Below are 52955 nucleotides of genomic sequence, written 5' to 3'. Positions count from 1 at the left end.
TGAAAGACATGACCAGGGGAAAAGCGCCTGGAGAAGATGGAATAACAGTAGATTTAATCAAAGATGGAGGAGATATCATGCTTGAAAAGCTTGCGGCCCTTTATACGCAATGTCTCACAACTTCAAGTGTACCAGAGAGCTGGAAGAACGTCAACATTATACTAATGCATAAGAAGGGAGACATTAAAGAATTGAAGAATTATAGACCAATTAGCTTGCTTTCAGTATTGTATAAAATATTCACCAAGATAATTTCCAATAGAATCAGGACAACACTTGACTTCAGTCAACCAAGAGAACAGGCTGGCTTCAGGAAGGGATATTCTACGATGGACCATATCCATGCCATCAATCAGGTAATCGAGAAATCTGCGGAGTACAATCAACCTCTCTATATGGCTTTCATAGATTATGAAAAGGCATTCGATTCAGTAGAGATATCAGCAGTCATAGAGGCATTGCGTAATCAAGGAGTGGAGGAGGCATACGTGAATATCTTGGCAAATATCTACAAGGATTCCACAGCTACCTTGGTTCTCCACAAGAAAAGTAGAAAGATACCTATCAAGAAAGGGGTCAGGCAAGGAGACACAATCTCTCCAATGCTATTCACTGCATGCTTAGAAGAAGTATTCAAGCTCTTAGACTGGGAAGGATTAGGAGTGAGGATCGATGGCGAATATCTCAGCAACCTTCGGTTTGCAGATGACATTGTCCTATTGAGCAACAATGGAGAGGAATTACAACAAATGATTGAGGACCTTCATCGAGAAAGTGCAAGAATTGGGTTGAAGATGAATATGCAGAAGACAAAGATAATGTTCAATAGCCTGGCAAGGGAAAAAGAATTCAGGATCGCCAGTCAGCCTCTAGAATCTGTAAAGGAATATGTTTATCTAGGTCAATTACTCACAGGGGACCCTGATCATGAGAAAGAAATTTACAGAAGAATAAAATTAGGTTGGAGTGCATACGGCAGGCATTGCCGAATCCTGACTGGGAGCTTACCACTGTCGTTGAAAAGAAAAGTGTACAATCATTGCATTCTACCGGTGCTAACATACGGGGCAGAAACTTGGAGGTTAACAAAGAAGCTCGAGAACAAGTTAAGGACCGCACAAAGAGCAATGGAACGAAAACTCTTAGGAGTAACGTTAAGAGACAGGAAGACAGCGGTGTGGATCAGAGAACAAACGGGGGTAGACGATATTCTAGTTGACATTAAGCGGAAGAAATGGAGCTGGGCAGGCCATGTAATGCGTAGGATGGATAACCGGTGGACCATTAGGGTTACAGAATGGATACCAAGAGAAGGGAAGCGCAGTCGAGGACGGCAGAAAGTCAGGTGGGATGATGAGGTTAGGAAATTCGCAGGCGCAAGTTGGAATACGCTAGCGCAAGACAGGGGTAATTGGAGATCGCAGGGAGAGGCCTTCGTCCTGCAGTGGACGTAAATATGGGCTGATGATGATGACCTTATGGCCCATATTGCAATTTGCAAATTCTAGCCATGGAGTGCGGATCCACTTTGAACTAAATCTCAGGCTGACACATCATTTTTGCCTAGTCATAGTCATGACTATGACTTCTACCACCATCCTTTAGTGTTTCCTTCACTTAGTACCCCCGTCCGAACTCATTTCAGTGGTTTTTGAGTGTTAATCTTCTTTTGCTGAGTCATTCTCATTTTTGATGAGTCATGCTCATGACTATGACTTCTACCATCATCCTTTAGTCTTTCCTTCACTTAGTACCAACGTCCGAACCCATTTCAGTGGTTTTTGAGTGTTAATATTCTTTTGCTGTGTCATTATCATATTAGGCGGCTGTTTCATTACCTACATGACACGCATGTCATTACCTATCATTTATGTTCGTCATACAGTCTTGTCATACTATGCCACTTTTGGTACTTACCAAGTTAACGAAATTGGGTACCGGTCTGGAACAGTGGCCTTGGTAAACTCGGTGGTAATGCAGTTCCACTCAACGTGAAAGCTGGGGAAGTGCGAAGCAGTGATTCGCTGGTGTTTCCCTTGTGTTTTCCTTGTGTTTAGCAATCCATCATCCATTTTGACACCTGTGATAAGACACAGCTCGTGTGTAACCGCCACGCACATGGACCCAAAGCCATTGCTTATGATAGAAGCGATTTAAGAAATTTCTGTTAATTAATTCAATTAATTCATAAATATTCCTATCTTTTAAGTTATTCTGAATCATGTTAGTTAATTTTGAACCGGTTTTGATTAATTCTGCACTTGTTTTGAACCTGTTTTAAGAACTTGTTTTAGCGCGCGACCAGGACACGAGATCACATTACAAGATTTTCACGATTTTCACAAGTTTCTGCTAATTAATGCGCTTAATGCTTGATTATTACTATCTTTTACATTATTCTGAATCATATTAGTTCATTCTGAACCGGTGTTGATCAATTGTGCCCTTGTTCTGACCCTGTTTTGCACGTGAACACGACGACATGAGATCACATTACACACCGACAGCCCGTTAAAGAGATGTATACAAATATGCTAGCATGAAAATCATGTATTGCATACCTCAAGTAGGCTAGGTGACTAGCCTGCTTTAACTTAGTGAACGGTATAGTGAACAAGAATAGTGAAGGCGTAGAGAGAGAGAGAGAGAGAGAGTGCAACACCTTGACAGCGAGTACAGCACATGTACAAAATCACAAACACGCTAAACTGCGTAGTAGTTCACACAGGACAGCTGCTCCAAGGAAGCACACCATCTTCTGTGCTTGCAATCTCCATCGTAGGGTTGCGAACCGTATATTCCCATCTGGTTATCCTCCCGGTGTTTCCCTTTAGCCCTCTCTCTTGGAACTTAGTAACTGGGTAAGTGCGAGTTTATACACCTTATCGTGTTTTGCAACGAGGTGTTGGGTATCGATAGATGCAGCGAGTTAGATATGGAGTATACGTTTACGGAAGCAGAAATTACGACTTTGTTATACACGCGTAAACACGGTACTTGCTCCTGCTGCGCTGCGGACGGCTTGCGCGGTGCCCGATTATTGCCTCCTCCTCGTTTCGTTTTCTTTTTTCTCCGTGTCTTTCCCGTATAGCAGCTCGACTGACCTGCGTCGCTTCAGTTGGCGTATAGCCGGCTGGCCGAGGCTTTCGAAGCGCACTGCCTACCTTTGAGGGCACGGTCGCTACGAGAAGCGCAGTCCCGGAGGTAGTTGGCCCCTGGGGGCGCCAGCATGAGGTCACGTGCGCTTACGAACTTGCGTGCTTTTTCCACCGGTTGTCAGCGAAGAAGAAGCGCCACCGACAGTCGATGCCCGAACCGTGAACAGCCGAGATGCACGGAGTTTGCCGTAGCGTTCCGCACCGGCTGATTCAAAACAAATGGCACGTGCTCTAGAAGTACAGTCAGAAACGAATGGTAGATAAATATTATTCAAAGAAAGTGCAAGGGGAGAGGGGGGGGGGGGAGGTGGTGTGGCTTACGCTGGATAACCATGTTTCTCCTTACGTTCCTCAACATATTTAGCTGTTTTCTCTGTGCAAAAAAAAAAAAAAAAAAAAAAAAAAAAAAACTACTTTGCAGCTGCGCTACACGAGAACAAAGTGAAAGCGGTAGCCAACGTTCCGACAAGTGGACTGTCTTTTTCAAGGCTTCGTCGTGTGGGCGTTGGCTCCTGCTTTCACCTCGTTCTTGTGTTGCTCATCGTCTTGAGTTCAAATCTCCCGCATTCGCCGTCCTTTCCCTAGATTTCTACAGCTGTGCAGTCATATACTCGTGGGCCACTGAAAACACTAGAGCGACATTAATTTTCTGTTTCAGTGGTAGCGAAGGCAAATTGACAGGACGTTACCGAAAGTGAGTGTGCTCGCTCCCGTAGGGCAATCGAGTCGACAACCTCCACGTGCCGTGTTCGTTGTTTTTACAACTAAGGACTTCCTGCTGCGCAAGATGGCAATGTTTAAGAGAATATTGTTTAGACGCGATATTTCGGGGGAGAAGCCTACTTTACGTTTCACTTCCGATGACGCCGTTGTAGTCAGGCCTATACCTCCAGTCTTCAGATTCTTCAGATACGAAACGACGAGGCGATAAAGAACTAATGGTCTAGACACTGAGTGTCATTGGTCAATCTTCGTACGTAATAAGAACTGAACGGTGGAATTCGTACCGGCACGGTAGCTTTCGTAACGGGCACTTCACTATTGCATGAATCGAACACGGGGATGACAACTGTTTTGTGCAGTAGAAGAAGGAGATCCCTATCATGCTAAAACCTGCTCTGGCCAAAAGCGAGCGAATGAACGAAAGTAGGACACACTCTAGACTTCCAAATGATGGCTTACATCGCACGTGGTAAACAGGATAGAGCGAAGATGCTCTTGGACAACGTTTAGCTTACCCCAGGAAGAACTAGGCCCAGCTGCTAAGGTTGAGCGCTTCATAAGTGTCCTGCTTTACATGGGGACGTAAGAGTGAAACTATTTGATCCCTATGTAAAACTTGACACTTTTGAAGAGCTCAGCGTCAACATGATCACTCCGATCGGAATACCCGTACGAAAAAATTGACCGCTGCAAAAGCAGTTAGTGGAAGCTCGGCTGCTCAAATTGGAATGGAAGGAACAAACTCCAGCGCAGTGCAGCATATCAATCCAGGTGGCGCGGGCTTGCCTGCGAAAAGCGACGCCTGCTTCGGCTACAGGCTGCATAAACAAATCTCTTTTGACGAGCAACTGGGTCACGGCAGCCAGGTGCTGTGGCACTCCACGCGCTGTTTTTTGTTGCACGCTGCAAACAGAGCTATCTTTGTCCATGTGACGCCCTTCGTGCTAAAAAGATTTCGACAAACTGTTGAAAACACTCGCTGCTTTATTTTCTCCCCCACTCTTTGGCTTCTTTTGTTACTATGGTGAAGAATACAGTTCAAGACGCTGAACATGCGCAATTTCAAATTTTCGTTTCCTTTATAACACGTGGTATAATGCTCCGGCGATTGAAGGCTGTCGGGTATTAAAAAAAAAAAAAGAAAGACTGAGACCAATGGTCGAAATCTACGCTTTTATTTGTCCGGTTCTACGTGTGTATTACTTATTTCTAAAGGCTCGTACACCCATACCTGTGTAGATAGACACATTTCTGATTTTATTTCAATTGAAGCTGAGAATAGACCTTTATGGATTGCATTTGTAGATAATAGTGGAGCTGATGACAACGTACACAGATAATTTCTTTAAAGTATTCTAAAGCACGAGGGCATATATGCCGATTTCGTGGAATTGCTGAGGGATTATATAAGGACAACCGAGTACAAATCGTATGGGAAGGCAGGGAAATGCAAGGAACTAGTGAAAATTCGCGGACTGAAGCAATTAAGGTTGCCTTCTGTCTCCATTCTTGTTCGCGCTTTATGTAAAATGCATAGAAAGTCGACTGAAAAAAATAGGTTTTAATTCATCTTACATCCGTAATGGGCAAAAGGTACCACTGAGGGTCCCTGGCTGATGTACGCGGACGACATAGGGCTACGAACAATGCAAGAAATTTACGGAAACTTGCAAATACCTGTGGCAATGAAGCGACATATCCAGACCTTAATTTTAACAACCGAGTAATCTGAAATTATGACTTTTAATGAAGAGAGCGTAATGACGTGGTATCGATTCAACAGCAGGCTATACCAATGCTCGAGCAATACGTGGGTGTATGCATAAACGAAGAAAAGGCCTACTAGAAACATCCGCCAAGATAATCTAAGAATGAAGGGAAAGCAGAATGCAGCAACAATGAAACATGGGGCACTAGTGTTTTGGGGCTACAGTAAATATGCGGTGGTGCGATCAATTTGGAAACGAGTAATAGTACCAGCGCTAACGTTCGCAAGTGGCAATCCTTGCTTAAAATTGAAGATCGCGTCCCGGGCTGGAAGTTAAACAAAGCTCGGTGGGCCGATTGGCATTGGGACCCCACGGTAAAATCACAACTGAGGCAGTGTAGGGTGAGGTTGTTTGGGCGTCTGTTTAAGTCAGAAAAGCGCAGAGCAAGTTAGTTTTTAAGAAAGACTAAGGAACATGAATGAAAAGAAATGGGCGGCTGAAGTACACAAATATCTGTACCTCAGAAGAGTGGACACGGAATGGAGGAATCGGTAAAAAAAGTTAGCAACCGAGTGCAGGGTAATTGAAAAGGTAAATGAACAATCCAGAGTCATCAAAAAGAAAGTGAGAGAAGCCGAGACAGTAAACTGGTTGCAAAGGATGGAAACGATGCAGACCACGGAGATTTACAAATATGTCAAGAAAGAAATCACGAAGGAAACCATGTACGATAACACAAAGTGCAGTGCCTTGCTACTTGAGGCCCGAACTGGCTGACAGAAAAAAAAAAAAAAAAAAGAAAAAACATACCGGAGTAAATATTCGCACCAGGATGAGGTATCAGTCTGCAACAGCAGAAGTCCGGAAACGACTCGGCACATCGCAATGGAATGCCAAGATATTCATCCAGCAAGACCGGTAGGGAACGTCCCAACTTCCAGAAACACTGGTATTCAAAGCGGATGGAAGCATTACCTGCTCAGCAGTAGAGGTAAGCAAGAGAAGTTCAGGGTGATGGTGGGTGGGTAACGGTTAAACCAAGTTTGTCAAGTGATAGCACGGTTTTGCTTGCTTGGGGAAAGGACACAGAGGCTGCTCGGCGCCGTCAGCAACTACCGCATGAAGTTCCTGCTACCGCATCTACAATTGCACCACAACACACAGACGCTGCTCGGCGCAGCGGCAGCAGTGAGCGAATTGACCTTCGTGCTGCGTCTCGCTTCCACGCGAACTAAGCGTTGAAAGTACAGCGCATTCGAAGCTGCCAGCCCTCGGCGCAAAATAAAATGGAAAATAAAACTTCTACGAGGAAATAAAATGGAAATTAAAACTTCTACGAGTAACTACTTATCAGGAAAAAAAAAAAAACGAAATCAGAAACAATTTATGATAACTCAAAGGGAAGCTCTTTGATTTTTGAAGCGAGATCAGGATGCCTTAGAACGCGCACATATAAAGCGAGGTACAACAAGGAAGAAAAAGCATGTGCTCGCTGTGATATAGCTGGGGAAACGATGAAGCATGTTTTATTATAGAATGTGAAGATATCTGCCTAGTGATCGATTTAAGCTCATCTGGCCTCATTGAAGCCCTTGGGTTCTGCGACAGCCAGGGGAAAGTAAACATGTCTGCAATAGAGATTAGTAAGAGGCGATTGGAAGTTTAGTGGCAGAAAAGTAGGGAGACGACAAGCAACGGAGGCGTACATGCAAAAACAAAGTTTGCAATGGGGATTTAGAAAGATTGATAATGAGAATTCTTTGCGTCTTTTTTTGCTGTTGTTGAAGCATATATAGGGCACTGAGCAAAATAATAACAAGAGCTTGGTGGTGCAACCCACCACTCCATTTCGAAGGGGATGCTCGTATCATCCATCCATCCATACATCCCCGATAAACCGCCACATTTTGAACGTATGGGATTCTATGGAAGCTTCGCTACCAATACATTTACCTTGGATCTCATGCTCTCGCTATCAAATTGACGTGGGCTTGTTCAGTGTACTCAATTCCTTTCTGTTTATCTGCGCAAGACAAGTAACTCTCCGCGTCTCGGACAACAGCTTCGTGTCGCTGCGCTATCTTGTTGTTACCTTATTACCTTATCTGCTTAGGCAAACAGTACATTCCTGAACTTGGCCCCTTTCATTTCACTTGTATTTGCTTCCCGTCTAGGCAGCCAAATATAACACAAACCGCCATTGTGACGGCGTCGACTGGTAATGCGAAAGTCGCTGAGCACGAACCCGAGAGAATGTCAGGCAGTGTCGTCTGGTGCAACGTGCTCGGTATTAATGGCGGTGCCGTATCCCCGAGTTCCACGGTACGACGCGCGTGAATATCTTCGTTGTTTTGTGGATTATGTTGCCAATAAGGCCTCGGTAATAGGATCGCATTGTTTACTGTACGTAGTTATCCATTGTTCCTTTAGCGCGACACGGATCAACGCTCACGGAAAAGGACGCAACCACTACACAGAAATCAGTTGGCAGTTGGCGCCGTTGGCTCTCTTGTGTGTGCTGTTTTCTGCTTAGAGCGTCGTTTGGCGCTATGAGGAAGAAATGCACCCCGTGAGTTGTCACAATTAAACAGACTGCATGTATAGAAGACGGTGGCTAGCGCGTGGTTAACAACATTCCGAGCACAACAAGCGGTTTGAATTTTACGGACTCGAATTTTGAATCTCTGACATATAATTTTGCACGCTGTTTCCGTCCGTAAACACGTATTTTGTGCACGGTTATTCAGTGGCATGCTGGATTGTGCAATGACTGAGTCAGCTGCAAGTTTATACGTTTGTCGATTCGTCTTCTATTTCCTGCGTAAATATATATACAACAGGCGATACTGTAGTTAACGAGAACGACGTTGCGCGCATCGGAAACCTCCGTGACCAGAAGGAGGATACCATGCTAATTTTTCCGAATCAATAATCGGATAATTCACCGATCTGACGATCGCGTATTCGACATTATTCTGGCACCGCCAAATCTGCTGTTTGTATATGATCATTATTATGTCTATAATTAAGAATATTTCAAGTTACAGTCTGTTTCCTAATTACTTAAAATTTTCTACCTAACCCTGCCTTACTTTCTCTTTCAAGTTTTGTCCTCTTGACCAGTGGCTTCTTGGCCACTGGTCAATCCCCCGTAGTGGGTATAAGCGCCATGGAATGTGGAACAGACAAACAAGGTGGCGATTTCCGCTGTGCTTCCATGCTGCTGTCGCAGTTTCAGAGCCGTAGGAATCCCTGTAGACTGCAATTTTTTCATTCTTCTTTTGATGTTCGTTTATTCAGCGCTTCGCGTCCTCGATGCTGTGTTTTGCGTTGCTTCAGCTGTACCGGCGCAGCCACTTCCCTTTCCAGTCTGGCGGCTCCACCGGCCAGCGCTGTCCCCGTGCCACTGCCTCCTCTCTCGGCATCCGAGGCCGCATCCGTTGGCGCTGTTTTCAAGCTGCCTTCCGCCAGCTGCCGACAGCCGCACTAGCCTCGGGGAAGGGCGGGCGTCAGACTGCGGAATCCTCGCCGTGTCAAGTTGGTGGGCGCTGCTCATTTTCACATTTACCGGATACTGCAGCCGCGGCGGTCGTCGCTCTTCTCGGCAGCAACATGAACGCGTGGGCACTGGAAACCGGTGAGTCGCTTGGTTTCTGTAGAACCTTGGTTATAGTTGGCAAAAAAAAAAAAAAAAAGTTTGATATTGCGAGTCGGGCTTGCGCGTTCTCTTACACGATGTTACCGAACACGGCAGGCGCTTAACAGTCAAGGACGACTATTCGTTTAGCTGAGAGCGGCCCAAGGCCTACAGTCGCGCCGGCGTGAACAGACGCGCTTGTCTGGATAGCAAAACGGCGGGGGGATTCGGCCGCTATACTCCCGGACAACTTTCTGTGGCTATGAAGGGAAAGCTACGGAGGCAAAGCGCACGCTTGAGTGAGAGCGCTTCTTAAAAGAGTCCCGCGTTTTAATCCATGTCACTTTAGGCTAAGGAAGAGAAAACATAAACACCTTATTAGCAAGAGTTAAATAAGACAGAAAACACCTCCGAGTGTAAAAGTTTACTTATTTTGCTGCTTTTCCCTTCCGCGTTTGGGCAAACGCGAGACCGCCGCACGTGGAAGCTACGTCGATTCAGCGTCTGTTCCGCGAGTAACCAAGAGCACTGTCAAACGCTGCCGGGCTACTTGGTGCCGTAACACATGTGCAGCAGTCACGCCCCCGTAGCTTTCCCTTCATAGCCACAGAAAGTTCTTCTTCTTCTTTCTGGGGTTTTACGTGCCAAAACCGGTTCTGATTATGAGGCACGCCGTACTGGAGGGCTCCGGATCAATTTTGACCACCTGGGGTTCTTTAACGTGCACTACAACGCAAGCACACGGGCGTTTTTGCATTTCGCCTCCATCGAAGTGCGGCCGCCGCGGCCGGGATTCGATCCCGCGATCTCGTGCTCAGCAGCGCAATGCCTTAGCTGTCTGACTAAGCCACCAGCGGGTGCCACCGAAAGTTGTCCGCTAGTATAGTACCATAGCGCGGAAACTTGAGCAGGCTTGAAATTGCGCTGTGTCGTAGTGAGTGGCAGCACGAACATGGTCGCTGATGTGGATACGCTATGATTTTGTCACGTTTTATGCTGTGAAAACACGTTTGATTGCTGTGACGCACTCACGCTCCTTTCACCCTTCCACGGGCAGTCGTTCCGGCTTGGCCAGTCACCTCCCAAACCGCATGCAACGCTTGCTTTGAATTCGAAAGCCCGGAGACAAATTGGGCTTGTCTACGCCATTTTATATAGGTCTACACTATAAAACAGAAAAAGAACACAGAACGTCTGTGGAAAGGTGAGATCGCACATGGGTTGCTCAGAAGCGAGCCGGATCTTTTGAGCTGCTCTATTTAAGGAACGAGTGAGCCATGGTACAGTAAAAGTGAGCGACGGTTCTAGACGAAGCCGTGCCGAGCCGTTCCGTCTGAACCGGCTCTTCTGGGTGCGACTTCGGCAGTTCTCGGTCTTTCTCCATGTTATCGTTGGAGTTCCAGTCAGCTCGGCTCGGGCTCGGCTGCCGTTCTGTTTCTGTTGACTGCTGCTGCTCTCACCCGTCTCCGCTCCGTTAGAGTGATAGCTCCACTGAGATCATTGGTTCACGGCGCACAGGGGCGCGCGGTCGCCCAAAATTGCGGTGCTAGCGAAACATAAGCGCGCAAGCGAACGTTCGTAAAGCACGATGGCTTTACGAACGTTCGCTTGCGCGCTTATGTTTCGCTAGCACCGCAATTTCGTCTGCCGTAGGCAGCACGGCGAGGCGGGAGTGAACGCCGCTTACTCAGGGACGTTACCAGTTACAGTATAAGAAGTAATTTTCCGCCAAAATAAGAAAGGTTTCCGAATCAAGAGCGAAGACGTAATCTTAGACTTAAGTTTTTTTATTCAATTTATAACAAGCAAACATGAATCAATGCTTCAGATTATCAACGACCGGCGCATTATCAGTCCTCCCGTTTGGATCACAAATTTAAAGTTCGGCCATACACCCCCAGGATCGCTTTGTTCAAAAATTCATTTTTCCCTAAAACGATTTCTGAATGGAATTTGTTGCCACCAGATTTGGTTGGCCGCAAGATTGCGGATTTATTTTATGAATGTTTGTGCCCCCGAAATAATGCCAACAAAGGCGCTGCGGGTAATCTCAAAAAAAAAAAAAAGTTCATTAATGCTACCCCACGCTTCCAAATTAAAAATTTATAATAGTCACCAGACGTAGTCCAAGTGCTTATTCTGCTGAAACATATATATATATATATATATATATATATATATATATATATATATATATATATATATATATATATTTCAAAGCCAAATAACTAGGCTACGCATACCACAGGTTATAGATTTTAGTGAACCTTTGAGCTGTTCAAGTGAACCGGTTCATTTCAGCTAGAGTGTAGAGTGTGCCGAACGGCGCTCTCCCGCTGAGGCGCCGCGTGTGGAAAAATTCTGCGAGGGCGCTGCGAGCGAACTGGATTGGGGCGGAGACGCGCTGCGCGGCATATTCAACGTACTTTCGCTGCGGGCGCCGAGGCCGATTGCGCATAGTACGCTCTTAAAATAGTGCTTTATTTCAACTGCAAATTTATGTTCACACCATCTTGCCCAACATATATATTTTAGGCATGGATTATACAACGCGTCGTCTTCAGTTTTGCTGTCGTTGTCAAGCGCATCGTCTGCTAGCGAGCGCGCGTTCGCTACGCAGACGCTGGCGGCGCCCAGTTTTTCTCGCAGAACGTCTGTGTAGTACATTTTTAAAATGTTTTAGTTGCTTTGGTGCGCCCATGTCTCTTGACGGCGGGTACCAAAGGTAGTTTTAGCCAAGTGAACCACTGTTTTTAACACTGTCTTCTAAAAGCAACTGGCATCTCTGCAACATGAAGCTACGTACGGAAATTTTATTATTGATAGCGTGTCATCTTACGCGCGCTTCTTGTCGGTGGATATTGATCAGGGACAATGATCGAAGAAAACAATATTAAAGCGAAATAAACCAGGTTTATTAGCTGGTGTCGGGAAGAATGACCAATGTATTTCTACGTAATTAAATCAAAGGGTACATTGAGAATGATACAAAGTATATATATATATATATATATATATATATATATATATATATATATATATAAGCAAGTTACGCCTATCCTATATGAAATACAGGATAGGCGTAACATGTTTTTCTCGGAAATCAGACTCGAGAATAATTTATTTTGTTTACACTCATAGAAAAAAGACGAAGAACGCAGCCACCTGTCTTTTTTTTAGTTCAAATTTGTGGGTTTTACGTGGCAAATCCACGATATGAATATGAGGCACCCGGTTTAGATTTCCCCACCTGGGGCTTTTTAACGTGCACCTAAATAGAAGTACACGAGTGTTTTCCATTTGTTGCCATCGAATTCCGCGACGGATTGAACCCGCGAGCTCCAGTTTAGCAGCGCAACGCCGTATCGATCCACTATACCGGGTGTTCAAAATTAATCTTTAGGGAATTTTAAAAATCTCCTGTGGCAGTTAGTACAATTGTTATTGATTACCTGGGTTATTCGAAGAGGTGGACATTAGTAGCAGGAGCAATCGAAACACCTATTCAACTTATTAACAAAATTGATTAATGAACTTCTCAGTTAATTACTTTACGACAAATATTGCAATTTACGAATTGAAGCCGGTGAGGTTGCAAAGCGTATCCACTTGAAATGAATTTCCAGAATGACACCAGAATGACACCGACTGCGATAAATCACCCCGTACCAATTACTCCGCATTCTGTTACGCGAGGAAGGCGGAAACTTGAATAGAATGTTGCGCTGCAGTTTTTTTTTTTTCAATAACAATGCTTCCCGTAAATCTGAGTACCCGCCGCGGGGGCTCAGTTAGCTAAGGCGTTGCGCTGCTGTGCACGAGGTCACGGAATCGAATCCCGGCCGCGGCGGCTGCATTTCGATGGAGGCGAAATGCAAGAAGCCCGTGTGGTTGCGTTGTAATGGACGTTAATGAACCCCAGGTGGTCAAAATTAATCCGGAGCCCTCCACTACGGCGTGCCTTATAATCAGAACTGGTTTTGCCACGTAAAAAACCCAAAAGAAGAAAGAAATCTGAGTACAAGGTGCCGGATGGGGCAGATATGCTTTACTTGTTTGAAGCGGCAAGCAGGAAGCTTAGTTACATATGTTTCTCCGTTTGCGTTTCGCAAGACCTACTGATGGAAAACTATATGCGGAACAATGCACACGAGAGATGCTTGCTGCTTGAAGAACGAGAAAAATTTGTTCCCCAAAGGGAACCGTAGTAGAATGAAAGCCGGCACTGCGGCCGCAATGCACGCGCAATCAACGAGCGGCATTAAAAAATAAAATGAAGAGAAAGAAATGAATTTATTCCTAAGACATATATACATGTCATATTCAATTATGAAGACCATTTGAGAGGTCTGAACGCAAATACCAGCGCGCGAAGTAGTGCAAATGACCCTACCGAGCAGTATCGCCAGCAGTTTCCAACGGCGCGACCTTGATGCGGCCCAATCCACTTCGATTGCAGCGCCGCCACAGTATTTTTCCACGTCGGGCGCCTCACTGCAAAGCATGCGCCGCCCCAGCCGCTCGTCCCACTCGACCATATTCTAGTACACTCTAATTTCAGCGAACTGAGCGGCTGCGCCGTTCGCTCCGCTAGGGTCCCCCTAGCTCCGCTAGGGTGCCTCGATGCCAGCGCCGCCGTTCAGGGTGGTGCCAACCTTTGACCGCCCCCGCGCCGCCGCTTTCTCGCTGCGACGCCATATTGTGTCACAGCGAGCCGTTGCGATTGCTTGGTGCCGGTGCTGAGTTCGAGGCACAGTGCGCGCGGATGCTTCGCGGACGCTTCTACTTGCTAGACAGTGTTCAGCCGCATGACTGACAAGCTATCAAGTGCATCGTATCGACATGACGGGCTGTTGTGTTCCCAAGTGCGCCGGATCGACGCGTTGTTTCGACTGCGTTGTTTTGGCTTCCCCCGGGACCCAGAGCGACGGAAGAGATGGGAAGCCCAAGTAAAGCGCGATCACTGGAAGGCAACGGATAACTCTTGCATTTGCGAGGTAAGTGTGACGAATGTTTAGACTACCGCACCGTGTTTTTCATTTAAATAAGAAAGTATTCTCTGATCCTCGCTCACGTACCTACGTTCGCTCACGAACTAAGTAAGCACTGCACCGATGCTGTCTGAGTAGCGTATGGTTTGCGAGCGCGCGTCGCATAGGCTTTTTTCGTTTTGATGGGCGCAGTCTGTACCCTTATTTTAAGGACTGACGAAGATGCTTAGCCGCGAAATAGTCTTACATTAGCTACGAATCGTCACGTAAGCCACCTATTTTCCTTTTTCACGGGAAGCACACATCGTGTGTGTCTCTTGTTTCTTTTTTTTTTTTCGGTACTGGTTATTTGGGACTAAAGAACGCAGTGCTTTGTCTGGGGAGAGCGGCTGTTTTGTACGTGGTAAGCGAAACATTGTGATTTTCTCTGATTTCTCAGGAGATATCTTGCGGACCTCAGGGTGTTACGTTACATAGCTGATTTTTTAGACTTGTACATATTTGTAGCGTGGTGATCGTAAGCCGATGGTCATTCGTGCTCATTCCCAATCGTAGTGGGTACTGTGACGGTCTTTAAATGCCTGTGCACGGTATGCCCAGGTGTAGTAGAGTTAATTAAGGGGCATCATGGGACCAAAATGTTTCGGCGCTTTCTGGCATGGTGTCTGTTGTAGCCTGTGCATTTCTTCGAAACGTGTGAAGCGAGGTAATACAGCATTGCTTCTGCTAAAATTTATTTTTAAGCACTGTAATGGGTTCTCTGTATTTACAAGGCAACTTTTCATATCAATAATCACTTTTGTTGTTTTACCTGTACTTAGAAACACTTTGAAGAGGACCAGTACGAGGGAAATCGACGGGATGGGCGCCGTCTGTTAAAGTCAACAGCCCTACATCATCATGGACTATATTTTCGAAGTGAAAAACATTGCTAAGCTGTATTTGACTGTCTTAGTTTCATTTACGGTTTTTGTACGTGATATGTATGCAGTGTTGTTTATTTTTTCAATGTAGTTATCAGTGTTCTAATGGTTATTTATGAAATGTTCTGTACTCGCCATCGATGTGTTTGGCTGATGCGACGTATTCGATGGTAGCTGATGTATGTATTCTGGCTTGATATCTGGCTGGATATCTTGATTAATATTACCCGCGGTTGCGTTTTCTTGTTTGCATTCTTGTTTTCGATTTATATTGTGTGTAATAAGGTTGATGTACTCACTTGAACCCCCCCCCCCCCATGTAATGAAAAAAAAAAACTCTCTCTATCCCGAATTGTGTGTCGAGCCTACCTTGCGAATTAATTTTTTATAAGTAAATGTATTTTGTGCATCGTTTGATTTCTTGTGTGTACTACGCAAGATGAACACAGACAAGTTACGTTGCATTTTTCTCTACAGCACTAACTAAACCTTATTTTCACATCGCAGTTATTTTTTACACCAGCTTAATCCTGTCAGCACACAGTTTTGTGGGCAAAAAAAATTGCGCGTAGATATCGTCAAATAATTGCAACGAACGCGAAGAGCACGCGCAACGCAAGGGAAACTAACCGCCGTGCGCGAGTGGCTGGCAACGGTAAAGGAGGCGTGGCGTGTAAACCAAAATACAACAGCGAAAAAGAAAAACCTCCACACACAGGGGGTCGCAAACCTTATATACCAAGCATCGAAGCGCAAAAAAAAATAGTGCGTATTTTAAACATACACACGGCATATTAAATGTGATTGAATTAGGCAACTTGGGGCATGTTCCCGGCGCCATACATTTACGTCTTCGACCTTCGACGAGTTAACGGCTATTGGTTATAAAGATATGCAGATGGGACACCGATAAAAAAATCCTCATCAAGGCAAAGCACTTGGAAGCGCGCCGCGAGTAACACTTTATGAACGCAAGCGTAGCTGAGTCTCAACTCGTGTGACACAATATGGCGGCGCCAGCGGGGTTGTCTCCACCCTGGACGGCGGCGCTGGGCATCGAGGCACCCTAAGCTCCGCGGTGTGGTGTGGCCACCTAGTGGTGATTGTGGAAAACCCTGAGCGAAAGTGGTCGCGCGGTACATTTGAAACTGAAGACGCACTCGCCGCGGTGCTCAGGGCAGGAATACTTTCTCGGTGGCGCGGTGGATCAAGGAGCCATAGCTTCCTGTCGCTCAACACGAGGTTGCGGGTTCGATGCTCGACCGCGGACGCCTGCATTCAGATGGGACCGGATTGCAAGAAACCTAGTGTAGTAAGCCGAGCTAATGCACCGGAGATTGCACCGTTATATATATCATGTGTGTATATATAATGTGCGAATTTTGGCTCGCACTCAAAATTCTCACAAAGCTGTCATTTTGTTTTGGATGCGCGCTAGTATGACGTCTGGGTGCATTACTACTTGCCTGCCAGGCATAGCACTTCTCTCCGCGAAACGTATCCACACAATAGTCCTATGAATCAGCTAGCAGGACGAAAACCGCGCAGAAATCTAGCTTCTTGTCTGGAAGTCCAACGTTAGACCTTTTCCTCGTACCTTTCACAAAGAAGTAACACATGCAATGATCTCGTTCCTTCGGGACACAAACGTTTTAATTAAAGAAGCGAAATCATTCAGCGGAACAAATGACAAAAAAGCTGTTCCCAAATCGTGGGACGAACTTATCCGTACTTATCCTCGTTCGCAGACATTAGTTAGAATTAAGACATATTTAAAGAACACAAAAACAACAAATAGAGAGGTTTGTATATCCCGTGTTTACTTTGCTCTCTGCGCTTCTCTTAACGGCGACAAAAAAAAAAAAAAAAAAGAAAAGAAAAAGGAAGAGTACAGAACGTATATAGTGCACACGCGCATGATTCGCAAGGGGTCTGATGGTTTTCCTGATATTACTAGGTCGTCTTGCGTACATTATCATTTGCATTTATTATTATTTTTTCTGTATCCATCCCATATCTGTCGGGCCTTCCAACATATCTTAGCTGGGAAAATGTACTCTCAACGACACAGCGACGGTTCATAACTCAGAGCAACGTCAGGGCAGTGTTCGTTGCAGGTCGTGGCGACCAGCCATCATGCCAGCACGTGAGTGCTGCCCTCGGCGCTTCGTTCTAGCAGATATTTTAAGAAAAAAAAAAAAGTGTCGGTGTTAAGTGTGGGAAGCCGGTCACGTGAGAGAGAGAAGCGAGGTGGGAAAGGCAGGGAGGTTAACCGGAAGAGATTCTGGTTTGCTACCCTGCACTTTGGGATTGTGAAGGGAAATCAAGGACGGAAAGAATAGCGGAGGGAAAAATGCGGAGGTAGAGAGGGAATGAGAGAGAGAGAGAGAGAGAGAGAGAGAGTGTGTGTGTGTGTGTGTGTGTGTGTGTGTGTGTGTGTGTGTGTGTGTGTGTGTGTGTGTGTGTGTGGTGTGTGTGTGTGTGTGTGTGTGTGTGTGTGTGTGTGTGTGTGTGGTGTGTGTGTGTGTGTGTGTGTGTGTGTGTGTGTGTGTGTGTGTGTGTGGGTGGGTGGGTGGGTGTGCGCGCGTGCATACATACAAAATAGGGCCGCACGATTCATCTGGAGGAACTATAACTGCCATTCAAGCGTCACTCAGATTAAAAGTGATATTTCTCTACAATCTTTAGGCACCCGCCGTGACATCGCTCCAACATTGTATGTACACTCCAATAGATCATGTTCCTCAATTCACCTCGATGTCCCATCCCACACGTCCAAAAGATTGCACAATCATTTGAGTTTTACACGGATCTATGGTGACACTTTAGCTTTTAATTCATCAGCACTTCCACGAGCCATCAGGTTATGGAATAACCTACCAGACAGCATCGTATCTGTGTAATCCTGATACATTCCATCACCAACTTATTACATATTTCACTGAGACCGTTGTTTAGCATGTCTCAGTTCATATTTTGAATTTTTTTTCCTGATTTCCTGTTAAGCATTTCGTTTCCTTTCTATGTTACATTTTGTAGGCCTCAGATCTGCTATAACCCGCTTTAATGAATTGCGCACTTATCCATGCGTCATGCGCCTTTTATTTTATCGGGTGCTTTAAAGTGTATACCATATTTCTTGTTATTTCCGCATTGCTTAGTCTCCTCTTCTTTACTGCGATTATGTGCTCAAACTTTATTTACCATGTATTGTACTTTTTCGTTTTCATCTGGTTGTGTATGCACTGTCGGGACTGTTTCGCCCCCCTTACACAACGCCTATATACGGGCCTGTAAGGTGCTTCAAATAAATAAAATAAATGCGTGCGTGTGTGTGTTCGTGTGTGCGCGCGCGTAACCTCCCTGCCTTTCGCATCTCATTTTCTCTGCCTGTGTGTCTCTCTCAACCGCGCTGTGATTGCGTGCAGGCTCGAAGCTGCCGCCGCTTGTTCCCGGCAAACTGCGGCTGTACAGCATGAGGTTCTGTCCGTACGCCCAACGGGCACTCCTGATGCTCAAAGCCAAGGGTCTGGAGTGAGTACCGACAGCTGATTCAATCTTCACCTGCTGCGACGACCTTGCGCTTCTGGCGGAGCCACGAGGATAAACCGATGCTCCTGCACGTGTCTAAAAACAGCCGGAAGCGTGAAAGAGCCCTGATAGACCCTAATATAGAGTGTTGTTGTAGACAACTGAGAGCGATAATCGAACTGCGACCGGCCGATATCAGCGCTGGGGGCGAGCGCGAGGCCTCTTTGTTCTGGACCATAATCAAGCTTGTCGTATTGTCACCTGGCATGCATTAAGGGTTGCTCGACCCAGCCGAGGAGCCATAATGGCAGGTTTAAGCGGGAAACATTTTTACTTCCATGTTGGCACGCTCTGATCTCGTAATCGACATTTACAATTAGTGGCAGGACCAGCTTAAGAAAAGTAATGAAGGTTAATTCTGGTGACCAGTGGATGGGTCAACGACTCTTTCAGCAGCATCCTTTACGCTTCTCGCAAAGCGTGCCATTTTTCTCGCGTGGTGTGCAGACAAAAGGACGGCCTTCGGGATTCGGAAAAATGTGCTGAAATAGTCGGTGTACCGTGTGTGTGTGTGTGTGTGTGTGTGTGTGCATGCGTGTGTTTGTGATTGAGTGCGTTGCGTGTGTGAGATGTGGTTTGCGTTCCGGAAAACCCCTTTCGCTGCAAGATCGCATCCACATCACTTTTCGTAGAACACGTTCCCTTAAGCTGTCATAAGTTTCAGCAGGAAACATACGGCTTTGTGGTCAGCAGCGATTGCTCGGGCTAAGAAGTAACGGGCTAAGAAAAATTGCTCGGGCTATGAAGTAACGCGTCATTACAGCGATCTGCTCTAAAAGACTCAATAACCGTCTTTTATGAAAGTTACATTTTATCTACGTATTGTCATGCTGTTTATTTCGTTGTATTGACTTGATTGACTCCTGTGTGATCGCAGAAACTCTAGAACGTGTCGTTCTTTCTTTCTTTTTTAACACGAAAGTGTTTTATGCCGGGGTCCACCAAGACTTCACTGACGTATTTCCGTCACGGAAATACGTCAGCTTACAATGTACACGAACATAATACAAAGAAAGAAACCAGAAGAAGAAGTTCCACAAACATGCAAAATTTGGAAATCGAACCCACGACCTCTCGGTCCGCGACGATAGATCGCCGAGCGTTTAACCCATTGCGCCACAAACGCATTTGCAGAGAGCTACACAGACGCGCCTTATATATCTAACACTCCTCCGTGTACCCGCGCTCTTGCTCGGGGCGGTGCCGCCGCCTACGAGCAGAAAAAGTGGTCGCAGTTTCACCTGAAAGGCGAAGCATCAATTGCGATAGCAAACTTGTAGAGAGCTATACGGAGTAATGATATTAGCTTTATCAGCTGTATAAACTTGGACATGCAGCAGCATCGGCAACACGCAGAACTGTTGTCGACGCCATCGGCGTTTTGCCCGCGTTCGCTCAAAATGCGTGCGGCGTTGGTGACTGTTGCCAGAGCCTGTGATATAAATAGGCACTTGGTGCCGCAGCTAAACATCGCCTCCCTTCCCTCCCCTCCCCCCCCCCCCTCCCCCACGGCCTCTCGCGCATCGGAAGAAGGTGCGTTTGCTCTACATATATGGTGATTGTAAAGGAGAAAAGAGACGCCTACTTCTGCAGCCCTGGGCCTCCCCTCTGGCAAGGAGGAAGATCTCCTCTTCCCCGGCCGACACCACCTTTCTGCACTTCGAGGCGTCGTGGAGTTCCTTGACTCGTCAGGGCTCTCCGCACGCCTCTAAGGACATTTCTACAAGCGGGAAGGCCTCACGGCCTCCCACCCCACCCCGGGCCTGACCGGCCTGGCACAACACCCCTGCAGACTCTGCAGCACACCAAGGCCTTCCATCTCGGCCTGATACGTGCCGCCTATGCCTGCCGGTTTTGCTTCTCCCAGCCATGGCGACTCCACTCTATCCCTTCTTTCTCTCCCACTTACCCCTCCCCGTTGGCGCTGAGCCGTGCTCCCTCAAGGGCTGCAGAAGATAGCGCCAACCTTTCCCTTTCCCTCAAGAACCACTTATCATCATCCCTTAAGCGAGCACGGCGCGGAACGCGCGTTTGTTCTCCGCCGTGCGTTCACTCCCCGTGAAAGACGCGCCCCTCGCGCCCTTTCACTCGCACATACAGCGTTCGGCGCGCGGCGACGATTTCTTCTCCAAATGACGTCATACGGAACCTCACGGCGACGGCGACGCCGATGGCAGAAATCTGCTTTTGAGTGTCCATATAATTGCTATCGCAATAAAAGAGAAGTACTGCATTATGACACTAACGCGCACCGACAGTGAACGCTTCGGTGGTCTCAGCACTACGACGCCTCGATGCCAGCATTCGAAGGGACGCTGGCATCAAGAAGCACTACCAACGCCACCTAGGTGGCGTTCACCGTATTCAGCACAGCGGAGCGGGGCCTCCGCAATTAGCTCTGAAAATGTTTCTGAAGTTGATCGCGGAGGCTGCAATTACGACGCGCTGTACGCGCTGATTTGACTCGGTGACGATTCAGTTACGTGCTTTGTCTTGCGTGTTGTATTAGTGTGTCAGTTACGTGCTTCGTCTTTCGCGTTGTGCTAGCGTGTGCAGCGTAGTGCAGCTTCCATATGCACGACGGTTGCTCATGGTCATCGACGTTGGTAGTCGTGATGGAGGAGACGTGCCACCAGGCGTCAGCGTGGGTGCATCAACGCCTAAGGGCGCTTTAGCCACAAAACACCAATAGACATTATATATCAATGTGCAATAAACATTACACTACTTCTGTGAAGACACGTTTCACTTTCGTGTTCTATACCGATTCCTATATAAGAGGGATGAACCACATTTTTTTTAACACGAAAGTGTTTTATGCCGGGGTCCACCAAGACTTCACTGACGTATTTCCGTCACGGAAATACGTCAGCTTACAATGTACACGAACATAATACAAAGAAAGAAACCAGAAGAAAAAGTTCCACAAACATGCAAAATTTGGAAATCGAACCCACGACTTCTCGGTCCGCGACGATAGATCGCCGAGCGTTTAACCCATTGCGCCACAAACGCATTTGCAGAGAGCTACACAGACGCGCCTTATATATCTAACACTCCTCCGTGTACCCGCGCTCTTGCTCGGGGCGGTGCCGCCGCCTACGAGCAGAAAAGTGGTCGCAGTTTCACCTGAAAGGCGAAGCATCAATTGCGATAGCAAACTTGTAGAGAGCTATACGGAGTAATGATATTAGCTTTATCAGCTGTATAAACTTGGACATGCAGCAGCATCGGCAACACGCAGAACTGTTGTCGACGCCATCGGCGTTTTGCCCGCGTTCGCTCAAATGCGTGCGGCGTTGGTGACTGTTGCCAGAGCCTGTGATATAAATAGGCACTTGGTGCCGCAGCTAAACATCGCCTCCCTTCCCTCCCCCTCCCCCCCCTCCCCCACGGCCTCTCGCGCATCGGAAGAAGGTGCGTTTGCTCTACATATATGGTGATTGTAAAGGAGAAAGAGACGCCTACTTCTGCAGCCCTGGGCCTCCCCTCTGGCAAGGAGGAAGATCTCCTCTTCCCCGGCCGACACCACCTTTCTGCACTTCGAGGCGTCGTGGAGTTCCTTGACTCGTCAGGGCTCTCCGCACGCCTCTAAGGACATTTCTACAAGCGGGAAGGCCTCACGGCCTCCCACCCCACCCCGGGCCTGACCGGCCTGGCACAACACCCCTGCAGACTCTGCAGCACACCAAGGCCTTCCATCTCGGCCTGATACGTGCCGCCTATGCCTGCCGGTTTTGCTTCTCCCAGCCATGGCGACTCCACTCTATCCCTTCTTTCTCTCCCACTTACCCCTCCCCGTTGGCGCTGAGCCGTGCTCCCTCAAGGGCTGCAGAAGATAGCGCCAACCTTTCCCTTTCCCTCAAGAACCACTTATCATCATCCCTTAAGCGAGCACGGCGCGGAACGCGCGTTTGTTCTCCGCCGTGCGTTCACTCCCCGTGAAAGACGCGCCCCTCGCGCCCTTTCACTCGCACATACAGCGTTCGGCGCGCGGCGACGATTTCTTCTCCAAATGACGTCATACGGAACCTCACGGCGACGGCGACGCCGATGGCAGAAATCTGCTTTTGAGTGTCCATATAATTGCTATCGCAATAAAAGAGAAGTACTGCATTATGACACTAACGCGCACCGACAGTGAACGCTTCGGTGGTCTCAGCACTACGACGCCTCGATGCCAGCATTCGAAGGGACGCTGGCATCAAGAAGCACTACCAACGCCACCTAGGTGGCGTTCACCGTATTCAGCACAGCGGAGCGGGGCCTCCGCAATTAGCTCTGAAAATGTTTCTGAAGTTGATCGCGGAGGCTGCAATTACGACGCGCTGTACGCGCTGATTTGACTCGGTGACGATTCAGTTACGTGCTTTGTCTTGCGTGTTGTATTAGTGTGTCAGTTACGTGCTTCGTCTTTCGCGTTGTGCTAGCGTGTGCAGCGTAGTGCAGCTTCCATATGCACGACGGTTGCTCATGGTCATCGACGTTGGTAGTCGTGATGGAGGAGACGTGCCACCAGGCGTCAGCGTGGGTGCATCAACGCCTAAGGGCGCTTTAGCCACAAAACACCAATAGACATTATATATCAATGTGCAATAAACATTACACTACTTCTGTGAAGACACGTTTCACTTTCGTGTTCTATACCGATTCCTATATAAGAGGGATGAACCACATTTTTTTTAACACGAAAGTGTTTTATGCCGGGGTCCACCAAGACTTCACTGACGTATTTCCGTCACGGAAATACGTCAGCTTACAATGTACACGAACATAATACAAAGAAAGAAACCAGAAGAAGAAGTTCCACAAACATGCAAAATTTGGAAATCGAACCCACGACCTCTCGGTCCGCGACGATAGATCGCCGAGCGTTTAACCCATTGCGCCACAAACGCATTTGCAGAGAGCTACACAGACGCGCCTTATATATCTAACACTCCTCCGTGTACCCGCGCTCTTGCTCGGGGCGGTGCCGCCGCCTACGAGCAGAAAAAGTGGTCGCAGTTTCACCTGAAAGGCGAAGCATCAATTGCGATAGCAAACTTGTAGAGCTATACGGAGTAATGATATTAGCTTTATCAGCTGTATAAACTTGGACATGCAGCAGCATCGGCAACACGCGGAACTGTTGTCGACGCCATCGGCGTTTTGCCCGCGTTCGCTCAAAATGCGTGCGGCGTTGGTGACTGTTGCCAGAGCCTGTGATATAAATAGGCACTTGGTGCCGCAGCTAAACATCGCCTCCCTTCCCTCCCCCTCCCCCCCCTCCCCCACGGCCTCTCGCGCATCGGAAGAAGGTGCGTTTGCTCTACATATATGGTGATTGTAAAGGAGAAAAGAGACGCCTACTTCTGCAGCCCTGGGCCTCCCCTCTGGCAAGGAGGAAGATCTCCTCTTCCCCGGCCGACACCACCTTTCTGCACTTCGAGGCGTCGTGGAGTTCCTTGACTCGTCAGGGCTCTCCGCACGCCTCTAAGGACATTTCTACAAGCGGGAAGGCCTCACGGCCTCCCACCCCACCCCGGGCCTGACCGGCCTGGCACAACACCCCTGCAGACTCTGCAGCACACCAAGGCCTTCCATCTCGGCCTGATACGTGCCGCCTATGCCTGCCGGTTTTGCTTCTCCCAGCCATGGCGACTCCACTCTATCCCTTCTTTCTCTCCCACTTACCCCTCCCCGTTGGCGCTGAGCCGTGCTCCCTCAAGGGCTGCAGAAGATAGCGCCAACCTTTCCCTTTCCCTCAAGAACCACTTATCATCATCCCTTAAGCGAGCACGGCGCGGAACGCGCGTTTGTTCTCCGCCGTGCGTTCACTCCCCGTGAAAGACGCGCCCCTCGCGCCCTTTCACTCGCACATACAGCGTTCGGCGCGCGGCGACGATTTCTTCTCCAAATGACGTCATACGGAACCTCACGGCGACGGCGACGCCGATGGCAGAAATCTGCTTTTGAGTGTCCATATAATTGCTATCGCAATAAAAGAGAAGTACTGCATTATGACACTAACGCGCACCGACAGTGAACGCTTCGGTGGTCTCAGCACTACGACGCCTCGATGCCAGCATTCGAAGGGACGCTGGCATCAAGAAGCACTACCAACGCCACCTAGGTGGCGTTCACCGTATTCAGCACAGCGGAGCGGGGCCTCCGCAATTAGCTCTGAAAATGTTTCTGAAGTTGATCGCGGAGGCTGCAATTACGACGCGCTGTACGCGCTGATTTGACTCGGTGACGATTCAGTTACGTGCTTTGTCTTGCGTGTTGTATTAGTGTGTCAGTTACGTGCTTCGTCTTTCGCGTTGTGCTAGCGTGTGCAGCGTAGTGCAGCTTCCATATGCACGACGGTTGCTCATGGTCATCGACGTTGGTAGTCGTGATGGAGGAGACGTGCCACCAGGCGTCAGCGTGGGTGCATCAACGCCTAAGGGCGCTTTAGCCACAAAACACCAATAGACATTATATATCAATGTGCAATAAACATTACACTACTTCTGTGAAGACACGTTTCACTTTCGTGTTCTATACCGATTCCTATATAAGAGGGATGAACCACATTTTTTTATACCTCTTGTATAATTCCAACAATCTTGTGCTCACATTGTTTTTCCGACGCCATCGTGAAGTGGGGCGCGGGTGATAAGTAGAATATATTTTGGCATTTTCCCGTGTTGCGCCACGAAAGAGTCGTTGACCATACTACAATGTAATAGCGGCGACGGGAAGACGCCTTGACATGCAGGAGCTACAGCTTTTTTTCCAGTCTTACGACGTTTCCGATTTCATTTGATTGCATCAGAGCAAATTGCACGAAAAAAAGAAGCGCGGGATGCTGCGATACATTACGCACTGATGTAGCAACCCAGCTCCGTCATCTATAGCACTGACGAAGTGGCCTCGCAAGACTTGGAATATGCCGCTACACGATCGGGTCAGCTTGTCACCGCCACTGCTGCTCGTCGTATCATCGAAACGTGGCTGCTGCCGCCTGCATGGCTTTCGGCTTGTGACGCGCAGCTGGCGACGGCGCTGTAGCGCGTGAGTGCGATAAAACGGAGAATCATCCACGTGTGCGCTGTACACATTCCTTTTAACTGAACTTCACAGTGTTACTGTTAGTGCGAAACACGAGCGAATGGTGATAACGGCTTGTAGCAGGACCCGCACGGCCAACAAGCTTCTTATACGCGTGACCTGAGCTCGCCCGAAAGTCTTATTCTTCACGGTGGTGACGTGATGCCAATATTGGCCCATGGTCGCCGGCGTTATGCAAAAGGCCTATATTGACTGCTTAGAGACGTTTGCGACGAGTTCTTTATTGCGCAACATTTTCCCATCGCGGCATTTTATCAGTCTTTGACGATTTAACAATTCATTGTTGGTGGAGATGCCGGTGACACGATAGCTGCCAGCGTTTTCAATTTCCTCCAATTCATTAATTACACCCTGTCTCATAACTCGGTTCTGTTGAAACGCCGCGCGTCGTTTTCAGCCACGAAGTGGTCAACGTGAACCTGCTTAAGAGGCCCGAGTGGTACAACGACGTGCTTCCCGCCGGTACTGTACCGGTGCTCTACCAGGACGAAAAGGTCATCAGCGGCTCCATGCCCATCGCCGAGTACCTGGAGGAGGCCTACCCGCAGCCCCGCCTCCTGCCCAGCGATCCGTACCTCAAGGCACTGGACAGAAGCTTTCTGGACGTGGCATTACCCGTGAGTGAACGCGGGCTTTCAATGGACAAACCCGGGGCTTTCAGGACGACACTAGATGCATGGGGAGTACTACCGCTGACACTTTTCAAAGGCATTTCTTCTATCGGCTCGCACTTCGAAAGGCCCTTTCCCAGGCTCCCACACTGGTTTCCCCTTTTCGCACTACTGTCAAACTAACGGCCATTACATTCAAGCTATGGTGAAACTAACGGTAAAATCATTAATCAACTGCACATGTAACAGCTCCTATAGTGCTTTACAGGTTAAGGAGCCACCTTGAATTTTCCCGCAACGTAAGATGCAGAAGCTGGACACGTATCTGATATAGTTAAAGTACCGGTGGAGGTCGACTAGTTTTTAAAACCGGTGCTCTTCTAGACTCTGGCGCTTGTCACAGATCTGGCGACTCACTTCCGGGAAGCGCGTCGCAAACCGCAAGACACTCTGACAGGGCTTTTTACTGTAGTGCGTGCAATAAGAATTGAGAGAGCGATGAAACATTATTGTTGATTAGCGGGGATTGATGAGCAGCTGGCAGCTGGCCTCAGTCCAGGTCTCCTCTTTCGGCGTGCTTCAGAGTGGATGTGATGTACGCTGCCATATATTCTTGGTCTTGAACTGTGGTGGCTGCAGTCACTCACTTCATGCATAATGCAGGCGCGTAGCCAAGGCGGGGGGGAGGTCTGATGGGGCTTCAGCCCCCTCCCCCGAAATTTTTTTCGTGCTGGCATGCACCGCCGACCAAAACAACCACCGGCGTCGGGAATCATTCTGGATTTTGTCTACAATGTCTTTTTCACGCTCGAAAAGACACTTCGGCACGAACATTGCGAACTCGGGCTGGATTTCCTGGCAACGTCCTTGCACCTGGAGTCACATAACGCAAGGAGCCCCATCCGAGCACAAAGTTTCAAGGGCTTTTCGATAGCGAGCGGGCGCGTTGCGGCATCTCGCAGCGGCCGCGCAATCTACGGAGAGCATGGATTTCAATTCCGAAACTTTATGGGTATAAAGTTCTTATAAACCTTTGACGCGAGAGGTGCACTGAGATTTCCAAAGGCTTGCTTTAGATTTTGAATACTGGAACTTTATGGGTTTAATGTTCTTATAAACTTGGGCCAACATGCGCTCACTGGAGCCCTCGTGTCGAAGCCGTAACATAAATGGAAGCATGCGCTCGCAATCTTCCACACACACGAAAATACTAAGTATCACCATGACTGTCAGCTGGCAGCTGATAATTTTCTCCAAACATTTTCAGGAAGCACGCCCAATGTGATCGATCAGCTGGACCAGTGCAGGCAAAGTAAAGTTAGAGAAAACAGAAGAAAGTTAACGGCCTATTATGGAGGCAGTTCTTTTTGCGGGCAACAAGGTCTGGCTCTCCATGTCCATAGGGGCAGTGGTCCTATGGATTTAAGCGGAGCCTCCGCTAAAAATACTGGTATTTTGAGAGCGCTTCTTCGCATGGTGAGCTGATTATGGAGATGCATATCTGAAGGACCATTTGGAAAGTTGCCCCAGTAATGCCTCGTATTTAAGCCCAGATGTACAAAACTAAATTATAGAAATCTGCGGTGAAATTATCAAAGAAAGCCTAGACGCCAAAGTAAACGCTGCAGGCTGCTTCTCCATACTTGCTTACGAAACGACGGATATTGCTGGAATCGAACAGCTTAGTGTTTGGGCAAGGTACCTAAACAAGGATGCCAACGACATCGAAGGAGTTTTTTTAGGTTTGAGCACCGGAATAGAGGCCTATCTCATTGCGAGTGCAGGTTCTATGTAAATGTGTACAAACTTTTGCAGATTCTAGTCACCCTTCCAGTGACCACTGCCAGCGCAGAGAGAATATCTTTAACATGAGATTACTCAAAAACTACTTGCGCTATACAATGTCTGAGGAACGCATGGTTAGGCTGGTGATTCTATACGCCCATAGAGACGTCGACATCAACGTATCCGAAGTCATTGACCGCTTCGCTAAACTTCCCCGTCGAGTGAAGTTTGTCCTTTAGATAGCGAAGTAGCAAAAATCAAAACAACTAAAAAGCTGTGTTCCTTCAGGTCCATAAACTCGCAATTATGAATACGCATGACTGTTCGTCAGCTTTTAAAACCTCAGAAAATTTCACCGTTTATTCTAACAGTTAGCATCATGATCAAAATTATTATGCGAATACGAAAATTACGAGGACACCAATAACCAATTTTGAGCGACCTTGCTCATCGAAAGCCCGGCCCACGCGGCGTTTCTCAAGAAACACACTCGGATATTCGGTAGTTCAACTTGCCGCATCATCTGTGGCTTTCGTTTGGCCTTTTATTTTTAGCTGTCTGCTTTTACTTCTTTTTTGAACCAAAGGAATACCCTGCTTTAATATTGGATGCAGAATATTTGTTGCCGCTCTGCAGCAGTGAGTTAAATTACACATTTTCGTACTGATTTCTGCATTATTACTCTATTATTCTACCCATACGGATCTGTCGCGACCACCACATGGCCCAAGTACATATCACGATTTCTGCCATCATAGTTTTGTTCTTGCCTGGATCGTCTGTCTTTCTATGCGCAAAGTTTACTATCTGTGACGGCGCAACATGTTTATTTGTCTTAGTTGACGCATTATATACAGTGACGTTTGCTTAAATACGTATATTTACTGGAGACTTATACGTATATTTAAATATCTTGTTGCGAGCTTTTGTGTATATAAGCAGTGAACTTTGTTTCCAGCGACAATTTTTTGCCCTTTATCGAGATTTGTATCTTCGCATTTGTATATTCCATTCTATCTTCGCATTTGTAATGTATATTTTGCAGACCCCTGCTTTTTATATGTACTTACTCACTCTTGCGTATATAATCTCGGTGTAATTACAATACACGACCAGTAACAGCTGCTCCTGCGCAATCTATTGCAACGAAAGACAGCGTCATTGAGGTTTTTCCCTGGCCGTTGCATATATACAAAAATGTAAACTAGGTTCTTGAATGACAGTTTCATCAAAATATTTGTGCTCAACGTGTTCTTTTCATGGCCTTTACGTTTTTCATATCAGTTGCATGCACTGCTTTGCTGGTTTCGAACTGATATAGTCCTAAAGTTCGTGTGATATTTTCTTTACCTAATATATAGACAAAACAAAAAAAAAAAAAAAAAAGCGCGGTAGCATTGATACCAGTTATGTCTGCCACCATTTTTGGGACGTACGAATATATATTTATGAAAAAATACACATTTTACTTGACAGTGCGTAGCGTTCAATAATTTGTTTGCAGCATCTAATATACAATGACATTGGCAATGCAGTTATTATTCGTGTATTCGATCCTGCGCAAATTCCATAAGGAGGAGGCCGCGCAGCAACGTGACCCCCCTCCCCCTCTTCACGAACAATATTTCTGGCTACGCCACTGGCATAATGCTTAATGAAAGTGAAAAGCTTAATGCATCGCAACAGACCAATTGAAAACTACAGCTTCCTACATTGTCAGAAAGCAGTACCTTCTGCCATAAGAGAGAGAGAGAGAGAAAAATCTAATTCCTCACATTTTCCCCCATTCTTTCCACTTGAAGTGTACAACTCTGATTGGCAGCATCTCGTTGAAGAGGGGATCGAAGGAAGAGCACTGGGCCAACTTTGTCAAGAAGATTGCGCTGTTTGAGAAAGAGCTTGGCAAGAGGAAGACGACTTACTTCGGAGGTACGTATGCGACATTGTCCATTATAACCCCCCGAGTCTGAGCCTAGGCGTAGAACTTGAGTTTTCAAGAAACTGCTTCCACCGAAGAGCAAGCAATTGTTAGAGGTTGAATTCCTTTATGCTTTAATTTCAGTTCGCTTCCATACAAGGTACCGCACAGGCGTATACGTGTATGAGAGCACAGGGGTCATATTCTGGATAATTTTCTGAAATATCGCTCGGAGCGCGTTGATTGGCTAAATTATCACAAGGGACGAAAGTAATTATGCACCTACCGTGAGCGTCATTCTTGTGTCGCATAGTTATTGATTTCATTGGCGTAATGGCCGTCGCATACCTATGATGCGTCGACCTGGACGTTACGTCGCGGGAAAGCGAATCTCCGTGAAAGGGATCAATCGAGACCTCTAACAATATTGCCGCAGCATCCGAAGACAGTGGTTAATTCGTTAGCTTTTACGCACCCTATGTTTTTTTTTTTTTTGTCGTTCTCACTTTCAGTCCTTTGTTGTGCGTGTTGCAAATGTTGCAAGCAACGTTGCGTTGGTGGTTGAAATGAAAGAAAACTGCAAAAATACTCATTCACCTGAAGAAAAAAAAAATAACTCGTAGCAAGAAAGAGCTAAGCGAGCGGAATAAACTACATAATTTCATTAAGGCAGTGCATGCGTCCAGTGATCTGGAAGCGCGCTGCTGACGTGATTAACCGGACATAACCTTGAATAACCGTACGCAGGCGACCAGCCGGGTCTGGTGGACTACGTGATCTGGCCCACATTTTCATTTGCTCGCGCCTTCAGCACGCTGTACCCCGAGCTCAAGATGCCGGCTGCCGAGGAGTTCCCGCTCTTCTCGCGCTGGCTGCAGGCCATGCGTGAGGACCCGGTGGTCAAGGCCATCATAAACGAGGACCACGTGTTGCTCTACGCCAAGAGTAGCATAGACGGCGAACGAGACTACAACGCTGGACTCCAGAAGTAGGACGTCGCGTCGTGTCGTTGATGTCCCTGTGCACGTGCAGGTTATGCAGCTGCCGCCCCACTTATCTGGAACGCGGCAACGGGGCTTTCCACAGCGTGGTGGCGAGAATCAATTGAGCCCACCGGGAGGGAATTTCCTGGCGGGCTCGAAATGACGTAACATTCCGCACATGAGAGTGATAGAGGTAGAATTTATATGAAGGAAGCTATACAGAGGTCTGCATAAGTGGGCGAGCTCTAGCTTTCTATGAACAATGGGGGGGGGGGGGGGGGCAGTGCCCAGTGTTGATACATATGTATCTATGTAGGGGTTGTTGAACGGGCCAGATAATAAATGAGTGAAAATTATGCTCACAACATTGCGGCATTCTTTGCTTTATTGCCCGGCAATTTCGGTCGGTGGCCCGACCTTCCTCAGTGGTTACAGGCAAATCGTCGGACAATAATTGTTGGGCAATAAAGCAGATTACCACGAAGCTGTATATATCCCAAAGCCTCCACGACAGTCCGCAGAGCACAGCTCTGGCGATATACGTATAGGTGCAGTGAGCGCTTTACACTCTTCATTTTAAGTACGTAGGCCGTTTAACGCGTTACCGGAGCTCTCTCCTTGCGGTGACCAACCTATATGGGTCACGCTTGTTTTCCTGCTCGATGCTCGTACGCTTACAGCAGGACTGGTTACTTCACGTGCATACACTCCGTTTCGTACATCAGGCTCAACGCTGTGGAAGTTACGCAAGAAGTACGGTCACCAAAATGTATCACTCCGCGCGTTCTGTCTATGCTTCGCTGCGCGCCAGCGGCGTTTGCTCGCGCGAGCTTGGACGTGAGGCTGCCGTGACGAGCAGCAATTAAAAAGCAATGAAAAGCAAATTGATATAAAACAACGTGTTAGCAGCCGTATGAGTACATGGTTTGTTTGCTTCTAAGGGTAAAGTCATTTTTTTTTTTTGGTTCAAAACTGACCACATATAAAGAACATTTTCGCAAAAATCGGCCAATAAACACCCAACTACTTCTAAGTGCGAACGCAGCCACTGCAAAAAGTATCTGTAGCCTTCACAGCGTTGCATCTGATGTATGAAACGGAGTATAGGAAAAGTGCAGAAAGCAGCCAGCCCACTGGCATCACGACGCGTCTCCCGAATGCCGTGACCGGATAGACAGTATGTTTCACGTACACCGGAGAAGCTTTGCGCACGCAAACATGAGTTCTACGAACATGAGAGTTCTACAGTTTCTGCGTACGTGAAATTAACACTGTCTAATAAGTGGCCGGCGTGCTTTTAGATATCGACTCGATTCAAAGCGATGTGATGTTCAGCGACGGTGGTGAGCGAACGCTCACTGCATAAATACGTGTTTCTGTTTGTGAACGCACGTGTTACTTAATCCATTGCAACAACCGTACTGAAATGATGCCAGTGGAAACCACACTGGCTCGATTTTTTTTTTAAAGGCGAAAGTCTTAGGTTTCTATGTTGGCGATGACCTTCGCGAAACTATGCCGTGACGAAAAATGGCCTAAGCCGCAAAGAGTAAAAACACGTCTAAAAATGCTTGGATTTACGTCACATTTATCAGGGAGGTTCCTGCAAAGAAAAAATGTCAGTTTCGCCCTAAGGGCGAAGCAATGAATGCGATAGCAACACAGCAATATCATACGAAGTAAGGTGAGCGGCTTTGGTAGCAGTATGAATTGTAGTAAACATGAGCTGATTAAGTAAGCAGGTGTGCTGCGGCGTAAGTAGACCGACATGAAGAGAGACTCTATGACCACGAGAAGGCGCGTGTGAAACGGTGGTGTTGATGAGAAGCGCTTCCCGTGGGCAGCGCGTGCGAAGGGACACACCTGTAGCGCTGCACTGCCGATCCGGGCAGCATTACGTGTGTAGCGTGCGTTGGAAAATATGGCCCGACTATTACTAACTGAATGAATAAGCGTGGTGTGAGCGCGCACAAACAAACATGAATAGATCACGCTGAATGACTGCAGACGACTGTCAAAACGCTGGCAGCAAGCGCAAACGCCGCAGCGGCGAAGGCACGTGCGGTCTACCGCTTCAACGGAAACTGAGCGGCGAATGCACGGCGCATAAAAGTCAGAGCCGTGGGGAGATAAGAGACGGTGCGGGCGGAGCTACGAGCGCGGTTGTTGGCAGAGTAGAAGTGCGCACGAGTGCGGACGAGAGAGAGAAATATAGAGAAAGAGATAGAGAAAGAGAGAAAGAAAATCACCAACCCTTCCCGTGTATAGAGAAAATGGGGGTAAGCGAAGCTTGGTCGTGTGTGTATTTGGCCTACTACTTTCCCTTCCCTACTACTTTTCGTTTCCTTTCCTTCTACTTTGTTTCCCTTTCGTGCAACTTTTCCTTCCCTTTCTTTGTACGTTTCTTTCCCTGGATGTATACATTTAATAAACGTTTGTTTTATTACCGTGACATGTCGTGAACATTACGTTACTTTGACGAAGGTCAGATACACACACGACAAGCTTCGCTTACCCCCATTTTCTCGACAGGGGAAGGGCTGGTGTTTTCTTTCCTCACTTTTTCAGACAATGCAGCTAGGTGTCATATTCGGCGCCACAGTTACTGATCAACGTGCCGGTTTCCTTTGAGCTTTTGAAGTGCTCATTGGCTTAAAGCAGCGAGTAACATTTAACCTACAAATCGGCTAGATTTTCAGCAATTGCCATTCGGAGCCGGTAAGCCAGTTCCAACCGGAGTTTTAAGCAGCTTAGAGGTATTCGATTCTGAACGTCGCTGTGTTCCAACGAGGCGTACACCGCTCGAGCGCTTGGTCGCAGTTCTGTTTTCTATTGTTACGGCGGCTGCTTTTTCCTATATGATCGAAATGAAAGAATACCCTCGTGGCATGGAATTATGCATACAGTTTGTTCAAAACTTTCCCGGAGCTTGGTACTACACACTAAAGCAAATTGCACCCTCAAGGGTGTTTTCTTGTGTATGTACTCACCCCCGTACACCCGCAGAAAAGGGTGTTCGAGCGAATTAATACACCCTTATGAATGGATAATTTCCGGGAATGTCACCCTTTCCCACAATGGCGGTTTTGCCGAAATGATTACCACGTTTTATTTTAAAGCCATATCTTTTATTCTGTAACTACCCTACAGTATTTCGGATGACCGCCGAAGTAATCCTGATGTGCTATCCGAGAGGTTTAAAAAAAAAAAAAATTCCGCGCAGCGTTTCATCGCGATTCGAATTGTGAGCACTACAGAGGGCCAATCGGAAGTGTTGTCTCTCGGCACTCCGCCTACACTATACCATACCACGTTTAAACAGTGCCCTGGTGCCTCTATAGCTGCTACACGTAACAGGCTGACGCCAAGATCTTCAGTTTACAAGCCAGCTTCAAGTTGAAACAATTTAAGCGGAGCTCGCAATAAAAGCTGAAAGGCAGGAAGCAGAGAGGAGGGTGAAGTAATTGTCTCCCCTCTTTATGGCCGGGGCGAAAATAATCTCTGCAATAAATGCTGTGTTCCTATCGGTATAAGATTGCGCCCCATCTAAGTGCGAATTATTATTTCAACTGACGCTGCGTAAAATAGTGCAAGACTTGCTGCTCATAATACTGCATGCACCGGCGCCGACGCTACACAGAAAACATGCACCCGAAGAACGATTGGCTGACACGCTATGATTGACTGATGCTTGGAAACTTTTTTTTTTGTTAGACCATACAGAATCTTTAAATCGCCTGTGCCAGGTAGCATAATTGTAAACAGAGGCGGGCACTCCTTGCACGAGAAATCATAATACAGAATCGAGTAATTAACTTTAATTAATTACTTTACTGCACATATTGCAATTTATACGAATGGCAGCCGCAGGGTTTACTAGGTGTATCCCATGCACTGCGAAAGAATTTTCAAGGTGACACCAGTTTCTATATATTCTACTTCCAAAGTGCGACGAAATTCATGGGCGTCCTATAGTTACTTTCTTGTGCTTCAACGCTAAAAACAGCGCTTTTAAAGAAAGTAGATGGAACAATAGTAAATTTTTGCCGCAAGTTCCACGGCGCATATCTCGAAATTCGTAGGATCCTCCGCACCGGCTACAATTTCCAAATTGCAATATATGCCGTAAATAATGACATAGTTAATTAGTGAATTTTTTAAATTAGTCTACTATGTATTTCGATTTATCGTGCGAGTAATGTATGTCGCTTCTAGTAATCAAGCTAAACAACTACAATTACGCTATCTGCCACAGGCGTTTTCTAAAGATTGTGTATGGTTAAAAAAAAAGCACCCCGTATAAGACAGCACCAACCTTACACAATTTAAATAGAGCCAACAGTCAAAACCATAAGGCAGGATAGGAAATAGAAGAAACAGCTCGGTCTCTCCACTTCACCACCGTGGATGCCACATACATGGAATAGCAGAGTCACATCCTGCCCACTGTGGCTACATGACGTGTTCGAACAACGGCTTGGCTCAAACGGCCGGGAAATAAACCCCCGTGACTTTTTACTGGGTGCGACTGTTTTCACAACAAATCCGTGCAGGGGTGGGGCCTCGCCTCGATGACGTATCACCATTTTTTCCCCTCTGTTTGGCGACGTTCCAACGCCAACAGAGAACACGCTGGGCTGGTGTTGACTATAGGCACAACTGTGGCTGCTGTTAAGGGATCTATGGTATTCCTAAATAAACACATCACTATTTTGATGATCCATATATAATCTTACTATCAGGGAGGGAGCAGTCTACCTGACTGGAGCAGTATTTTTTTATTTGGGGTGTTACTACGCTGCGCTCCGCATTACCCCAACGACCGCCGCTTAGCGTCGGCGCCCGGCACTGCGGCTTCCGCCGCGGCACCGGGGCACAACCGACCACGCCGCCAAACGGAGAGGAAAAAAAAGTGGTGAAACGTCATCGAGGCGAGGCCTCGCCCCTGCACGGATTTGTTCTGAAAACAGTCGCACCCCTTTTTACTTGCTTGAAATGTTGAAGTGCTCGAGCGCTCTTAAATTCTGCAAGGCGTATGTTTCGTACAAAACACCCTTCTAGCACCCTGAAATTAATGAAAGGGTGCACTAAGGGTGTTCTGCTAACGAGTACACCTCACCATTGAGGAATTGGTGGCGTTCTGCGAACGTTTTGAGGCCGCAGCTGGAAACATTGTAGCGGACGAAGAGGACGTTGTCTGCACCATTTAATAACAGCGTGTAAAACGAGGGACCAACATACAACATCCATACACAGCGCTGTGTGCACTTCGCCAACTTGTAAAAATAAGCTTAATATCTTCAGTCCAAATGCACCCCGTATCAGATATTAAGCTGATAAGAACAGATACTACACTTTGACCCGCGTCGGCCATGTCTACGTTTTGCACCATACACGTGTACGCCATCACGCGTATTCGAAACTAGTGCCTACCAATCTGAGTGTCTTCTGTCTCCTGACGTCATGCTCTACGTAGGCTCATTTCCTCAGTTCTGCTATGACTGTGAAATGGGTAGGCCGCATTTTGTACGGTCTGAAGAACAGCGTGCCTACCAAGAACGACGGCGTGAACAGAAAAGGGAATGGGCGCGGCGGCGGAAGGAGACCACCGACGATGAGCGGGCCGCGGACGCCAAGCGTAAGCGTGCTGCCCGCCAAGACGGCGAGGCGGAAAGAAATGCGAACCGTCCATGTGGTCCCGATCCCGCAAACTTGGAACGTTTCACCAGAGCAACGATGAATCCCCACATACACAGCTTCGTTGGTCATCCACCTTGACAGAGTGGAATGGCACTGAATTTTTTCTTTCACGTGATTTACTGCTTGTTTTTGTTTTGCTGTGCCAAAAGAACCGTGCCTTGGGGAAGGATATGCCTGTAATACCCTTCTCATTAATCAGAAACAATAAATAGTTATCGCAAGTGCATTGTACAAACAAGAATACGTTCACTGAGAACATTAGTTATGTCTATCATTTCTGTTCAAAGTTGATGCGCTGAACTTTGACCGGCATAATTCATTTACGTCACGTCGCGCGAAGCTGAGTACGCCCAGCAGCTCCGGAAAACAGCTTCCTACAGCGATTTCTAAAGGGAAATCTTGTGCTAAAGGTGGTGCCTAGATTCACGCCCCAGTGACGGTTGACTTTTAGCAACAGAAACAGATCTCGAAGGCTATGATTTTTGCGGGCTGCATGCGCCGAAAGTTATTGCGGAATTCGGAAATACGTCGTGGTCTCCATGTTTCAGACATGATCACCGATTGGTTTACGGCAACTGCAAGCATGACTGTTCGCCCTATTCGGGGAGCATGGGAATCAAGGAGGTTGAAAAAAACTTCTGGAGTGGCGGCCCGCTTATGTTTACCAGCAGGGGTGAAGCCAGCGCTTGCCCTGACTTCACCTCTGAAAGAGTACCGCGCAGGCTGCAGTCCGCAAAGGTGTACATTTAATAGGATATTTACAGCGAAATTTGCCCTGTGAAACATGAAGGATGCGAAAAGCTGGCGTTTCCTATATTCCACTATTCCCTGATGTCTCTTCGTGCCCTGGGTAAGATGGCGGCGGCCTGGCTTCACTTTCCAAGCAGCATTGCCACTCCAGAAGTTTTTTTTTTCTTCTTTTTTTTTAATCCTTGATGGGAATGTTGTGTAGTGCATAGATTTTCCTAAGGTTTGGCTTCGAACGACTTTGTGGCTTTGCAAGTTGATCATTTCCAATGAAATATTACGTTATAAACGAAACAATTTGCCATGATTACTACGTTCGCTGCGACCTATTGTCGTCGTGCCTTTAGACATAAGTGAATGCTTGGAAATTTTTGAATTTAGAAAAGTGAACGGTAATAAATAGCTCCGCAATAACGCCTGTAGCCGCATCACGAAGGTCAGACAAGTCACATTACCAATCTCGCTGAATGATTGCAACGTCAGGGTTACCTATCGTAATTTTAGTAGGAAACTTCCATGCCGCAAACTTGGCGCCCACTATCTCGGAGGCCGTGCCGCACAAGGGCAATGACTTTCTGTACTTTTGAAGTGACGCGGTCTGTGGACTAGCCTGTACGCTTCCTACATGCATATAAAAAATTGAATTAAAAAGAAAGCCTGTTTTATTTCGGAGCCACGTAGGCGGACATCGAGGCATCCATCGAGCCACGCGATTAGAAACGCCATTCCGTGGCTAAAATAAACTCGTGAGCTGTACCGGTTTTGAACAGGTAGTGGAAGGAGGAGAAGAGAGAGGAATATGCGATTGCACCGCGCGCAGAAGCGGCAGCATCTTCCGCAAATTGTCGTCAACGTGCCAACAACTCACCGGGGCAACAGACAAAGCGTACGGCGGCAGGGTCGTTGTATACGCACTTGCAGGCCACTTCAATGACATCTAGATAACGAGTTACAATAGGCGTTGTATCGTGTCTTAGAGGAAGGCGTTTCAGCCAGCTTGTTTACCGTGCCGCGCTCACAGAGTAACACTTTGAGAGCAGAGCTTTGGACGCTTTCGCGAACGACCGACCATTCGTTCAGTGGACGCGTTGTGTCAACATGGACTCGTCCTGGGCCCTTGCATCTGGTAAGTATACAGTCTCCACCCGCAAACGGTTTTGGTTCTTGTGACGTTGCTCCTTATTGTCTGTTTTCAGCTAACCGTGACACAGCAGTCGAATTACATTTTAGTGGCCCGGTTATAACCTAAAAGTGGTGTGAAAAAAAGTGTTTTCGCATTGTTGGTGTGTATACCTAGATATGACTGGCGTTAATCAAGTTGTGACGGCACTATGCAAACAGAATGGCAATTATTGTCAAGTAATGGGAATGATTAGGAATATCGTCTAATTCAGCACGTATGTTAGCGACGTGTTCGAGAATACCATGCACGGTGTCCGCCTCCGTACGCCAGTCGATTGATCGGCTTCATTTAACTATACTCATATGAAGCCAACGGATAATGAAACCATGTAAAGAGAGCGCCGAAGAAGTGAACTGTTTTTAATTAAAATATAGAAATAAGGAAAATGAAAATTCAAGTGGACGTGTTGCACTACCGATTGAGCTACGGCGGCGGCTATACTCTCGGCCCCTTTTATTGTTTATGCTGTTTGCATTTGTGTATGTTGTTAGTAGAGCATCGCACGGGTAATGCGGAAGACGTGGGTTCTGCTCTCACGGGCGGCAAGTTATCTTTTCTTTCACTTCCATTTTCTCTGTTTTTTGTACATTTCAATTAAAATTAGCAGTTCATTTCCCCTATGCTCTCCTTGGCTACATTGTCTGCTGGCTTCGTATGTTTGCGACTAAGAAAAAAAAATCGGGCCCCTCTGTTGCCCTTCATGCAGTCAAGTATGTGTTACTAATGTGCGTATATACCGCGTATAAAACGTTTACAGTGGCGATATTATATCCTATAAATGTGCGTGATACGTGGTGTGCCTGTCCAAAGACCCACATACCATTCCTTGATGGAACAATCCGGGAGTCAGGAACTCTTAATTGCTTCGCGCAACAGCACAAAATACGGCCGAGTAAGCTCATTAGCTGATCCCTTGAGATCAATTGCTATAGTAAGCGGTTGTGTCATCGTTTTTCGTATGCCTTCTCTTTGCGGTTGTTTGGTTCGCACTGGGATAAATAATGACCTCTAATAAACTTGAAAAAGGAAGGTCAATAAAATACACATGTCGTGAGAGGAGGTGACGATGCGCATGCGTCGGATGTTGTGTGCGGTAATGTAAATTTCAATAAAGCATAGTTGAAAGTCCAGCGTCTGTCCGTGTCTAACGCCCTTATCCTCGTGTACGCGTCCTTCTGTATTCGCTGGTGCCTCCCTTTTTCAAGTTCATGCACCAACTGAGCTTGCGCTAATGACCCAATAGCTGGCAATTAATGCAAATAACAGCTCCAGCTTTGGTGCTTTCCATATTGAGGTCTGTTATCCGTATACCCGCGTCAGACGTGGCGCGCGGCGTGGTACGTGGGGGCGTGCCCTCTGACATCGACTGAGCTGTCCGGAACTTCGCGGGACGTGTATAATTGCATAGTCGTCTAGGGACTGTGAACACACATAACGCGCAGTCTGCTAGCCTCCTGGGTATTTATTTAGTTATTTGTTTAAAGATACCTTACAGGCCCCTGAAACATCCCCTAAGAGGGCTCAGATGGTATATAGCGACGGCCCCGGAAAGGCGATGGCTAAAAAAAAAAAAATAAAAAAAAATTCTTGGGTTTTACAGGCCTAAACCACAATATGATAAGAAGGCACGCCATAGTGGGGGACATCCGGGTCAATTTTGATCGACTGGGGATCTTTAACGTGCCCCCAATCCATGGCACACGGGCGTTTTTGCATTTCGCCTCCATCGAAATTGCGGCCGTCGCACTGCGACCGCCGCAAACGGGCGGGTTGAATTTGATACAGAGTTAAAAAAAAAGGAAATAAACATTTGATTGTACCGAGATACACATAATTAGGTCACCCGTTCTCTCCCCTATTGATTTCTTTCTTCTCAGGCTCGAAGTTCCCACCACTTGTTCCCGGGAAACTTCGGCTCTACAGCATGAGGTTCTGTCCTTTTGCGCAACGAGCTCTGCTCATGACGAAAGCAAAGTCAATTGAGTGAGTACTGACAACGTTGGCTGCCAGTGTCATTTAGAAAAAAAAATCCTGGTTTTTACTTTTTTATTTAGTGGTAGTTACAATTGCGAGATATCAATTCGGAACTTAGCGATCTTTAATTATCACTTTCGTTTGCCGCATGTGCAGTATACTCAAGCTACCGCAAGGTGTCTATTTATTGCGAAAAAAATAACTTATTCATTATTCAGAACGAGGCTATCATCAGTTGTACATTGAGTAGATATACCACCCGGAGGTGGAAAAAAAATGTGGTTGATCCCTCTTATATAGGAATCGGTATAGAACACGAAAGTGAAACGTGTCTTCACAGAAGTAGTGTAATGTTTATTGCACATTGATATATAATGTCTATTGGTGTTTTGTGGCTAAAGCGCCCTTAGGCGTTGATGCACCCACGCTGACGCCTGGTGGCACGTCTCCTCCATCACGACTACCAACGTCGATGACCATGAGCAACCGTCGTGCATATGGAAGCTGCACTACGCTGCACACGCTAGCACAACGCGAAAGACGAAGCACGTAACTGACACACTAATACAACGCGCAAGACAAAGCACGTAACTGAATCGTCACCGAGTCAAATCAGCGCGTACAGCGCGTCGTAATTGCAGCCTCCGCGATCAACTTCAGAAACATTTTCAGAGCTAATTGCGGAGGCCACGCTCCGCTGTGCTGAGTACGGTGAACGCCACCTAGGTGGCGTTGGTAGTGCTTCTTGATGCCAGCGTCCCTTCGAATGCTGGCATCGAGGCGTCGTAGTGCTGAGACCACCGAAGCGTTCACTGTCGGTGCGCGTTAGTGTCATAATGCAGTACTTCTCTTTTCTGCTCGTAGGCGGCGGCACCGCCCCGAGCAAGAGCGCGGGTACACGGAGGAGTGTTAGATATATAAGGCGCGTCTGTGTAGCTCTCTGCAAATGCGTTTGTGGCGCAATGGGTTAAACGCTCGGCGATCTATCGTCGCGGACCGAGAGGTCGTGGGTTCGATTTCCAAATTTTGCACGTTTGTGGAACTTTTTCTTCTGGTTTCTTTCTTTGTATTATGTTCTATGACGTATTTCCGTGACGTATTTCCGTGACGGAAATACGTCAGTGAAGTCTTGGTGGACCCCGGCATAAAACACTTTCGTGTTAAAAATCTTGTTCTATGCTCTGTTTCAGTAGTTCCGTGCAGCAGGGCCAAGACTACGTGACCACCGAGCGCAGATTCCTGTGAAGCGAGATGTAGTGCCATTGTTCGGATCCCGTTGCTTGTTTTAATGGCCTTAACAAGTGGTCTAGTCGGAACATGTTTACTTGAAGGCTCCTCTGCATGTTAGAGCTGCGATTTTTTTAGGTGATGTTGCTTCGTTTTACAGCGAAAGCTCTACGTACTACGCCATGTATCGCAAGGTCATTCATCGCGTCGCAATGACCTTGAGCCGCCGGAGCACGAGCCACCGGAGCGCAAGTGTGGCAGGTATGCGCACTGCGATTCTGCACGCCCAGCGAGAACACTGCGTCCGTAACTTACAAAATATTAATAAAGGCTAATAATTTCACTTGGACGCGATGAGTCGCCAAATGCGACAAACGTAGCGTTGCACCACGTCGAGAGACATTGGTAAGGGGACCAGTCTTCGGAGATACTGCCGTCGCTTCCGCGCTCCAGCGCTCGGCTGCTAGCAGACAAGGCGCGGAAGGACACGTTTAAAATGTGTTCGCGCTCCTGATTGGTCGAAAAGGCCTGTACCTTCCACAGTGCTGCACGGAACTACTGAAACAGAGTATAACTTTCGTACATAGTTGGTTCCAGGTCTTTTTCTGCCGATCTTATCTCTGATTGGTTAGTATATGACGACGTTATAGCCCCAAGTTTTTTAAAAGAGCAAGAATTTGAGGTGTAATGCCTAAAACAGTGCTAAAACATTCAACGGTGCCTGGTGTTGTAATAGACCAATTGCATGAAACGACATTGTAAAATTTCTCGGATGTGTCCGTTAAATTAAACTATAGCATTTAACGTCCCGAAACTGCTCGGTAAGTTATGAGGTCTACCGTATGTGCAGAGCGCAGGTTGAATTTTGATCACCTGTTTTTTTTGTTGTTGTTTTTTGTTTTTGCGTGCATCCAAAGCACGGCACACGGTGATTCTGCATTTTGCTTCTTGGACCTGCTTCGACTGGGCCGCATTTTTTTCCCCCTGGATGTCTAGAATGTCTCGCAGCGATGTCTTGTCGGTATTGTTTAGACACCTGTGATACGCGTAAAAAATAAACTGTCTTCGAGACATATCGACGGTGCTTCTTGGTTCGCTATGTAGAAGCATCAGCGCGTGTCGTCCTTTTTCACGTTCTTGCGGCCTTTGTTCAACGCGCTGCTGCTACAAATTGTAGACCGTGCACGCATGCGCTTCGTTACTAGCTGCCCATCATATTTTCTCTATTTCGTTCTTAGCGTAGCCCATAGCGCTGTCTCGCCAGCATAATCAATTCTAACGCAGTGTACGCTAGCTTGGCCTGATTTTACGACTTGACCGGACCTGTTCTTTTCAATCGGCAGTCATGAAGTGGTCAACATCAATCTCAAGGACAGGCCGGAGTGGTGCAACGAGGTGCTTCCTGCAGGGACCGTACCTGTGCTTTCTCAAGACGACAAACTCATCAGCGGCTCCATGCCCATTGTTGAGTATCTGGAGGAGGCATATCCGCAGACGAAGCCCATGCTGCCCAGGGACCCATACCTGAAGGCACGGGACAGGAGCTTCTTGGATGTTGCTTTGCCCGTGAGTTGACTGTCTTCCTAAGATTTAGAGAGTTTTAGCTTGTCCGTAAGCATATCACTTTTTGCGGAATTACTGGGCTACCGGAGCAATGGGCGGCCGAAATAATGCTGGTAGTCACGTCTTGTTACGCTTTGCCGAATTAAAACACTTTGAAGTACAATGCAGGGGGGAGGGGTTGCTGGACGGGACTGAAATTTCGAGAGGGAAAGGGCACGGGTGCACCCCTCCCCCTTCCCCTTCTTGCCCCGTGGGTCACGTGCCAGGTCACGAGATGGCGTAACAAGCGCTGCTGTTCACACATTTCTCGGGTATTCCGGTATTCTGTAAGTAGTCAAAAGCTAACTCTGGTGAGATTTATTTTAGCTCGTCAGCGTATGTACCGTGAACTTCGGATAAAGGAAACTCGCTTAAACGAAAATGCCGGATAAACGAAACAGTGGTATTAATCACCCCTGAAGAAGGAGCCGATCGGGCTCCGAAACGTCGGGTATTTTAAAATATAAAATACATTTTTGTCTGTAAATTTCCTTGCTCTTTAACCCTGTAATGCGTGAAAAGTAATGCATACACGGACAAAGCTCACACTACTCTTTAACGTACGTAAACTGTTGACGCAGTAACATGTTTCCTCTTACTCCGCAGACAGTCGAGCCGCTTGTCTCTATCCTGATGGGAAAAGGGTCCATGGAAGAGAACTGGGCCAACGTTCTCAAGAAGATACCACTGTTCGAGAAGGAGCTCGTCAGGAGGAAGAGCACTTTCTTCTCTGGTAGGTCTCTAGCTTCAACGCGTGCCGGTAAAGCCAGAAGTGGCACGACCCAGCCCGACCCGACGGCATTTGGGAGGAAGCTTTAGTTCGGGCCCAACTCCGACGCGGCCTAGTCAAATACATGTAAAACGCAGAAACGATTTTCTGAGATAACCTCTGGACCGAGAGAGAGAGAAAGTTAAATTCTAGTGACTGTTGGAAGCGGAATTTCTATTTAGGGCCTGAATTTTTTAAAAGAATTTTCAAATGTTCGGAAGTTCGAAAAAAAAAACATAGAAGCACGAAGTTTAAGAATTAATAGCTCTGCATCAAGAACAGGTATCGCGGGTCTGTAATTGGCATACATTAAATCATTCAAAGTGGACAAATTCGATATGTCAATTTATATCTTACGTGTATTCGTTACGTCGTGTACAAGGGTTCTGCAAAAGCTGTATTTCCATATTACTAAAGTCTTTGATATTCATGTGTAACATATCAATTATGACCCCTTTAGATGTACTATTAGATTCAATTTACAGAATTGTCATATCATTTTACATTGCTGAGTTAGAGTTGTAGACGTGATAGTTTCGTTTTCTGAAAATTTTCCATTTTTGCCAATTTTTAATAAAACGTTGACGACCTAAATCAATAATTCGAAACCAACAGTCACCAAATTTTAATTTTTTTCTTTTAAATGCAACTAACCTCGTCAAATTTGCTGCCGTGGTTGCCGAGAACAACGAATTCTCCTTTTACATGTATTTACGTAATAGTTCAGCGGAAACCCGCTAGGCGGAGAGAAGTAATTAAAATAGAAAAAAAGGAATGGAATTTTCCATTTTAATTACATGTATTTAGTAGATAGGAGCAGCCGAGCTAAAGCTTCCGCTTAACACGCATCTTGCCAAGCGGATTCATGCGAGTCAACCCACCCTTTGCTGGCGTGTTGAGAAAACTTGTTCTACGTTCGCTCGACCCGACCCCGCGAAGCGCCTACACGAACCCGACATCAAGATTCCAAGCCGATAAGCAGTCACGACCCGACTTTTTCGGGTTCCTGTATACGCAGCTTATAAGCATTCGTCGTGGTAGTGGCGCGCCTATAGCGTCAATGAGGGCAGCCACATTGTCAGATCACAGCGGCAGATTATCATTTCTGAAATGTGTCCGCCTTGCTGGGGGGAGATAGGCAATTAACCGTTAGTAACCCAGAAAAAAAGTTGTCGCAGTTTCACCTAAAAGGCGAAGCATCAATTGCGATAGCAAATTTGTAGAGAGCTATACAGAGTAATGATATTAGCTTTATCAGCTGTATAAACTTGGACATGCAGCAGCACCGGCAACACGCAGAACTGTTGTCGACGCCGTCGGCGTTTTGCACGCGTTCGCTCAAAATGCGTGCGGCGTTGGTGACTGTTGCCGGAGCCTCTGATATAGATAGGCACTTGGTGCCTCAGCTAAACGTCGCCTCCCTTCCTTCCCCCTCCCCCCCCCCCCTCCGCCACGGCCTCTCGCGCGTCGGAAGAAGGCGCGTTTGCTCTACATATATGGTGATTGTAAAGGAGGAAAGAGACGCCTACTTCTGCAGCCCTTAAGAGAGCACGGCGCAGAACGCGCGTTTGTTCTCCGCCATGCGTTCACTCCCCGTGAAAGCGCGCGCCCCTCGCGCCCTTTCACTCGCACATACAGCGTTCGGCGGCGCGCGGCGACGATTTCATCTCCATTGACGTCATACGGAACCTGACGGCGACGGCGACGGCAGAAATCTGCTTTTGAGTGTCCATATAATTGCGCAATACACGCCTAGCCAGACTTCCTACAAAGGTATTTTCCATACATGTGCAACTCTACTGCGCCAGATTAAAGAAAACCCTTGCTAGTCCGTAATAACATTCAGTGCAGAAAGTTATCGGCTGCTTCTAGTATTGAATCATTGGTGACAGTAGGTTAAAAGGTGTACGCCGGTGAAGAAATTCCTTGTGTCTATGCGGGCACTCCGTGTGATTGAAATTTTGAAATGAAACTACTTGGAGAAAAGTTATATAGGGAAGTTGGGAAACAATGGTGATTGACGATGGTACCATGCAGCAGGAGAGTGCGCAGTGTTCGGTAGCAAAATATCTGTGTGAGTCATTGCTGTAACCTGCCTGCTGTAACGTTGTTATTACCTCATGGAAACTTTGTTCTTCGGATCGGTGTTTTGATTCGTATTGTGCGACATATAATCTAGAAAAACTCCGCTGTGCTGAGTACGGTGAACGCCACCTAGGTGGCGTTGGTAGTGCTTCTTGATGCCAGCGTTCCTTCGAATGCTGGCATCGAGGCGTCGTAGTGCTGAGACCACCGAAGCGTTCACTGTCGGTGCGTGTTAATGTCATAATGCAGTACTTCTCTTTTCTGCTCGTAGGCGGCGGCACCGCCCCGAGCAAGAGCGCGGGTACACGGAGGAGTGTTAGATATACAAGGCGCGTCTGTGTAGCTCTCTGCAAATGCGTTTGTGGCGCAATGGGTTAAACGCTCGGCGATCTATCGTCGCGGACTGAGAGGTCGTGGGTTCGATTTCCAAATTTTTCATGTTTGTGGAACTTTTTCTTCTGGTTTCTTTCTTTGTATTATGTTCGTGTACATTGTAAGCTGACGTATTTCCGTGACGGAAATACGTCAGTGAAGTCTTGGTGGACCCCGGCATAAAACACTTTCGTGTTAAAAAGAACTCACGTGTTTTATACATGGTTCTTCTGACAGCCAGGAGCTGTCAACGCAACGCTCAGCGACAAAGCTGTTCAGCAGTGTCCCGTCCTTAAAAAAGGGCACAAAGTTCTAAGGTGAACATTGTGCCCGAAAGGTTAGGGAACACTTGAAGTTAGATTGATTAGACAAACAGCAACGAAGTGTAGGTTTATTAAATGAATCCCAATGTTTCGGAGTCCTTTCGACTCCTTCAAGCCATCAAGACTCCTTTTCTCGATACGGCCCGGCTGGTTTTTGGTGAGGTGACCTTCTGCATGTATCTGGAGGGGGGGCGGGGGGACGAAGCTTCTAACCAGCCGTTGAACGTCCTGATGATGGCCAGGATGGGTTGTGATTCAAAGTAGATCCGCTTCTGTGTAGGTGCGTCTCCATCTTAAGGGGAGGTTTTACTTCAGAAGCTGCTATACAAAATGCCACGTCAATTGCTATATCATTTTCCTCGGCAGCCATGACGCCGATATTTGATGAGGTTTCTCGCATTTAAGCGTACATATTAAAATCTAGTGACCATAGGAATTAGATTTCTTATTTAGACGTTCAATTATTTTTCGATTAATCTTGAAAACCACGAAATGAACACAACTAAAACTAAAGTTTACAACTCTGTAAATTAGCAATAAGGAAAGCGATTTCACAGTTATGTAAACTGCGCCTATTGATGATGTTACATACGATGAAACCATACACAGGCAGAAAAGATTCCATATAAAGAGCCGCAACGCAGTTTATGCGCATCAATAGCACCATGAAATATTTCTAAGCATCGTTATACTCAGTAGAAACTTGAAGGACGACAATGAAGCTTGAGAAGAAACTACGGACCGCGAAACGAGCGACGAAGCAAGAAAATGGTAGGCGTAACGCTAAGGGACAAAGTTGAGGTTAAGAGTGAAAACACATTGGCAGGCCAGTTGGTTTGGATTCATGATACAATGTGCAAGCGCGACCGGACGAGGACAGAGATAGAAACAGACATGCCCACACAGCGCGATAAATGAAGATGGACAGGTCACGTTAGGCGTAGAGCAGGCACCGTATTCGGTAAGTCAGTGGCCACCAAGCGGACGTGTACATTTCGTCTGCTGTTGAAGTTCTGATTGGCTGGGCTGGGGTACACTTCAGGAGACAGGTGCTCCCAGCCAATCAACACATCAGCAGCAGACGAAACGGACGTGTCCACAAGTTGGACACATACAGAATACCCCACCAGATGACCGGTGGTATTTCACATTTAGTTATAAGTTAGTTATAGGTAAGGTTTTATGGCACAAAAGCAACTAATGCTATGATGCGCCAGGCCTTTGATTGTCGGAACACATAGTAACATAACGGTACCAAGAGAAAGGAAACACAATCGAGGACGGCAGAGGGTTAGGCGGTGTGATGAAATTGGAAAAGTTGGAGGCATAAAATTAGAGATGCAAATGGTAAAAAAAAAGTGAAATATTGCGGGAAAAAAACGATGTTTATTTTCCAGTTTTTTTCTTACTTTCTTGAGCAACTTAAAAATTGGCCGAAATTTCTAACGCCTCAAAACTATAACGTAAAGTTAAAAAAATATGGCCAGACAAAGGACTAAATTAAGGTTCCCGTTCGGCACTAGAACTCCCTAGCGAAATCGGCGATACCGTCGCAGAATAGATAGTCGAATAGATAGCATTCTTGCTTTACGTGCTTGTGACACGAAACGTGTACGCTGTGCTTTTAGAAAATAATAATAAATGAAATTAATTATGGGGTTTTGACGTGCCAAAACAACAATAAAATTACGAGGCACCTTTGCAGCAAATTGATCGTTTTGATGTCACGCTGACTGCAGCAGGTGCTCTTAATTCTCAATTTATAGTCAAGCAAATAAAATATATTCAGTGTGTTGATATTTTTTACCCTGCATAGCGTACACACAATCACCGTGATTCAAATGTTTGTAATGAACAGTGTAAAGCGTAACTTATTTACAATTTCTCATAAAAAATTAAGAAATATTTTTTCAGGCCTTTCAATATTTCCGGTAATCTTGCATCTCTGCATAGGATGAAGTTAGCTAACGTGACACCGGGGTAATTGTAGATCGCTGGGGGGAAGCATTCGAGTACTCACTGGGTTTTCGTTATCTCTTGCAGGCGTTACGCCGGGCTTTGTGGACTACGCCGTGTGGCCAACGTTCGAGCTTGCTCGTGGCCTGTCCGCAGCTCACGCTGAGCTGGAAATGCCCAGCTCCGAAGATTTCCCGCATTTTTCGAGCTGGTATCAGAAAATGCGCGAGGACGCGGTCGTGAGAGCGGTCGTAAACGAGGATCACACCGTGCTTTTCGTGCAGTCGTACAAGACCGGTCAGCGGGACTTCAACGCCGGCCTGCACTGACGACATCTGTATTTGAGAGTAAGGGTGAACATTTTTAAAGCGAGAGCTTCAAGGGCCCCTTTACGCAGAAAATCCGGCCTTGACCGTGCGCTGACCGGGAGCGAAAATTTTCTACCAATCACAGCACGGCGTGCGCCGCCAGGTTCCTTGAAGCACCACCAGATGGCGCTCGCCTCTTCGCATCCGCGGCGACGCCGGCGCCGGCCGTGCGGGGGTAAGAAAAAAAAACTGTCAGCCCTTCCACTGGGGCGGAGACGGAAGACCAGCGAAGCTGTACTATGGTGGGAATTACGCATTTCCAATTATGACTATAAGATGATGGTGTAATTGGTTATTTGAACTATTAAAGAATGCGAAATATATATGATCCGGTGGTTTTCATTTATTTAGTGCCCACAGCGACCATGGCCTTATGGTCGCGACGGTACACCGACATAGGCTGTACGGCAAAGGTTGGCACGTTCTGCATAAACACGTTACCAACACCGCGCGCGTTCGGTGCGAACGCGGGCAAAACGCCACCGCCGTCAACAGTTGTGCGCGTTGTTTGTGTGACCGCACACAACCGCTGTCAAAACGCTGGCTACCTGACGGAACGGCTAAACGCCGCTGTCGACACTGTTAGGGGAGAGACAGGCGAGAGCCCAGAGAGACTCAGTGGCACAGGCGGCAGAGGCCGGCAGGGCTGCGCGCATGCGCCGCAGGGGGAGAGCGGGCACGCACACGCACAATCTGGGGTGCCTCGATGCCCTCCTCGCCCACCGCTCTCCTTCCACTGGGAAGTCGCGTTTGCTCTCCGCCGTGCGTTCGCTACCCGTGAAAGCGCGCGTCCCTCGCCCTCACGCGCTTTCACTCGCACATACAGCATACGGCCAATGAGTTTTATTGCGATAGCAATTATATGGACACTCAAAAGCAGATTTCTGCCGTCGGCGTCGCCGTCGTCGTCGCCGTCGCCGTCGCCGTGAGGTTCCGTATGACGTCAATGGAGATGAAATCGTCGCCGCGCGGGTGGTAAGTGGTTCTTGAGGGAAAGGGAAAGGTTGGCGCTATCTTCTGCAGCCCTTGAGGGAGCACGGCTCAGCGCCAGAGCGCGCCGAACGCTGTATGTGCGAGTGAAAGGGCGCGAGGGGCGCGCGCTTTCACGGGTAGTGAACGCACGGCGGAGAACAAACGCGCGTTCTGCGCCGTGCTCGCTTAAGGGCTGCAGAAGTAGGCGTCTCTTTCCTCCTTTACAATCACCATATATGTAGAGCAAACGCGCCTTCTTCCGACGCGCGAAAGGCCGGGGGGGGGGGGAGGGAAGGGAGGCGACGTTTAGCTGCGGCACCAAGTGCCTATTTATATCAGAGACTCCGGCAACAGTCACCAACGCCGCACGCATTTTGAGCGAACGCGGGCAAAACGCCGACGGCGTCGACAAGTTCAGCGTGTTGCCGGTGCTGCTGCATGTCCAAAATTATACAGCTGATAAAGCTAATATCATTACTCCGTATAGCTCTCTACAAATTTGCTATCGCAATTGATGCTTCGCCTTTCAGGTGAAACTGCGACGACAACTTTTTTTTTCTATTGCCGGACGCGACCATCGAAGAGTGAGCCCTTAACAGCTTCGCTGTAAAGAAAGACAAAAATCTCATCTTCGTGCATCGCATTCGCGGCAAGCGTCCCGGTAAAGATTATGGTTGCATGAGCTGCAGTTGCCGGGAAGCGTGAGAAGCAGTCAGTTACGTTTGAATGGTATCGCGTTCTAGTCTTATTAAAGTCGGAGCTTAAGCGCCTCCCAAGCTTTACTAACGGGGTGGGAGGGAGAGGAGGTTCGGCAGCACAATATTTACTGGTTAGTTTGCTGGCACACGTGCACACTTTCTCCACATAAAGCAACTTTTTAGATGCGAAGCAGCTTATGGCGGGGGCTTTGTCCGTCCCTGCCGCGGCGTCCCACACCCCCACAGTGCATGCGCGTCCCCTCCCCCTCTCCTCTCCTACGCTCCCCCTTTCTCTCCTCTAGGAATCCGGAGCAGCGCGCACGACAGGTGGTGCAACAGCTGCATACTCCGCTGGGGGCGCCACGGTAGTTCCGCGGTATGAAAATGACGGAGCGCGCGCGCCTCATTCTAGAAATCTCCTGTGCAGCGCCGCGATGAGCGGCGCTGCACAGGAGAGAGAATCTCCCCGCTGCTTCGCATCCATCTCCCCGCTCCCATCTCCCCGCAGCTTCGCATCCACACATGGTTCCCTTCAGCGGGAGATGGAATACTTTTTTTAAACGTCGCCGACTTCCTTTCATGTTTTTCCAACGCCCTGACGGTGACAAGAACTTTTATTGGTCCTGAGAAACTGGCCAGGGGGATCCGAAGCCTCCCTCAGGTCAAGTCGGTGGCCCTGCACCACGATGGCACCAGGAGGCGAAATCCTGTTGCGATGTCATGGGCCCTCTGGACTACCTGGAGCTGAATGTGGTGGTGGTCGCTTCTTAGAAACTCCTCCCACTGTTCCTTTGTGGCAAGTATAGAGTTTTCTATGGCTGGGCACAGCCAGAGAATATGATCAAAAGAGCATGAATCGGTTCCGCATTTGGGGCACGACTGCGGGAAGTGTGGGTCTATCCTGCTAAGGGACCGTAGAGTGGGGTACGTGCGAGTTTGTAGCATTCTGAGCGTGCTAGCTTGTGGTTTGTTTAGTTTTGGTTGAGGAGGAGAGAACCACCCCCTTTCCAAGCGGTATTGTGAGACGATTTCGTGAAAGGTGCACAATGGGTCTTTCTGGATGCGAGCCTCGTTACGAGGATGGCCGTTGACGGCTGCGCGGGTCGTGAAATCGCGCGCCAGCCGGTGAGCCCGTTCGTTGGGGTGCAGCCGTGCGCCCAGGTGGGCCGGGAACCATGAAATGTGGAAACATGCTTCCGTGCCGATTTGACCAAAATTAGTGAGCTTGTTGATCGCAATTCCATTCGCCCGTTTCGATACGCGCGACGCCGAAAAGGACCTAACGGCTGTGCGGGAGTGCGAGAAGACGAAGAGGAGACAATGTGCGCTGTGTATGACCAGGGCGATAGCCGCCTCCTCCGCCTCCTGAGCAGAATTGGTGCGTACAGAGGCCGCATTCACCAGATTGCCTTTCGCATCCACTACCGATAGGGCGAACGCGTCTCCGCTGTCGTATCTAGCGGCGTCTACGAATTGAGCGTGTAGTCCCTGTCGAGTGATATGTTTGATGATTGCCTGAGCTCTTCGCGCGTCTCCTACCCTCAATCTGCACTGGGTGAATGTTGCGCGGAATCGGGTCCACCTTGATTAGGGAACTAACGTTTTTAGGTAGACAGACTTTATCCTCCGGGTCGTGCCTGGACTGAATGCCCGCCTCATTTAGTATTCTAACTCCAGCCCTGCTGGACGATCGTCTATAAACCTGCGCCCCCGAGTGGGCTTCTATAATTTCGTCTATCGTGTTATGGATCCCTAGCTTCAGTAGTCGTTCCATGCTTGTGAACTGGGGAAGTCTCAGCACACGTTTGAAGCCCGTTCTTATAAGCGCGTCTAATTTGGCCTTCTCTGCCCC

At 47.5% G+C, this 52955-nt stretch overlaps 2 protein-coding genes and 1 non-coding gene across 3 annotated transcripts; 2 read left to right on the top strand and 1 right to left on the bottom strand.

The window, feature by feature from the left end:
- Positions 1–8890: 8890 nt before the first annotated feature.
- Positions 8891–32545, top strand: LOC119461219 (glutathione S-transferase omega-1). Its single transcript, XM_037722445.2, has 5 exons — positions 8891–9227; positions 18570–18675; positions 26228–26447; positions 30029–30155; positions 30892–32545. Exons 1-5 carry the CDS (start codon positions 8906–8908, stop codon positions 31134–31136), a joined length of 1020 nt encoding a protein of 339 aa, XP_037578373.1. The 5' UTR covers positions 8891–8905; the 3' UTR covers positions 31137–32545.
- Positions 32546–36312: 3767 nt separating this feature from the next.
- On the bottom strand, positions 36313–36501 carry LOC119462934 (U2 spliceosomal RNA). The gene has a single exon (XR_005194295.1). It is a non-coding gene; the product is annotated as a U2 spliceosomal RNA (small nuclear RNA).
- A 1339-nt stretch (positions 36502–37840) lies between these two features.
- LOC119461218 (glutathione S-transferase omega-1) lies at positions 37841–49769 on the top strand. Its single transcript, XM_037722444.2, has 5 exons — positions 37841–38700; positions 40635–40740; positions 43302–43524; positions 44167–44293; positions 49153–49769. The coding sequence occupies exons 1-5, from the start codon at positions 38673–38675 to the stop codon at positions 49392–49394; spliced, it is 726 nt and encodes a 241-aa protein (XP_037578372.1). The 5' UTR covers positions 37841–38672; the 3' UTR covers positions 49395–49769.
- The last annotated feature ends 3186 nt before the right edge of the window (positions 49770–52955 follow it).

This window comes from Dermacentor silvarum, chromosome 8 (genome assembly GCF_013339745.2).
Source record: "Dermacentor silvarum isolate Dsil-2018 chromosome 8, BIME_Dsil_1.4, whole genome shotgun sequence".
In the NCBI taxonomy this organism is placed as follows: domain Eukaryota; kingdom Metazoa; phylum Arthropoda; class Arachnida; order Ixodida; family Ixodidae; genus Dermacentor; species Dermacentor silvarum.
Note: the sequence above shows the minus strand (reverse complement) of the source record. Positions and strands in the feature narration are given on the sequence as shown.

Bases quoted from the DNA above. Each gene is read 5' to 3' on its own strand.
- LOC119461219 (XM_037722445.2), top strand. From the start codon at position 8,906: ATGCTGTGTTTTGCGTTGCTTCAGCTGTACCGGCGCAGCCACTTCCCT. The intron at 9,228-18,569 runs GTGAGTCGCTTG...GATTGCGTGCAG, and splicing joins CGCGTGGGCACTGGAAACCG to GCTCGAAGCTGCCGCCGCTT. The intron at 18,676-26,227 runs GTGAGTACCGAC...CGTCGTTTTCAG, and splicing joins CTCAAAGCCAAGGGTCTGGA to CCACGAAGTGGTCAACGTGA.
- LOC119461218 (XM_037722444.2), top strand. From the start codon at position 38,673: ATGGACTCGTCCTGGGCCCTTGCATCTG. The intron at 38,701-40,634 runs GTAAGTATACAG...CTTTCTTCTCAG, and splicing joins GTCCTGGGCCCTTGCATCTG to GCTCGAAGTTCCCACCACTT. The intron at 44,294-49,152 runs GTAGGTCTCTAG...TATCTCTTGCAG, and splicing joins GAAGAGCACTTTCTTCTCTG to GCGTTACGCCGGGCTTTGTG.